The sequence below is a fragment of the Macrosteles quadrilineatus genome, unplaced genomic scaffold, assembly GCF_028750875.1.
Source record: "Macrosteles quadrilineatus isolate MER2022 unplaced genomic scaffold, UCM_ALF_1.0 Scaffold_2__2_contigs__length_208266976, whole genome shotgun sequence".
NCBI lineage: Eukaryota > Metazoa > Arthropoda > Insecta > Hemiptera > Cicadellidae > Macrosteles > Macrosteles quadrilineatus.
In genome coordinates this window covers 124705951-124778039 of record NW_026542595.1, presented here as the reverse complement: position 1 = coordinate 124778039, position 72089 = coordinate 124705951, and the positions used below count along the sequence as shown (strand labels likewise).

General features: G+C 32.0%; 1 protein-coding gene across 1 annotated transcript; it reads left to right on the top strand.

The window, feature by feature from the left end:
• The first annotated feature begins 15165 nt into the window (after window positions 1–15165).
• Window positions 15166–55148, top strand: LOC128987118 (G-protein coupled receptor moody). Its single transcript, XM_054407828.1, has 4 exons — window positions 15166–15260; window positions 20988–21264; window positions 50179–50417; window positions 53880–55148. The coding sequence occupies exons 2-4, from the start codon at window positions 21037–21039 to the stop codon at window positions 55027–55029; spliced, it is 1617 nt and encodes a 538-aa protein (XP_054263803.1). The 5' UTR covers window positions 15166–15260; window positions 20988–21036; the 3' UTR covers window positions 55030–55148.
• Window positions 55149–72089: the final 16941 nt, after the last annotated feature.

Below are 72089 nucleotides of genomic sequence, written 5' to 3'. Positions count from 1 at the left end.
GAAGGAACAGTAACAAAAAAGGATGGAACTATAGGAACAACAATCCCTTTCGTTAGTAACCCAATGGCTTTTCTCTTTGATGAAATAAGGTATGAAATTTCAGGAGTTACCATAGACTCTACAAAAAGAGTAGGAATATCTAGTACACTTAAAGGACTATGCTCATTATCACCAAACACAAGAAATTTACTAGAGGTTGCTGGATGGGTTAATCCCAGTTCAGATTCCATAAAACCTAATGCAGATGGTAATTTTGATTTTTCTGTGCCGTTAAAGCTGTTACTAGGTTTTGCTGAGGATTACAATAAGATATTGATTAACGTAAAACAAGAATTGGTCCTGTTACGATCTTCAAATGACAAAGACCTTATTATAGCTCCTCAATCAACGACCGAAGAAGCTTTGGAATGGAAATTATACTTGAATAAGATAGTCTGGAGAGTCCCACACCTGAAACTGGCAGATGAACACAGGATTACACTTTTAAGGCAGTTGAAAGCTGATCGTGACATCGTTCTACCATTCAGAAGCTGGGAATAGCATGAATACCCTATTCTACCTGAGACAGAAAGACATACATGGACTGTAAAGACTTCTAATCATTTAGAAAAACCTAGATATGTGATAGTTGGGCTGCAAACAGACAGAAGGAGTAACATAACTGCTGATGCAACATTATTCGATCATTGTAAACTTAAAAACTGTAAACTGTACCTTAACTCTCAATTCTTCCCATACGACAATTTAAATGTTTCTTTTGGAAAGAAGCGGTATAGTATTTTATACGATATGTATGCTAGATTTCAATCTTCATATTATGGCAAGGCAATTACACCTTTACTATCACCAACTGAATTTATTTCAAAAGCTCCAATCGTGGTTATTGATTGTTCAAAACAAAATGAATCCGTCAAATCTTCTAGTGTGGATATAAAATTAGAAATGGAGTTTGAATCCAACATACCTTCTAATACAAGTGCGTACTGTTTGATTCTTCATGACAAAATTGTGACATACACTCCTTTAACTGGTATAGTAAAGATGGTTTTATAAACCACAGCAAGACAAGGTATAAATAGCAGGCACTTAAACAAGGATTCAGTATATATTTGTCAGTGGTTGAAGCAACATATAATACGGTGGACATGAATTCTGTAACGGACAAAGATAAAAGCAGTACCAAAGTGGAAGAAGAGGTGGTGGTTGGAGGAGAAGAATATGACGCAAAAGTTAAGCTTTGTGAAGATGAATTATCAGAGTTTCTAAAATTCCATACTCAAGATAACAATGATTTGAACAATTGTGAAAACAATGTCTTTGCATCTAACTCAGTTCTAAAGAGGAAGAAAACCCCCGAAGACGACCTTCCTCTTAATATGTTGATGGATATTTTCCTCCGTATATTTTACCCCATTTCAAGATGTATGACTAAAGGCATTGCAATCGGATTAGTGAAGGACCTGTCATACACACCTAACGCAATTTTAAACCATGGATCAAAAATGTTGTTGTTTTCGGAGCATGCATGGGACTCATTCATAAAACATTTGCACTTAATAGAATGTTATTTAGCTAAAAACATGTTTGGTAAAAAAACGGCTATTCGGTTATTGGATTGTGACATAGAAATAGATATTTATAAGTATCGTGGAGGACAGCAAATACGTTTCAGAGACCTATCAAAACACGATATTAAGATTCAACTAACAAGGGAAGAATTTTATGTTTTGAGTTGTGCCGCTTCACCTGTAACTAGATACATGAAACAACTAACATTTTCAAGCTCTGTAATAAAGGAATATTTAGTGGATGCTATGGATCAATACCCCGACTCCCAGATTATACACGGACCGATCGATACATCAATTTTTAATCGAATCCCCTATGAGGTTGAAATGTGGCGGAGTATAAAAGACTACGAGATTAATAAGACCACAACAAATGAAGTAAAAGAAACTATTGAAGAAACACAGCCCATCTAAGTGTGTAATGGTTTGAAATTTTAAAAAAACTAATTTAACCTCGTGGGGTAGGCCTACTGGGGATGATGCCCACGTTAAATATACATCAACGCGCCTTAACTGTACGGCCTGGTATAGATATAAAACCTACCGTGGTGTGGAAATCAGTTACTTAACATTCTTACCATGGAGCAGAGGGTATGGTTCGCAGACAAAGTTAAAACAATAGAAGAGAAACCATGTGTAATTGAGTTCCAAGCTTTTCGTGGAAATACAAATGAATATGTTGTTAAGGAGTTAGTAATTTTAGATTTATTAACATACGTTGTCTATCCCTTTATGTTTAAACCACCACATCCTTTTAAAAAACTTAATACTAAAGCCAAGTTAACTAATAAGTGGCTTACTAGGAATTTTCATCTCATTGCATGGAACGAAGGTTTTTTAGATTACAACACCATCGATGATGTAATGTACCACTATTGTGCAGAATTCAACCGTATATACACTAAAGGTTTGGAAAAACGAAACTGGATTCAAAAATATACCATTGGCAACGTGATTGATGTACCGATTGACTCACATTTTAATGTGTGTTATGACAGTATTTGTCTTGCAGGCAAAAACAAATGTCATCGTCAAGGTCATTGTGCTTTAAAAAATGCATACCGTTTAGCATCATTCCTAAACCAAAAGGAGAGCTGTGGTAGTGGGGGAATCGATGGGTATAAATATGAGGAAAGTGTGCAGACAACACATCAGTATTGTTCTAACCTAGGACAGGAAAACACCTACAGCTTGGTCGATAAAGATGGCATCTCAACTCCAGAACCTTGTTGATCAGTTCAACACTCATTCAAAGTCAAGTGTTTTAATTACTAAAAAGTGTTCGGAACTTAAAGAACAAAAACATTATATTGTGCATACAATGAAGAAAATGGAAACATCTATTGGGGATGCTATTTTAGTCTCCTTAAGCGATGCACCTTTTACTCCAGGAGATGAACCAAAGTTCCAAATGTTTCTTCCAAAACGGTTTGTCAACATGTTACAGAATGAGGATCTACGCAGCATAGAACCTGGCTCACTCTATTTGGTGTCTCATGGAGTTAGTGGAAACAACTCTACAGAACTGTCTCTGCACTGTTGTTAGAATATTGTACATATGATTGTATATAAATAAAAAGTTATAAAGTATGATGTTAGTATTTTGTTTAAAATACTAACATGATATTTTTTAAAAACTAATATGGATGACCTTGGCCTAAATCAGAAACAAAATTATACAAACGATTACATACGAGCTAACCCCCACCCCTCTTTTTATTTGCGTATAAAACGTTGCTAACAGTTGGGCTTTTATCATTTGGATCCTAGCAAGCCATCTAGTACCTTAACATGTCTGCAACCATTTTGAAGATTAAGATTGCCTTTCCAAACTATACCCACTTTCAAACTAGGTTGAATTCTTTTGAAAAAAGTCTACTTAACTCTGTCGTAAACAATTCCAAATGGGAATTATCCGAAGCTGGATTTTTTTACACGGGGAAAAATGATGAAACTATATGTTACTACTGTGGAGGAGGATTAAAGGATTGGCAAGAAGAAGATGATCCATGGCAAGAACATGCGCGATGGTTTCCAAGATGTCCCTTTGTGATTGTTAACAAGGGACAAGACTTTGTGGACAAACATTCCAAGCAAATATATAAAAATGCGATAGTTAAAAAGAGATGCTCAACCAAAGGCTTGGGAACAAACGAACCGGTGCAAAAACAAGGCTCGGAGTGCATAGTATGTTTGTCAGCAGAAAGGGAAATTGTGTTTTTACCTTGCAAGCATTTTTGCAGCTGCATTATGTGCGCTCTAAGTGTTGACGATTGTGTTTATTGCAGAACCCCTATTATTTCTGTGATGAAAATATTTATGGTGTAATACGAGGCCCCCTTCGAAAAGATTAGTGGTGGGGGGTAGCTAGGGGGGGGGGGGGGAGTGAGTTTACCTATAAATACATGAAGGTAGTTACATGCTTTCAATCGTTCTGAGGACTTGCTAGAGGCAACTTCAGCTCAACACAACAATCATGTCTCTCAAAGTTAAGTTTGTCCAGTACGACGATGTTTACCTTTCAACCTACCATGACATTGAGGTTTTTGCTGAAGAGTTGAGAGTTCTAATTGCAAGTGGGTATGCAATTACAATAACAACAACAGCTAACAGCACTCTGCTTCCAGACTACGGAGCTTACAAACCACCATGCCCCAATCGAAGAAAATTTGATACCGACCATTCATCAGCATTCAACATATTATACGGAAGCAGCAGCTCTACGACGAAGAACGATTCCAACACTTCTTAGATTTAACTTAGATATAACTACTGTACATTATTAATACTATTTATGATTGTAATAAAAATAAATGAAAAAATAAAAAATATTCTGCACTATTTATCCATTAGTGCAGAATATTTTTTAAAAACAGATTCAAACGACCTTGACCTAATAACAATACCGTCTACAACATCTGTGATCACACACATCACCAGAGTACATGCCCAGCCCTGACTACGATACTCCCTATCACTATATTCTTACCTAATTACATTAATTATGACGTCATGTGATAATAACCGTCCTTCCCTCTACTCGTTCTAGTTTGACCAGTGTGACAGCTGACAGCTTACTGATGTAGCATGCACGGACATGTATCAAATACTGACATGTAACATCTCTATACAAAACTGTAGTTTGTAGCATTACGATGTGGCAAACTCATAATTTATAACTAACATGTAATCATGGTTTGATATTTATAACGTCCCCTTAAATGTTGTTGAATTTGTATCATGGGCTGAAAACGAATAATTGTTTTTGGTGGGAAACATATATATAGGTGTAAAACTATAAAATTCCAAATGCTTAAACAGATGACCAAAAATAATTCATGTTGTATTTTTATTTTCCTCCCTAAAACATGCACCTAATTCGCGATCATACTAGCAGCCAAGCTATTGATCAACATTACCTTTTTTCATATTAAAATTAAACTAAATGGACAAAAACTAAAGCGATCAAAAGTTTCCGATACTAAAAAGTAACCTCATCAAAGTGGGAATGGTTCGGGGACAAAAATACCAATCTGTAACAAAAAGTTGAGTAATTAAATCCCTGCTAATGGAGTTTTAGTGTCGAGATTAGTTAAAGCTCCGTTTCGAGATTATTATAGTTTCATTAAGAGGATTAAATGTTAGTTAATTCCTGCGATTGGGCCAAGGCTTGAATATTTTAAAACTCACACATTTAATTTGGATTCATTCTGATTAACATGATAAAAACCAATGGTAATAGTAAAACTAAGTGCTGACATCTGAAGCTAAGGCAGTATTGAAATGAAATAAAAATTCCTTTCTTATTCTGACATGGTCCAATTAAAAATAGGTTAAAATAAAATCAAAATATTGTAACAAACAGAAAAAAACATTAATTCATACTTTCTTTGACCCAAACAAAAAAAAATACTCTCTATTTTTGGTCAAAAAGTCAATAAAAGCTCTCAAACTGTAATAAATTGCACATTTTACCTCTTAAAAATATATTATTTTATTCAAGTTTGAAAAAGAAAACAGGTAAAAGAGTGTGCAGGTGCAGTATTTAATCGTAAATATAAATCCATAATCAATATTTTCTTTACACCAGACTGATATTGATATCTAAATAGTTTGCAAAAGTCTCATGACAGAATGTCTCATAAAAACTTGTCTCATGTTTGTTTCCAAAACGTGATCAGAGACACGATGAGCCATTCTTACATAGTTACTTACTATAGTAAAAAGCCTTCCATCAAACTTATTTCTCCGTTTCGAAAAATATTTTCTTTTTAACGAGTTCTTAAAGATTTTATAATATTTATATCTTAGCCGGTCGGTAGACTATCACAACTTCAAACATAAATTTTCCATATCTAACTGTTTTCAATTGTCATCATATTATTAGGTTAAATTGCAGATTGTTTATTATTTCAATATTTTGCAAACTATGATAAAAGAGGCACTATAAAACGAATTCTCGTCCTTTTTTGAATTGCCTATGTGGTTTTGAAATGTCAACAAAGCCATTCAATGTGTTGTTTTTATGGAATAACATAAACAATACAAAATTGTGTTTTGTTCTAATAGTTAATCCATTTTAATTTTACTATCGATGAATAGTTTACACAAGAAGGTCATTCAAACTATGGCAAGAGCTGAGCGTATACAGTTTTCCAGTATACGAGTGAATCATATATAAATTCCACTCTTTTATCTTTTTGTAGTGAACATAACAAATTCAAACCTTTTAAATGTATACAGGGTCGAGACCAATAATGTGTTAGACATCTAAGATTATATTTCATTCTTGTTTTACGATGGAAATCACGATTGAACACATAAATTTAGTAAGTTACTGTTTTTGTAATTCGCCAATAAGGAATGAAACCATAAAATGTATGAAACCAACAGCTGGAAAGGAGCCAAATGCAATTTACTGATCTTTGCCCGTTGTACAGGTTTAGAGCTAATATTGTCTCCATAGTTCAAGTAAATATTGTTTATCTGTTTCAGTTCAGTTTCCTTACAGATATTTAATTTTCTACAGGTTTAAGCTTCTGCTAAATAGTGGTGATAAAATATTTACATAATCGAGTTCAAATTTTATTAATTTTTACTTATTAACAAAAGACTTTTTTTTACAATTTTTTTATAACTTCTTGATCAGCATTGTACGTGTTATTCAATTACCTGAAAGTAAAAAAAATCGCCAAATAAAAATAGTAATACTAGATTTACACTTATTCTGTTTACTCACAAGACGGTAAATACATATAAAATATGGTGAGTGGTGATCGATTTCAATTGGACACTCCAATCATCATCAGACCCAATAGGGGAATGACCAGAAATTAAACTAGCCAATAGTATACAGGGTGAGTTTTAATTGTCCCCCCCCCCACAACTTTTTTCTACATTTTTTTAAATATCAATCCCAGACCACTTCCAAACATTGTTGGGTAGTAAGTACTTCATTTTGACAAGGTGGTCATTTCTGGCCGCCATCTTGGATCCGCCATATTGGATGAAAAATATTTTTTTCAAATGTAAAGGTGGGGCTGTGACCCATTATTTCAAATTAAATTTTTACCCTAATTACAATGCCACAAACCGTTTTTAAAAATCTTGATTCATTCAAAAGTTATGAGGGCTTTTTAAAACTTTATTTTCAGCCCATTTTAACATTGTGCATTTACAAACTAAGACCATAATCTCAAAATAGTGCTATATAAAGATAAATATACACTACCAGTCGTTGTCGACTTATTTTCACTTGGTTATGACTGATGTAATTTTTTGGGCCGCCATCTTGGATCCGCCATTTTGAAATATGATAAATTATTTTAAATATGAAGGGGGTGTTGTGACCCATCATTTCGGATTACTTTTTTAAGCTGAACTCAATTCCATGATCCGTCTTTCATTTTCATATTTTGATTTTGAAATATTCACATTTTTTACCAAAAGAATGCAATATCTCATAAATAAAACTTGATAACAAACAAAATTATTGCGGCATTGATTTTAGCTTAAAAACGTAGTTCAAAATGATGGGTCACAACACACCCTTCATATTTAAAATAATATATCATATTTCAAAATGGTGGATCCAAGATGGCGGCCGAAAAAAAATCATCAGTCATAACAAAGAGAAAATATGTTGACAATGACTGGTAGTGTATACTTATCTTTATATAGCACTATTTTGAGATTATGGTCTTAGTTTGTAAATGCACAATGTTAAAATGGGCTGAAAATAAAGTTTTAAAAAGCCCTCATAACTTTTGAATGAATCAAGATTTTTAAAAACGGTTTGTGGCATTGTAATTAGGGTAAAAATTTAATTTGAAATAATGGGTCACAGCCCCACCTTTACATTTGAAAAAAATATTTTGCATCCAATATGGCGGATCCAAGATGGCGGCCAGAAATGACCACCTTGTCAAAATGAAGTACTTACTACCCAACAATGTTTGGAAGTGGTCTGGGATTGATATTTTAAAAAATGTAGAAAAAAGTTGTGGGGGGGACATTTAAAACTCACCCTGTATAAGGGACGAATATTAAGATTCTTGTCATTCGCCCAGATTGTTTCCACAATACTACAGGCTAGGTTCAGAGAAGATCATGCCATTATCGTTTAGATATAATCCATTGGTGATAAGCGGGATTTGAACTAGGGACCTCGGGAACCGAAGTCACGCGTTCTACCTCTAGACCAGCTTTCTCCCTATTAGGCATTAGGAAGGGCTTACGCCAAAACGAACCATCCATTTGACTATGTATATGTACAACTTATAAAGCTATAAATAATATTTAATAAATAGGAAGGACAAATTTAAACGCCTCGATACGTTCATTAAACATGGCATAAAATTATCTTCCCATTTCACTCTTAAACATAAATCTTTAGGTGTGAATTTGTGAACATCGCAATTGTAGCGAGCTCACGAGACAAATTACACTTAATATTGTAACACTTCTATAAATCAACATAATAAACCAAGCGGACTCATCTAACACGCAAACTATCTCGTTTCCGGTATCCATGATGTTTATTACTCGTCGAATATCCCACCAATAGTTAGCGAGCTTGCATTCCCATCAATATAATTATCTGCCAATTCTCTAGTCAACGAATAATAACTTTGGTAAAGAGATTTAAATAAAAATAACTCCTAAACATTTTTGTTATTTAATTAATGTAATTTTCCCTTGAGGATCAATCTCTACGGTCGAAATTATTGTTATTTTCTCAATACAATTATTCTGTGAACTTTTAAATTGATTAATTATTTAGTGTCAACCCACTCTAGTAGATTAATACGTGTAAAAGTACAAGTTTTATGTCGAGTTCATCATTACTGTATGTTAAAAGCTTCAACTATATATATATTTATAATATTTATTATTTATAACTACACATATATTTATTGTTGTTGTCAATCTGAAAATATTTATTTGTTGTTAATGGTTTGATAAATGGTATAGTTGTGTTATATTGTTACATATTCCAGTTCACATTATTTGCTGTAGAATTTAGACTTATTGTATTAATACGTTGCTGCTGTTGTTGTTGATTATTTGTAGTATTTGTATCACATCTTGCCTTGATTTTTATTGTTATTTCTTGTAATGTCTTAATGTAATGGGTTTCCCGTTGGAATAAATAAATACATAAACTACTGCCACTTCAAAAACAATTACTGTTTTTAATTATTTCTGGTGTTAAAATATAAAATGTTATCGATCTTTTCTAATCATGCCCATCTTCTATAGCGTACTTATTCTTATAGTACATAAGTGAAGTTTCTTTAATACATACATTTTCCTACTTGTAAATCTTTGATTGTTTATTCTTATTTTTTGGAATAAATAGTATGATTGTACTGCAGGTAAATATGTTTTTAGTAATTCCCTTGTTGCAATTTATGTAATTATAAAGTTAATTCTAGCCTATACAGTATTATTAACATATTTAATTTAAAATCCAATTCAAGCTAAAAAATTCATCAGGTAGTTTATTTCAAGCGGATGAAAAGGCTTTCAGAGAGGACTTGTTTGGAACAAATTAAAACAAGAGCCATAAAGTTTCCCGTGTGCCGGTCTGCGCTAGACTGGACAATAACCAGACTATTGTAGGCCTGCAGATGCAATCGATTCACTGCACTGTTGCATCGAGAGGTCAATGACCTGCTAGATAATGCTGATATTATCTATGATAGTTTTGTACTGCACTATGGTATCTTGGGAGTTTTTTGACACAATCATTTTCCTCAAAACGACATTGTGTAACATGATTAAATGGCTTAAGCCACCAATTGTGTTATATTAACGTAACCATTTAATTTGATCAATGGTATTCAGTTTATATAATAAGTCTAATCTTCGATTATATTTAAATAAATACATTTTAGGTAGCTGAGTAAGGGTGGTTTGGTAATAAGTAGGTTGCCAGTTTGAATTCAAGGAAAGTCAGAAACATGTTAACGGCTCGATTTCGGACTAAGCTGTCATTATTAAGTTGTTGATAAATGGACTGGGCTAAAAAACCTAGCTACTCGCTGTCAGTAAAAAACGACCACCCTATGTGTATTGAACGAGATATCTACGTAACCAGCCAGATGCCCTGAACTCATTCGAGACTCATCCTTTACTCATCTTAAATGGCCTCGTTTGAATCTAGTCTTTAATATAATACATATTTTATTTTTTTGTTTATTACCTATAGAGTATATTTTTTATTCTAAATGTATTATTACTATTTCGTTACAGGGGTGTAGGTTGGTTACAAAGAAGATAAAAAAACTGAAACTAAGATTTAAAATAGAATAATTAAACGTTTAGCTTACCGAATAAGTATTTTAATTTACACTCTTTAGAATTAATATTTTGAATAAGTGTTTGGAGAAATATTAATTCATGTTTGAATGTGATAGTAAAACTCAAAATACGATTGCTCGGTTGTTGTCAACCTGTTAAAAAATGTGTAACGATTTTCTACGGAGTTTCCAAATACATAGTTTGTTTTGAAATTTGAGTCACTCTGATCCGTTTGAATCTACTTGTAATGAGATTGGATGCAACTCAATCCAATTCAGTCTGGACAAGGGTAACACGAGCTTGTATAGGCTTGTTGAAGTAATCAATGCAACAGACTGAGCCTAGATTGTTGACCCAACCTGCAACCCAACACAAAATGGCTGCCACAATAATTATTTATTTTAAATAGTAACACATTAATATTGGGTTTTCAAGGTTCTTGTGTGAAAGTCTCGACGAATATTTAGGAGATCAAACATCTGTTTGAAGTCCTTCAATATATTATTTAATATCCTTTAATAGACCAATACATTTTAGTACCCTATATAATTTCATTCTATTTGACATTTTACATGGTAAAGTAGTAGTGTTAAGTATCTCGAACAATACTTATTGTACTTATTCATGACCGTAATTGGATATATTAAGTTTCGTTAATTTGTCACCAGTAAGGATAGGTTTGATTGTTTGAATATGTCTGAAGAGGGTTATGGGTTTAAACGTCACGTGTTATCTTGTTTCAAATACGTCATTGACATTTTTGTAATTTTTTAGGTTAAGGTCCAAACTCTGATTTTATTTTTTTATTAGATTTTATATCTAACATCGACCTGTTGTTAGACAACACAATTATTTGCTGAGCCAATGACAATTGTATAAGTACAGAATCGATATATTGGAATCAAATTGGCATCATTCAACTTAAACGCAATCACTATAATTACTCAGCAACTCATACAAAATTTGGTTAGATTTAGTAAAAAAAATACAAAATTAAAATATATTATTAGATTAAGGGGTAAAAGTTACAGTATTATTAAACATAATACCAATATACCACTATTGTGTTCATTTAAGAGGTATGAACAATCTTATGTAATTAAAGCATCTTGCTGGTAGATATTTATACCTCTCTATGGTTCTGTAGGGTTAAAATGAGAAAAATCTAAGTTAGTGGTTAAAATTTCAGATTTAAAGCTACAAACAAAAAACTTTATATTTATGTTGTTTATTGAACACAGGACTAGAAAAAATCTTGATGTAGGTTAAACAAAGACCTAGATACAACAAACTCTGCGTTTTCCACGTTCTAAATAAAAGCACCATAACCTGTAAACATTTCGAAGTGACAAAACCAATAGTCTTTCCGTTTGTAAATAACGTTTTGTGCAACAAACATTCAACTGAAATAGATGCACAAACATGAGACGTGCACCTAGATGCACCTGCAGATGGAATGGCGTTTGATGCACCGTGTATATTTACTGTCAGTCTAGTCTATATACACAGCTAATGGAGACTATCACACTAGCCTTTGACGTATACTAGGCCATATGCATGCTGGCTCATTACCTGTTGAATTAAGACATGTAAAGTACATTGAGTGACAAATAAAGCTAACTATGGGGCAACGTTTTACTGGTGTTATTTGACTGTGGAAAATACTATTATTATGAAAATTGCTTTTTATTCTTGTGTATACACATCTTTATATTTGATTTGGTTGTGGAAAAATAGTGGGCATCTGGGAAGTCATAGAAATACAGGAAAAGGCATAAAAGGTCATAATACCGTGACTGCGGAAAAATGTTGAGTTTACAAAATATTAACAATTACAGGAGATATACTTTATACTTTACTTTAATACTTTTTAAAGAAATGGCGACAATACAAAGTAGATATTTTAATCCAAGTATGAATGGAGATGAGTGTAGGATGAGTGACACGATCTTGTAGTCTTGTTAGTGACTAAGGCCGACATATTCCTTAGACACAGCTGTTAATTAATAGCCCATACAGCTAATGACAACTAAGGGACCTTAAGTTTATAGTGGAATCCGAACCACATTTTTGCCTTGGTATGTACGAATTGTTCTAATTATCAGGATAGTACCACGGATAGTCGTAGTACTCACTCGTGCGGACGTTAATCCACACTAGGGAGTATCGCATCCACAGTGCATGCCTGTAAATATCCACAATTCTAATAAAATTGACCATTGAATACTGGTGGACATCCCATCGATAGAGACCACCTCTCACAATGTTTTAAGAGTGCTATTTCATTTTTATATTGGGCTATGTAAATTGTTTTATAGATTTTTTATATTTTAGTTTTTATAGTAATATTGCATATCAAAATAAAGCTAAACTTGATTAGGAGTAGAGATAACTATATTTACAAGAAAAATATAGGGTATGGAAATAGTACAACATTTTCTTAATGCAGATCCACTATTTTGAAACGAATAAAAAATCACGTTATGATTCGACCACAATCTTTTTTTATCGAAAAGAGCTTTTAAGTTTTGTAAAATATTGTGACATTAGCTTGTAATAATAAATTGTAAGATTCAAACTAGTATGGTACATCATGAGCTAAAAAACATGTTAAAGGGTTTTTAAGCCATCCCTTGAAGTTGGCTGGTGGGTAAAATCAAAACCTTTATTCATAGGGCGAATAGTTTTTCTAAAAATAAACACCTAACAAGATTCAAATTGTGTATATTTATTCAACAGATAAAAAGTATTAAACATTTTGCTTATAATTTTTGTGATATCTCAATTATAAATTAGAAGAATATTTTGATTTTACTATACGAAATCTTTCGTGATATCCCGTATTGTTCGGGAAAAAAGGGGGCTTAAGTGGTGGCGGCCAACATTATCAGGTTACAAAGTGGTTTTCAGGAGAGAGAAAGTACGTAAGAAATAAGTGCAGAATTAAGCCTAATTGTGAAACAAATTTTCTAACCCAATGAGCTTTAAAATTACCTTTCTACAGATAGTTTGTGGTAATAACTATACAAGAGACAAATAAATAATTCCTATTTTTGTGATTCCGGGCCAATTAATTCAAAGTTAATAAATTGTAAATTACAGTGAATACAAAATATTTCCAATCTTGGAAAACCTATCTACATGTAAAAGCATCCCTTTATAGTTTAATTTTAAATTTATATGTCTTCAAAGAATGCAAAAGTTAGATTTATTTCAAACAAAACCAATGTAGCACAACTACAATCTCTTAATTCTTCAAACTCAGACGAAGACACAGATCCTTTAAGATGTCCCAGTTACTATCAAAGCCTACAAAAAATAGACGCGCTGATTTCCTATCAACAAACACAACTGACCCTTTGAATACTTAACAGAATCCAAAAATAGAACGTTATCAACAAAGAGCAAGACGCCTGAAGAGGGTAAAGTTAGCTTCGTCCCACTAACACGCACACGTGTAACCACAGATGTGTAGACCCTAGAACATCTGTAGCACAACGATCTTATTGAGAGTTAGATACATATTGCTCTAGAACGATACATTTTTTTGGTTACCAGGCTCAATCCCGGGATAGATTTTCACACGATTTAAGGTTAGGCCTAGAGGTTGCGGCATTATCTCTAAAATAATGGTGATTGGCGGGATTTGAACCCAGGACCTTGTGGACCGAAGTCCCACGCTCTAGACCAGCTCACTCCCTCTTGAATTATAAAAATTGGTCAAAGAAATTGTATTATAAATTCGTCATGTTTCCTAATTTCATCATAGATATTCTTTGCAAGAATCTTATTGAACATTGTCAATGTGTAAAATCTGAATTAAACTCCTAAACCATTTCAAAATGGCAGCTCGTTAAAAATTTCATGTAAAATTTCATGAAATTCGTTATTTTTACAAAAAATATGCAAGGTACATAAAATATGTTAAACGTAAAAAAGATTTCAACGATATTTTGTTAAGCTTAGTTTGGGCAAAGAATAACAGGGAAATTAATTTCTTTTTTAATCTACAGTTTTCTTCTTAGTTATAAAATTAAAAAAAATATATTTAAAGTAATATAAAAGTAATGCCCATTTTTATCAATTATGCATTTTGTTGACGATATAATGTATCTTAAATAAACATAAATGTATTTTTTTTATGTCACGCAACTAAACGAAAAGTGTTTGCGTCCAATGTTGGTAAATACTGATCGACTCAGGTGTTAAAGTAAACCTTCAAATTGAGAATCATCAAACAGGAGAGGTGTCACATCTTGTTTTCTTTTCGTGTAACGAATTGTTATTTCTAATAATCTTATAAAACCTTACAGCTCAGTAGGAATTAACTCATTAAATGAAATTAAATATATGTTGCAAACAACCGTTTATTTATGTTTAAAATCTTTTTTCTCAACTGTAACGACATTATAACGTTTTCTCTCTACCTTAGTATTTTACAGGGAGTTAACTAGTCTGGTAAAGACCCCTTCGGCCTTCATGACTACTGGTTCAAATCATACCAATCAGTAATCAATCTGAGAGTAGAATAAAAAAATATGTTTTGGCATATTTATTATTTTTAACCACGTTTTGATGGTTTTCAAAAAAATATAGCAGTTATCAAAACTTAAACAATACAAAACAAACGCTCTGACGTTTAAATAATGTATTGTAGCGAATGTTTAATACAGTTTCCGTTAATGCCCCACACAGGTAGTCAGGTAGTTATGGGCACCTGTGGGGTAGTTTGGAGGGGGTGGGGGTGTATAAGCGATGCTTGGTGGCGGCGTCGTCAGTAGCGTCTCGACGCCCGTCACGTCAGCGTCGACTTGTCTGTGTAGTGGTGCGTCGTCAACGCCGCGTGTGTGTGTAACTCTTCACTTCGTGTGCGTATCATGTGAGCAGGTAAACTGTTATGTGTGTGAGTAGACGGCGTGGATTTCTAGTTTGGTACCACGTGTTCCATAGCTCCGATTGGTAAAAATGCAAGATAATAATTCTATATAAGTGCAGGAGAAATTCAATATTATAAAAATCGCTTTTGTAACTGAGTTTTAGTAACGTTTTTACCAACTTAATTCAAATTACGGGGAAGTCATAAACATAAAAAAAGATTAGTGCAAAAAAGGTATAAGTTTGTAAAGTAAATATAAAAGTGTAACTGATAAGAACAAAAGTCTTCATCCACACTGATTGTAATGAATTAAAATCAAACTACCATTCCCTGCGATGGTTTTGGATCAAAAATTTCAACCGGACGATTAATTAATGCATTTACATTAACATATTGATAGTAAGTACCTTTTTTTGACCTTTTAACCAACAATCCCTTACTGTTAGAGAAATACATTTCACATATCAGAAGCTGATTTGTACTAAATTTAGTGGGGATTTATTAGTCAGTTAAGTGATGTATTTTATTGCGCAATTGTAGTTGAAGTGGATAGTGAACTCTTCTCCAAGCTTAAGTACCATTAACTTGACACGATATATGATCTCGATTAACTGCAAATATACAGCTTTACTGCCAAATAAGTACTGTAGCCAGTTAATTGTGCGCTCATACGACAAAACGTTTAACTTATCTGCATTAAAACAATTATATCACTCTACACAAATTAGACATTTACAAATTGTGCCTAAATAGCAAATTAATAGGCTACCTTTTTTATTCATAGTTTTATTTTCCTAGGACGCAAGGCACTAGCCCGGAATTGTTTTTCACAATACTTCAGGCTAGATCTAGGGGTTACGATATTATCACTTATATAGAATCCATTGGTGATTTGGTGGGATTTGAACCCGGGCCCCAAGAACCGGATTCACGCGCTCTAACCACTAGACCAGCTCGCTCCCCCTAGTTCTCAAACAATGTATTACACACAACCACTTATTAGACTTTAAAATTTTAACGAACCAAAATTCCCTCTTGTAAATTAATAAATAAATCTAAACCACATTTAAAGCTACATGACACGGACTCCGTAATCTTGATTGACAAACGGAATCACGTCGGAATACTTGATTCACAAGTCCAATCTGACTAAGAGGCGACCTCAAACATTGGTTGAGGAAGTTGAAATAACAAGGAGGACACGTTGATTTAACACCAGCGTTGTCTGGCGTACACCGAAGGGGGTAGGGGGGTAAGACAGGGCTTAAAGTAGGTTATACTTCATTTCCAGACCCGCAACCACATTAAGCTCAGATTTACCGCTTACGCTAGCCAAAATCTACTGCTAATTTGTAATGTCTGAGAAACTGAAGAATTCTACGATTAAAATACGTATTGAGTTTGTATATACAAATTACAAATTCTTGTAAACATGTCATAGTAGTTTTGTTATAGTAGGCCTAGGCCTGTACTATAAGAATCTAAAGATTCGATCGGACCACGCTTTGGCCACCAATATCAGCTATAAATGCTATCCAATCCAATAAACATGTCAGAAGTAGCTTATAATTAATTGTTGTTAGGGTTATTTCATAAGGGCTCCTGTTGGGATAAATTAAAATATTTAAAAAAAATGGAAAACTTAATGTTTTCTTTGCATATATTTTTAGACTTCCTTCATCACATTCACCAAACAATCATAATCTGTACAACAGTTATTATTTTGTCTGTTTAGTAGAACAGCAATCAGGAATAATTTTTTTTGTTTCTGGCAGTAGCAAGTCACCGTGCGATTTATTTATTCCTAACAATTATTATTACAACCGCAAAATACTACAATTAGGCTACATTTTTCGTACACTTACCATCTCTATTCTACTTATTCATTCAAGTTGTTTTGATGGAAAGTTGCAACTTCACATATTTTATTACTAATCACTTGGTTTTATTTATCATCAAGATGTATTTTTTATGTAAAGATAACTTATATACAGCGTAACTTTAATATAGGTGTAATTTTAATATTTCTAGTACAATTGTATGTTGTTTGTAAAACAAAAAGTTTTGATTCTATACAGCTAGTTAACAATTTGTTTGAAAAGTATTTAACCTGTGTGTTTCACATAAAAAATAAACATATGTGTTGATAGAATGAAAGCAAGCGTAAGATCAAATAAAGAGTTGTTTCGGGAATAAAAACTGCCAATAACAATGATTTATGATAATAGCTTTGTGTTTCGGAGGCCTTGCCAGAATCATAAATCATATCCATATTAGATTTACTTAGGGTTTTACGCCGGGTTTTGTAACAATTTACATGGTGAAAGTAAATCTTGTGCAGGATTTTGTTGTGGGATTTGTTCATTCAATGTTTCTCTAAATTTTGAACGTTATTTAATATAGCAATAACAAATCGTTAAATCAATTTTGTAATATTAGTTGGTTAAATTGCTACAATATACTGCAACGAAAGAATATAAACATAAACATCATAAAAAATTAACAACAGCTAAATAGTTTTATAATCTCATATGTTAACATCCCAATGAATTGTATGTGACCAAATATGTTAGTAAGATTATCGTAACACGAAACTACTTAATAGTTTTAAATATTTATTATAAACCATGTTTCTAAGTATATTTGTATTATTTGTATTGAATTAATTGTATTTGAATTATCTAGTACAAAGAAATGTAATTAATGTTTTTACAAGTAGTAGTTAGTGACTGACTTTTGTTAAACTACATCGAATAAAAAAAAAACTCCTAAATTGATGGATTTAATAAAAAAAGACATCATTTTAACATCTTCTACAAATAAACATAAAATAAGCAATCATCGTTACCTTTTTTAATTAAATGAAATGTATACCCTTTGAATAAAATGTTGGATAATAGAGGAAATAGTTTTCTGTAACTAAATTTTTATGATTTCAACAAAGAAGAATCTTCTTTCTGCCTAGGGAACCTGTAATAATTGGAATTGTAAATAGACAGTTCAAAACAATTTCTCGTAAAAGAAGCATTTCAAGAAAATTAAAATTAATTTAGAACTTACCTTTGATAAATTATATTCTGAACAAGCTTTGCTCCTGCGTTTCCAAGTAGCATGGTTGGCAGTCGGGCTTTGATACCAGAGCTTAACTTCAGTAGATCAATTAGTTTAATTGTTGGCCCTGGTCCATCAGACTGAAAGCTGCAAATCACAACTTGAGCTGTAACTTGGATAAACGGTGTTTGACCTCTGGCAACCTGTCTCTTATGGGATTCTATGAGGAAAAGTTTAGTGTTTTATAAATTATAGGATCAACTAAGAATTTGTTTGTAATGTACATTAGTGGTTAAAAATTAGATATTTTTGGACAATGTATAAAACGACAGCGTCGTTGAGAAAGAGTTTTAATTTTTACACTGGGGAATATTTTACATGCACTAGCTGCTGAACAATGAGGATTTCTTCATTTAGATCTACTATAATACTATCAGAATATTGCTAGTATAAAGATAGTGAAACTGTTTAAAGCTATTGAAAAATAGCTTTGAAAAACCGGCATTAGTTGCATAATGTCGAACAGAAAAACAATAGTTGTACAATTGAACATGATGGATGGCAATTTTACAAGAAACTATATACAGTAGTTAGTTAGTCGTTTACGGAGTCTATAGAGAATAATATTGAAAAAAAAAACAGATCAGCATTGTATAAAAATGTATGTTCAGTATAGCAAATAGTAATTATTTGTATAAGTATAGGCCAACGTTAGTTTTTTCGTCCGTCACAGTTTGACGAAGTAGACTGAGTAGATAAATATTTTCATACAGATTTGTGTACGCAGCAAGCACTGATAGAATAGCATTGAATAGAAGTTCTACGATGTGGTGAAAATAAAAGTGTAATTTTGTACAAGTGGTATGGTAAACTATTACGTAGAGCGAGCTGTGATCTGAAAACATAATTCACTTTATGGTTATATTATATTTATAACGCGTCGGATCACCTGTGAGGGTATTCAAAGTAGAATATCAGTAAATGACGTTTAGATGAGATTATACCTTATTTATGGACTACAGGTCGAATCAGCTGTGTCTTTAGTCAGGACCATTTAGTATATGTTCAAGACTAACTGTCCAGTTCTTAACCATCAAAACCACATTAATCTTACATATTACGCTCGGTCACCAAGTGTTGCAAACCAGCAACAAGACTCAGCAGTGACGTAGACATTTGCTGATAGCAGCCCGGGTTAAGCTGATAGTAGGGGTGGCTTACAGAGACCGTCAATCCCCAATTAGACTAAAGTGTTCCTTACCCGCTCCGATTTCTCTCCCCCCCCCCTTCCACTATCACGCCTCCTTCGTTCTCTCATCTCTCGCTACCCTCTATTTCTTATTTTTTTAACTTATTTTCGTCCAGTGCGTCTTTATAAATCAACCCCCAATTCAAACAAACCTCTGATTGTACGAAAACCGAAAAACAGCAAACTTGATCTTTTTTGTACTTTATCCCTATCATATGAAAATACAAGGGTAAAATGATATTTTAATGAACAGATTTAGTTGTATTTGTAAACATTTTACTCCTTTACTAAATTGGAAATGTTTTGTACTTTTACCTAAAAGAGTTTCTTTTATTATTTGTAATAGAACTGCGATTAGAAATAATGTAACACTTTATTAAACAAGACAAAATGGTTTAGCACACTATAAGTTTAAAGCAACTAACTCAGATCGTGGTTAATACTTTCTCATCTTTCACATAAGACACTCAAACATTTAGATTGACAGAAACTAATTAATAGTTGACTATAAGTTCCTCTCTTGGGTGGAGATGTCTTGAAGCTCATAGTCAAGATCAAGTTAGTTAACAGCCCACTTTCTTAGTGATTAGTTTGACTTGCGTCACATACAGTCTGTGTCAAAATGAACAGTACTGAATATTAATAAAATATGACGATTACAGTATTGACTATTTTACCTCATACTGTTCTTTCTTATGCAAAAATAAAGACAAAATTGTAGCTCGTAAACTAATACATACTGAAAGGTAACTTGCACTCCTCCCTAAACTTTTAAACTATTTGAGATATTTGAAAAAGGGGCTACAATAATGATGGTTAATTTTGAAGATTATTTGAAGATTGAATCTTACCCAGTAGGTCTCAAAGTTTGTAAATGAAAAATATAGTCGAATTTGGTATTATTTTACAGGTTTTTACAAAACTAAACAATTCATAAAGAAAACAAAAATCAAACTAATAATAACAAAATGACACCCTAAAACGATTCAAATCCAATTAATCATGAGGATGGCTAACATTTACTTGCACCCACCTTAACTTGTTAACCATTTGAGATGTTTGAAATTGGTTTGCGGAAACCTTTTTAGACATGAGGGGCTACAACAATGATGGTTGATTTTGAAAATGTTTCCCTTAGGAGTAGTGGAGGTTGGGGTTAGCACAACATTTTCAAATAGAAGTTATAGTTGACTCTCAATTGCCATCAAGAAAATAGAAATGCGACCACTAATTACAACATTGCAGCTAAAAACTGCTTTAAAACCCAACGTCTTAATATCCTTTTGGAGCGACCCAAAACTGATGGTACGTTTAGAAATCAAATCCGTTATCAATTATGTCACTTCCCCTTGTCGCATTCAATGAACATCACTATTGTTTCCATCTATTTAAACCCAATTTTTTTTCAATTATTCTATCATATGACCTTTCTTTCCAGACCCCGGTGTCAATTCTCTTCACTCAGGATGTCAAAGTAACCAGCGGTCATGGAAGATGAAGAGCTAGAGCTCCAGAGGGGCCTGTCCTCCGACAACTCCTCTAACCTCAGTCTCAGTGACGCCCTGGGACCGCCAGAGGACGACCTGGACGTCGAGCTGTTCCAAGGATACTCCACGGCCCTCCTGAGGTTCGCCTCGGCGTGTTGTCTCCTCTTCATGTTGGTTGGGATACCCGGGAACCTCATAACTATCATCGCCCTCTTCAGGTGTAAAAAGGTGAGACTGATTGATTTGCAACGACATAATCGTATTGGGAGGGTCTTTAAAGGAGCACAAGATTATCGTTACTGGCGTCAGCCACAGCGATGATTTTTAGACGAGTATTATTTAAGTAACAATGGCTGTACACTTTAACGTTTACCAGAGGTTGTCCAATGGTTGGAAAACCAAAATTATGCAATGTACAGAATTCTCTATTTCAACCCCACATTTTAAATAAAACATATGATTGGAATTTCTTGCATATTTCGCATAGCAGGAAAACCGTTAAGACCCTTGTTATTTTTATTCAGCATTGCCTCCAGGATTGATAAGACAAAATAAGATAGGTTTACGTACCTTACGTCGCCAATCCTAGTATAGTCTCAGGCGACTAGTTTCGAAACTGATGTTTCATCATAGATAAAACATACTCCCCTAGTCTCCCTTGTGTTGGTTAGTCTATGGCTTCATTTTCAAGCCTTGTCGTCTAACATAGAATTACCTATTTGAACTTGATGTCGTAGTCAAAATACACAAATATAACATTTAACACACACGGATACATTAAGTTAACGAAACATGCTAATGATTCTCCCTCATGGAAAATATCTTTCCAACAGTATTCGTAGATTTCCCCTTCGATACACACCAAGCTGAGAAAAAAGGTTTTAAAGACACATGGTTGCCTATTAATATATAGATTGCCAGTGACTGTAAGTACTGTATATTTAATTATTAAATGAATTGTTTGTAACGATTAATAAACTCATTATTGCGAAGTTAAAATCCAATATTACCTCATGTGACACGAAATCCTGCCCCAACTACACCACGAATATTTGAACAGAAACGGCATGGGTCGTAAACATAAACAAATGGCGTCACTGGTCCAAATTTTACTCCCTTCTAATAGCCGTTACAGCTGGTTTAGTCATTCTTCGACACTTACATATAAATAATACTTTTGGGCCAGTCACGTCATTTATTTATCCGTTTCTGATTTAATAACCGTGGATGACTTGTGTGTCATAATCAAAATGTTTAAAGCACATATTGTTTTATATCGGTTGTTTGAATAACTAAACACATCTAAACACACTAAAACATATACTATCGTGTCTCATACTCTCTTCACAAAACAAACATTATAAATTCAGGTAAAGACAATGTTGGAATCAACATATTCTAAATATCCTTTAAAAGTCTGATTAGTTATGTTTAGATATCTAAGCCATTATGGAAAAGAGCTAAATATTAGTTGTAAATAATAATCGATTTTTTTTATCGAAGAGCTGTTAACATAAACTTGCCAATAACTCACTGGATGTCTTGTAGACAGAAATGGCAAATGGTTATGACTCACGGGGGAACCGTTGTCCACGAAGTTTTCTCGACAATATCTTCAATGTAAGACAAAAATATTTCTCTTTTTGCTTCACTCAAAGCCATCCGTCGTAACACGAAATATATAACGGAATCCATTAAAAGAAAAATTGAAGGTCCTGTGAACATTTTGTGAATTTAATAGTTCGTAGCCTATAATTTGGTAAATAGTTTATTAGGTTAAAAAATAAACCCGCCGCAGCAAACCTGCAGAGTAAGTTAATTTCCATTCGTCTGATTTGACTTTACCAACAATATTTTCTTGAAATTCTCATATTTATTTATATTATTGTATATTAATGAATACATAGGATATATTCTACAGAGAAAGTAACAAAGTAAGGTTTGATTGGAATTTCATTAGCTTAGTATGAAGTAAACAAATTTGCCAAAACCGATCAAAATATATCCGTAAACAGTTTATTTACGTAACAGTTTGTTTTGTTGGGAACTGCAACAGTTTATACCGTAAAGAATAACGCGAAGTAATAGGTAATTTATTAAACCACAAATAACATATATCGTCAGGTTTTTATTTTATTTTACAGTTTGTAGTCCTAATAAAAAGGTCGAAACTAGTCCTTTTGCTGTTATAATACTATATTGCATTTATAATGACATTGCAATTGATTAACTCATTTCAAACAGGATAATTAATCAGCAATCCATACCAAACTATGTAACAGAATGTCAGAACATCTGCGGCAAGACAATACGTTCAGCGAGTTGAGTGCTCAGAAGTCAAAGTTGGAAGCGCAAAGTTTATCCACTTGTTCAGAGTCTGAAAAACAAGGAGAAAATCAAATTTGCTTGGATTACCAAGTGTATTTGCCAACTTGGAAATTCCGTTCCAAAATTATTGCTGGTTATGAAGAATACTTTGCTCAATGAGTTTGTCAGAATGTAGATTTTACCAATAAATTATAAGTTAATAATATAAAGACTCGAATTCGGGAAATTAAACAGAGTTCCTTTTAAAGATTACGGTTAAACGAAACCAAAAAAATTTCTGCTTGGAATTAGAGTAATATTATCGGCCTTAATTAAAATACTCGTCATTTTGACAAAAAATATAGTAAGGGTTTTTGGGGAACAGTTATATTTTTATTGAATGAATGGTGCATTAGAAAATTAAAAATTTTTATCGTTAAATCCATTGACTCACTTCGTTCCGTTATTAACCAACATGACTGATTCAGTTCAATATCTGTTTATTGAAAGTCTGCATTGGGGAAATAAGTAACAGCATTAGGCCCTAAACTATACGTTTAAAAATTCTGTACACTTTTATCTTAGCTTAGCATATAAAAAAAACCTATTGTTTCTATGAAGTGATAGTTTATGAACAATACAACGTTCATTTAACTTTTAACTGCAATCTAATTAAATTTAACGATTGTTTTATAAAAGAATTATTACAATGTATACATTTTATCATAGTTTCTTTCTAAAGACTCAAGAGAATAATTCTCTTGAATGAGTTTGAATCCTAAGAGAATTAAATATGCATCGAATCATAATTTTAAATGTTGAATGAACAATATTAAATTAAAATTTAAGTTCAGGAATTCAGAACTGAAAAGAGTCATTTAACTAAACCTTTGCAAATCTTTTTGAAGACACTATGTTATCCAATCCCGGTCAATATTCAAAGGCAGTTTGCTCGATTAATCTCATACTTCAAACATGGTCTCAAATATGTAATGACTCTCTTTCTGCTATTGTTAGAAAATATTTGCATAGTAAAAATTCTTTTTGCGTAGTAAACAATGTGATAATGAATTTTTGCTGGGGATGAACATTCGAAAACAGGTGATTTCACAGAAGTGTAACGAAAATTCTTGATGTTGATTATTTATTAACGATTTGTTGCTCATTTATATTGTGCACGTTTCCAACAAATTTGTATTTACCCTTTTATTGTCCAAAAAAAGCTGCATAGTGTTTGTTTTTACTTAGTTATTACAAAATGTAACTTTATCCACCGCAAATCTTGTCAACTAAACCTCCTTTGTTACATTTTCCATTGTTGTGACTCAATTTTGCGCGACCCTCCTCGTTGTCCCTCACAATCCCATTCGCTTCTGTTGTCTTTCTCTTTTCTTTTATCTCTGAAAATATGTAATATACCAAGTCTAGTGAGAAAACACCGTGTTGGAACAATGTTTTTGTCTTTCAAATAAAAAAACGAGTAATGATTTGTTATTGAAAGTTGAAAACCATACAATAGTAGGTGCAAACAATATCATTAGTATTTCATTGGTGAAATGAAAAAGGAAATATTCAACACATCAAAGGTTGACATTTATAATAACTAAACACCTGAACAAAATTACTCGAAAACTACGTACATATCAGAAGAAGACTTGGGAAAATATCCATCGTAAGTTACTAAAAATTAACAACTTTATTTTCTTTTGAAATAATGTTTACGTAATAATGTTTACGATTAAAAATTAAGGTACATACCTTCACGTCCACAGTTCAAATATGTATGGTTAAACCCACTACATGTTTCGCCTATACATAGGCATTGTCAAGTGGTCCTTCAAGAACGTTTCGTCCATTGTAGACTCGTCAAAAACATTTAAATAAATACACAAAACACGATACGAAACATTTAACACTTAGTAGGCCTACTATTTACCGGTCGCGGTACGGAGGCAGACTGGCTGGAATTATGTACATAATGAAAAAACATGTACATAATTCCAGCCAGTCTGCCTCCGTACCGCGACCGGTAAATAGTAGGCCTACTAAGTGTTAAATGTTTCGTATCGTGTTTTGTGTATTTATTTAAATGTTTTTGACGAGTCTACAATGGACGAAATGTTCTTGAAGGACCACTTGACAATGCCTATGTATAGGCGAAACATGTAGTGGGTTTAACCATACATTTTTGAACTGTGGACGTGAAGGTATGTACCTTAATTTTTAGTCTATTCAACAGTTCAGGGGCTACACAATGAATTTTAATGTTTACGATGTTGAACACAAATCGTAGGTATTTTAAAAATTTTCTATGCTCAATTAATAAAACTTCTTTATAACATGGCTTAAATAGAGTAAACCGAAGGTATACAAAAATTGATTTCTCAGTTATTATTTCTTTAAACTAAGCTTATAAGATAAAACTGTACAACATTTTACATATCTTGCAAATTTTTCTTAAAATTAACGGTGTCCATGGAATTTGGCATCAAATATAAAAATATACCAATATACTAAACATTTTAAAGAGTTGCAACGCTGTAGCTCAAAAAGTTGAATTATGAATGTATTTGTAATCACATAGGCTACAGACAGATAGACAGAAAACGGAATGAGATAGGACTCATGTTATGTAAATTTTGTTTGTTTGTTTTAACATGCTGAATAACGCAGAATTTGTTCATTAGGTGGCAGGGGCTACAAACTCCATCAAAGTTTTCCCCTCATCAACTTAATTAGTTATGTTTTCAATATAAAAGTTAGTTCAACACAAAAATCTTCATTCAATATTAGTATTAAGCAAGCTACTTCTAAGAATAGCCTCTTTCAAAAAGCGGCGAAAGTTGCTTAATTTAAATCGCAAAGTTATCGGTTTCCACTTGGTCTGTTATTGACAAATGTGATCGAACTGACTGAATCACTAACCTTCCTTTCAGCCATTCATGTTGGAGTCGGTCCAACGATCTTTTGCACTTTTGATTTTAATCCTCTAACGATATCCGTTTCGATATTTCACTTAAAATCATAAATATGTTGCTTTGTGACAAAACCAGAGTTCCCTAACGAGAAAGTGCAATTTCTATCTTACTTTTACGGTTTTGCAAAGGTTATATTGCTGTATCCGATCAAATGAAGAAATGTTGTGAATTTTCGACTTCATGACAAAAAAAATTATTGAATAGTAATTACTTGTTTGTTACTAGATAATATCAATACAATATAACTGATATAGCAATTAGTATCTACAAAATATAGCAATACACCTTTTCCTTGACCCCCCCCCCCCCCCGATAACCTTACATAATTTTTTACAAGGTGATGTTCTTAAAGGAAATGTCTGTATTCAAGTTTTCTTGTAAACTTATTATTTTTTACCGACAAAAATAAGTGTTTAGTCTGCCTGTATTGAACTTCTGTTTAAAGTCTGACATTAGTGTCTGATATGATCCAATGAATAATGGTACTTACAATGTTGTCAAATTTAGGTACCAAGAATTTAAATAAAAGGTAAATAAAAAAAATAAAAAAGTAGTGGTGAGGCAGTGGCTCTTCAGCTCTAAGGTACCGTTGTTGTGGTTTCGGAACCTGTCACCTGCCTTATACTTTTTATTTGTATTCTATACATATATATTGTAGACTTCGCTCTTGTACTGTACTGGCTCACCCCTTGCTTTACTAGATACGTTCCACGCACAGGCCTATGCAGTCCATATGGACGGGGAATAGCAAGGTAAAAGAGGCGTCCAACCTCTATTTTTACCAAAAAAATATTTGTCCTAGTATTTCAAATATTAATACAGTATGATGTTATACATGTTACACGTGGTTAGCTATAAAAAAGTAATTTTTGAATTTATGATTGTTTTTACTTTAATTCAAAATAAGTCGTATTTATGGTTCGGTACTAATCATAAATTCCCTAAATTATTTCAGCTTTATTCTACATCAATATCTCACACAAAAGGTATGCTAAGGAAAACACCATTTGTCACTGGAGGGCGTCTTAATTGAAACCCGCCAAAGTAGGCAATCTTCAATTCAAATTACTCTCGTAACAAGATGAAGATTTCCTCAGGATCCTCTTCAAGGAAAACAACGTAATCCAATCAGCTGAGTAGGTTTGGGTTCTGGAGGTGGTAAATCGAGCTTTGTACAACATTGTCTAGACTTTTGGTTAACATGTCTATATTACCTCTGGATCATTCGTAAAAAAAAGTTGTCAATAAGTTATGACAATTTTTTAAAGTATTTTTCCATTACTGAACACTTAAAAAATAAACTGCATCAACAGTCTTACACATAATTTCTAAGCTTGTCAACAACCCTTTTCATGGGCAAGTGAGTTGGAGTAATCTTGATTTTTATGGGGAAAATAATAACAATCTCATTGCAATTATAACAGTAATTTTACAGCATTGGGTACCAGTTTGCTTAGAGACAGTAGGATAATAAGATATCTAATTTTAATTTAAGGTAATAGAGCCGTATTTGTGAAAATCAGGTTTCAGTTATTTTATAGGAATTATGAGAAAAACACCATTAAAAATAAAAATGTCATAAAACACTAAGGCCTACACTTACTTACCAGCATTAATTCGAAATATTTGTTTTAGTTCACGGGGTCCAAAATTAATTTTTCACCCAAAACTTAAACTAAAACTTTTAATGAAACAACTCTTTCCCCATATTCTATGTATAGAGGGAGAAAGTAACAAAAGAATATCGATGTTTTAAGAAACTTCGAATTATTTACTTCTTCAAAAGAGTAAAAGGTATTTTTTAACATGTACACAAATTGAATGGCTGTCGGAGTGGTTATAGTGCTCGCCTTCAAATCTGAGGGTCGCTGGTTTGATTCCAAGCAAGATCGTTCAAAGACCCAGATACCATTTGTCACTGGGCTATATCAATTCATGATGCTTTCTAGCTACAGGCTAGATAGTAGCCTAACCAGAGCAGGGTTTGGACCATTCCATAGAAAAAAGTTAATAAATTCCACTAACACAATAACATAACAGAATAATGTAGAACCTTTGAGAAGAAAAGTTACAGTATGTGTATCAAATTTCTCTATAATCTCCAATATATGAAACATTCCCTCGTTTACATGGATATCAAATGATTTAAAATATTTCTCAATATTGTCAGAGGCAAAGCTAAACTCGTAAAGGTTTTTTTATCGGAAACTTCAAAACGGATCGTAGATTTATCGGTTTCCACCCGGTAGATTTTGATCGATTTGCTGGATCACTAACCTTTCCTCTGTCGCTTTGCATTGGCATTTCCCCAACATTCCTTCCCGATTGACTCGTTTAAATATTTGATGAAACAAAAATGAAAAATATTTATTAATTAGTTTTTTTTATAGTAGTATTAGGTGTTTTTGCAACTAAAGTTTCGATAGAAACTTGATTTAATATTTTCTTAAAACTGTGAGTATTGAGGTGATTTGATCGAATTTTTGCCGTATTAAATATTGCGATGTAAATATACAATATTTGTTTAATCTTCCACAGTAAGATGACGGATTTTAATAAAAAGTGTCTAGACAATACACAGTAGTATAGCGGCGGGATGCATTTCTTGCTTAAACTATGACGACATATCACTGAACTAAATGAACTGAAATTCAAAGAAAAAATACCCACACAGCTGTGAAAAATCATATAAACCTGTGTACTGTTTCGTCATAGACTTTTCAGATATTTAGAGGGAACTTTGGGAAGTACACTTTTCACTAGTCTCCTTGGTTGAAAATAACACTGTTGACATTAATTTTTTTAGTTCACTATACTGAAATGCTATTGATATAACACCTCAAACATACTGATTATATTTAAAAGAGCGAAGACCTAAAATAATAAACTGTAGTATTGTTTAAGTATAAATGACAAAGTATTTTTTATTCTGTATATTATGAACCAAAAGTTCCTTCGATAGAAAACCTTTGTAGTTTATCACTCCTTATGTTAAAGTACGCCAAAATTAATTATCACTATGGTGTAAAATGTGTACACTTTTGTCAGAACTTAACTTAAGGGTTTTTAGTATAACAGTTAATGTAAAGTCTAACTAATTGCGTATAAATTAAGCACTTTTAAAAACTGTCTACAACTTATTTTTGTAGCTCTCATTAATTAGAGTTACTAAAAGCAAAAAGCAAAAACTAAATCCTTTTCAAATTTTGGTCAAACAATTCAATTCAAATTAAGGAACATACAATCATTATTTGTGTTTTGAATCACTTTTTTATGGGTTTTCTCTCAAGTCACTTACCTTATTACTTACAAAACTTTAACTTTACTCCAGCAATGACTTAGAATACTTGAAAGTCAAACGAGTGATGTCGGAGCTAAAGGGTTACTCACTTTGCATTAAGCCGTTGACATCCAAAACAAACCGAGTGACGCATAAACAATCATGGCGAGAGGAGTGGTGGGAAATGGCGGGAGGAGTGGCGGGAAATGGCGGGAAATGTAGAGGCGCCAATGTAAACAGCTGAGTGAAAGGTTATCGAGACCGCGGTCGATGATGTGGTTGAAACTGACAAGCATTTGCAAATCTAAATACTTTACAAAAGCTACGACTTGTTGAGTATCTGGGAAACCAATTCTTAAAACTAGAGGAATCAGAATCTTTATTGCCAACTATCCAGGGTACTAAATCGTAGTAAGGATGACTAAGCGATGGAAATAACCACGAAAATGAATGTACTAACTAAAAAAAAAAAACACTTTGAAGTTCTACCAAAACCAGATGTTGCTGGAATTAATGAATACTAGCGTTTAAAAACGGATTTTCAACAAGCCACTTACAACCAAGTCCAACAGTAGCATTTTGTATGTAGTTCTTAGGAATGTTAAGAAAGAGTCTACATAGTATCCTTTAAGAGTTACCTACTTCAGAAAACTTATGCCAGAAAATATTCATACGCTTTTACTCATTATGATAGGTTTTCATCAACAGGTCAACATAATAATACATGTAGGTTTATTTTGGTTTTGAGAACCATTCGATAATAATAAGTATATAGAAAGCATATAAAATGAAAATATTTCGTAAAAACAGATCTATTAGAACATGTGATGAAGATGAGCACACGTTTTATATAACCGAAAGTTTAGTTCCGATGATGGTCCACTAACAAAAAAAAGTAGTGTTAAGCTGGAGAGGTATTACGAATGCATCTAATGAATACCAGAGTAAGTTAAGAGGACACTAAAAATAATAATTAGTTGGTAGCTTATTTTTGAAGTTCCTCCATTGATCGAGATCCAAACAGTTTAACTTGACGGATTAACTCTCAATCTCAGACTAACCAAGTGAAGTTAGGCCAAGTCTTGCGTCTGTCGTATGACTTTGTTTTTTAAACCATTCACTATATACCTTAGCTTTATGGTTTATAGTCAATGCTTAAACTTAAATTTTTATACAACTGAGACAACTGTTTAAAGTTTTATAATGGACCATTCTCTTCTTGCTATCATACGTCCAACATGCAGTGCTAAAAACTGGTTTAAAGTTCTACAACTGGCTTGTAAAACAACATTATCAATTTTTCTGCAAGTTTTGTATACATAATGTAACAGCACTTATTTGCCATGGATATTTTTTTCAACCCAAGCGAATAAGACTGCAACCCTTACGTTTTTAATCGGAAACGCAAAGAAAGAGTCGAGGGTTTAATTAAACCATAGATGATTATAAACCTTAGACTAGGTTAAACCAGACACCTGTTTGTAGCCTTTTAAAGGTGCCAATGAGGAGTGGGACATTTTACATAGCTCCTCCTCTTTTGTCAGAAGTATTTAATCTATTTAACATGCAAATAAATCAGGTAAACATGAAGCCTCAATAAAATATTTTTCAGAAACATGTTTCAAAAAAGATATTCTACTGTTGTGAAATTAGTTTTTGGAAGATCGTTAGATTGTGAATCAACATGTTCAATTTTTTAACCAAAGTTCTATTGGTTACTAATATAACAGCTATTAAAAAACTAACATACACAGCTTGCAAAAGTGTTTACTTTTCTAAAAACAATTAGTTTTTATATTTTTGCTTGAAACTATTATTTTGTAATAAAATAATATTAAATGCGAATTCCCAGATTACCTACTATTTTAACAAAGTTTTAGTTTCGAAACCAGCATAATTCGAGTAAACATATATTTATTCTTGGAGCTATTTCAGGAGAGTATCGCGTTCGCCATTAACCTGATTATAACCACACCCTTGTATTCGGCTCGAGAGGTGTGTTATTGTATTATTATTTCCATTAACATATGTACTGTACATACAAATTATCTAAAAATGTACAAAAGGTCTTAATTAAAAACACTGTAATAACAATTCCGTTAAAAAATTCTGTTGAAAATTTAAATGAATATTTACTCCCATTTTGTATATAATCTTTAAATCACGTTCCCATAGCACATCGTAATTTTTTTAAATATTAAAACTTTTTCTTAAATAATTGTAAATTAGCTACAAAAAAATTTTTAACAACTCGAGTCTACGCAGGGACCACTGAGGTCTATGTAGACTCCTTTCAATTATTACATTCGTCATTATTCTAGCCTGAGCCAGCATATTTCAAAATTTAATTTAACTTGAATCATTTTACGTAAACAATGTACTGTATAATGCTTAAAGACTATATATATTCGTATTTTATTTTTGAAAATTTTTATATTTTCTATATATTGTGGAAATAAAACTGATTTGATTTGAATATTACGTAGCTTATTTTGCCTTAACTTTTATTTTTATGCAGTACTTAATTTAATGCCGTATTTAATTTCAGTCCAAGTTTGGATGTTTAAGAATATTCCTTGTTTGGATGAATTTTGGGTTTTTAGTGAACAAAATTATCCTTATCTTACTAAACAAAGCAAAAACTAAATGAAATGTTCTGAAATCCATAAACGAACTAATACATAATATTTTGCAATTTTCTTTAAAAATTGTATTGTTGGGCTTAAAGGAGTTAGGCTAGAAAATCACGTAAAAAAACAGTAAAATTCCTTGTTTGGTAGGATTTTGGTTTGTAGTGAACAAATTATCCTTATCTTACTAAACAAAGCAAACACTAAATGAAATGTTCTAAAAACCATAAACGAACTAATACATAATATTTTGCAATTTTCTTTAAAAACTTTATTTTTGTGGTTTACAAGGAGTTAGGCTAGTAGAAAATCCCGTAAATAACTGTAAATCAAAATTTCTTCTCTTATCTTTTGTAGAATAAATTAGCTGCTATACATTGCTTGATTATGGATATATTTATGTTAAACAAATTAGGAAACTTTATTTATATCATACTATTAACAATCCAATAAAAACACAGTTGCAATTTGCAGAAAAGTACTGGGTGGCGCATAAAGAACGCATGGGTTTCAGTTGAGTGGTGAGAGCAATAAGAGCGTCCGTGGAGGGTTAGGGCCTGGTTGTTTTGTAGGTTGGGGCGTCCAGTTTTAGTAGCAATGGTGCAATCGACCTGGCGCATCGCGTTTTTGCTGTAGAACATTTATTCAAAAATAATGAATCTGATATAACTGTTTAATGGCTTATCCGTGCACAGTTCAATGGTTCAAAACAAAACCTGATCGCAACACAATACTTTGTTGGATAGCTTCTTTTCACACAACTGAATCAGTTATGAAGCAGAAGTCGTAGTCCTTACACGGCGCGAACTCCACAAAATGTCGACAGAGTAAGGGCGTCTGTTATTCAAAGCCCTCACCGCTACACTAGGTGATGCGCTCCAACTGTGTGCTTGTCTTGACGCTCGTTGCAGGGCAACCTGAAAGATGAGTTAAAATTTCATCCTTACAAAATTATGATCGTACAGAAGATTTATGAACGTGATTACGAAAAATGGAAACTGTTTTGAGAGAATGGTTGATGTTCTGGCCACTGATGGCGTTTTGTTTATGATGTTAATGATGGAGCGCAATTTTATATGGATAGTTATGTCAATAAGCAAATCTGGCGCTATTTGGCAGCAGAAGACCCAAAAGAATTGCATCAAAAACCACTGTTCGAAAGTGGGAATTCTTGGGCCTTGCCGTACTTTTTTGAGGACTCGCGGAACATTGAACTTTGTGCAGAAAAGCCGTTGAACAGTTTTAACAGATTTAATTAATTTTGAATAAATGTTCTACCGCAACAATGCCATGTACCACGGACCACTGCACCATTGCTACTAAAACTGGACACCCTAACCTACAAAACAACCAGGCCCAGCCCCTCCACTACGCTCCTATTGCTCTCACCACTCAATTCAAATCCATGCGTTCTTTATGCGCCACCCAGTATATGTTATCTTAATACCTAATATGATTTAATAATTATTTCCTATTTAAATAAATCTGTCAAATTTAAGGAAATATTTTAGTAAGAAACCAAGGCAGCTGGAAATTTACCCAGTCTGCAGATTTGCTGTGTAAGAAGTTATTTTTGTATTTTATTTCTTTCGTATTGCTATTCGACCCTTTGCCTCCAAAGAGATGTAAATCTTAACCACCAGACTTGCCCATCCCTCTGGCGTATTTCCGCTGTTTTTCTGTCGTAATGCTCGCCTCGTGGAGTAGTATCTCATTATCCCCCCTTCTCCCACCAAATTCCCCATTTCCACCCACCCCCTCCCACAACCACATTTTTTCTGTGGTGGTGATCAGTAATTTTTTACACTTCCTTTCTTTACGGTTCATCTGGAAACAGTTGACGAAAGTAAGGGCAATTAAATTAGTGTGGTAAAGTCATAGAGTAAACATAAATTATTAAGTTTATGATTTAATTGTATGCTTTCTAACACATATGATTTTACATCTTTTGTGGTAAGTTCATATTATTTATTATTCTCATATGTTTCCATGTTTACCTTATTAATGAATCTTAAATTTTGTACTTACACACACCTATGTTATTGTCTATTAAACCATAGTGGTCTTTTCATGTCTTATTACTAGGGTAGGAACTTACATACCTACTGAAGATATAATTACATCTTAAATTTTGCGTGTTACATTTAAGTAGAATGATTAAACGAAATAAATATTAAGTATTATTTAATAGAGAAAAATATAAAATATTCAATTAAAAAGGTTAGAATGGAAACATATGGTAGTAAACCAAATGTATTCCAGCTGGTTATGAACAGTCTTATGGTGAAACCACAACAACTTTTAAGGGTGTTTGGATATAAATTAATTCAGATATAATTTATCCACTATATTATAGGGTTTTAACAGTAGTAGCTGCTAAGGGACTGTTGTATGATTGAATTAGACAGTTTCTTGGAAAATAGGTGTTCTGCAAAACACATTTGAGTAAATACGTCAATGCCTTGTCACTTTAGAATAAGCCTTATGAAGGGAGTAATATTTGCGTACATTTATGTTATTTATATAATACTGTTTTCTCAACTATTAAAGCTACCTTTAGTACGAATTTTGTCATCATGGTGCTTACAAAGAAAGCTCGCTGATACTTGATAAAACTCACTAACCTCTTACTTACAAATTAAGTCTAGAAAAAGTAATTTTACACTTTTCAATTACTTATAGTATATCAATTAACGTTTAAATGCTGAAACGTATAACACAATGCGGATTTTCAAGTATAGTTCAAAATACCACAAAAATCAATCGATACTAATTCATTGCTATTCCTGGAAATGGATTTATTTCTAACTTGTCTTTAGGAAACAATGTAATTTAATCAGCGGAGTAGAGCTTCCTTTGCAAGGTAGCTCCATTCATCTTGTGTTCGGGACTTGTCTTGGAGCTTGTGGGATTACGTAAAGGAAGAAAGAAGCTTTATTACAAGATTTATCGAATTGACATATGTTAATCCATTTTAAACCTATTTGAAAATATTTAATTCTATAAAAATATTTTAGAATGTTTGTTTGTGAATTCTAAGTTTATTGTTAATGTCAAATAATCGTAGGTTCTGCAAGATTTTAAAGGCATAATATAAAAAAATCATACTAGTTCATCTGAACTCAGTGGCTAAAACAGTTTAGTTTGAATTACTCAAAACAGTCGTATGGTTTGTTGAAACTTACGGTGTACTTATTTATTCATAAAACAATTTTCTGGAATTTGTATGGCTTACAAACAGGTGATAAGGTAGGGGTGGGTATACAAAGACCCAGTATGATTTAGTTACTAGAACATAACTAAATGTGGTTTAAAATGAGAGATAAAACCAGATACACAGTCTCAAATGTTATAAGGGAAACAATGTTAGTATTTGTGCAACGTGCCGACTGAAATACATACATAGAATCTGAAGGTAGAGCTTCAAAATTGTGATTTTATGATAAGATATCTTTTGAAGTCGAGTGCTAAAAATATATTTTGTTGTAGTTTTTGTTTTTGTTTAATAAACTACACATTTTCTCATGTGTACCTAACCTCTTTACTGAATACAACACACAAAACAAACACATATTGTACCACCTGGTTTAGAATATTTCTTATAATTTCAAAATGTGACACAATTAAAATCATTCCTCACACATCCAGTATCTGTTGGCACTAGTTTGTTAGCTGTAATACAAAGTTGAGTTCAATACTTTGATATGTTACCAGAACGTGAGTTTGAAACTCACTCGATACTTGTACCTTGAAGCACACATTTTGGATAATTTACAGTCGATTAAATGTCACTCAAGTGTTACAAAGTGAGTCGATACTTTTGGCAAACCTGGTTATGAGGTACTACAAACTCTTGGTTGTGTGACTACACTGATAACTAAGGTGCTGACGTTGTGAAAATAAACGTTGTAATGAAAACTGCTATGACTAAAATAGGATTGTATCAGGATGCTATTAAATCGTCATGCCACAATAAACTATCATATATTATTTAGTGTAACTACGGAAAGAAGTGAGAAGGAATTAGTGTCAATTGTGGCGTTAAAGGTTGAGGTTGCCTTACAATGTATTGTGTGGGGCTTCGGTTCAAGAAGTCTGGGTTAAAATCCCACTAATCACGAACATGCCCTTGATTGCAATACCAATACGATGTGATACTGCCAATACATTCTAGGCTAATATCTTCACAAAATGTCAAAAAATATTGTTAAAACAATGTGGAAAACAAACCATTTCCGAAGGGGGCTTAAGATTATGTTAGATTACAATACCTACGATGACAGAGCTAAAAGATTCGCCATTACAGACTTTTAAGGTTGTTGCAATTTCTTTGACGGGTCAGTTAACACAATAACTAACACTATGAACCTGAAATTGTCTGAGTAGCCGAGTGGTTATAGTGCTTCGTTCAAATCTGAAGGTCGCTGGTTTGATTCCAAGCAAAGTCGTTTTTAGACCCAGATGCCAATTTTCATTGGGCTATCAATTGTCTTTCTTACAATATATCGTCATTACATGGTAACAAGACCAAGGTTTGGGCAGTTCCCGTATAAAAACTGTTTTAAATGTCCCTGTAGTAAATATACACACAAAAAAAAAACTGTAATTAATCTACCAAAGATATAATGTTGTTGTTGGATTCACACAGCTACACATTAAAATGCTGGAAATTAATATTTAAATTTTAAGCCTCCATACATTCATTAATTGTTATGTACAACCCAACATGAACGCCTAGTACATACCGTACATGACACGTACTCATTCAGTCAGTCACACAAAGGATGAAACTTTATGCATTAAATAGTGAGCAGAATATACACAAATCCAGGGTTTTGCAATGCAGCGGATACACCTGGGGTTCCATACATGTGAATATCTAACACGATATGTTCCCCCGGCCCGGCTCGTCTGTGGAATACAAAGCAGCGTCTGAACCCAGTCCATGCTTAAATGTGGTGTACTGAATGGAAAATACTCTGGAAAATATTGAAGTGTTGACATGTCGGTCACAGTGATAAAATGTATTTATTATGATATTTTCCATATAGATAAAAACCATTACTGCAGATCTTTTGGTAAGACCTAGACCCAAAACCGACTTACTTTTTCGTTTTTATGCCCCAGAAGCCAAAACAGCCATCAATTATGTGCTATGTGCATAACTATTTTTATATACATCCCGCGGTAAGATATTCGAAAATTTTATAATTTACTGTACCATACCATATACATAATTCTTATTACTGTTAAGTAGTTGAGATTTATGAATAAGAAAATGAAATGAATAAGTGCTTTAGTAAACGATAAGGTAATATGTACATCCAAAAAATATAACACTTTAAAACAATGGTTGATAACAACTGTCTGTTTGGTTGGCACAATCTTTGCCTTTTAAAATGAATATGAGTCTAAACATTTAGCACAAAAATAAATGAACATTTTTTATACAATAAATAAAATAATAGTAAAACACAAAGTACTCAATAGATAACAAAACAAGATACAGAATTAAGGATATGAGATAAAATTAAACGAGTTTCAAGGTTTTTTGTTTTATTTACCTACAATTTAGTTAGTTACAATTAGGTTAAACTCACTTATAAGTTCCCATCTATACTTCCAAGCTTCTCTAAGGTATTTTGTAAAGACACGCCAATCCTTCCCGTTTAGATATTGATAATATTCTACTTCACTCAAAATGTTGCTTCCTAACCAAGACCTTCTAATATTACCCAAAATTGGACAGATGGCAATGAAGTGAAAGGCAGCTTCGTACTTTTCAAGATTACACGATGAGCAAATAAAATTCTGTTCGGTCCAGGGTTTATAATTGAAATTTACTAGCTCTGCCCTAGCTTTAATCGCCCAAGAAATTAGTTCAACCTCGCTGAAGGCAAGAGGACTCTTATCTCCTAGTTCAAGGTCGACTCGCAATTAGTAGTTGAGATTTACAAACGACTGTTCTACCCATATTGTGGTTTTAAGGAGTAGCCTCAATTCACTTTAATGCCATGCATCAAAACCAAAGATAATAAACAAACAAACACGTTAACTATAGTAGGTTTGTAAACTATGCTTTAACATGTAAGTTATTGACCAATGAAGGTCATTAAATGTTACGCAAACATAAGAAACACTAGTTAAAAAGGGCATTACAAGATTTTCCCCAAAAGAAAATGTTTACAGGCTAAAATTGAAACTTTTTTTACAAAAGGAAGCTTAAGCAAAGTGTTGCTAGAAAACTGCCCTACCCCGCAACTCTTAAAATAACTCTCCTCCATCTTTGTATCACAATTTTTTACATCACATCTGCGTCCCTCAACCGCTACGGACTTTTATGCTTTGAGATTTTTGCTTTTTATTTTGTTTAAACATAATCCACTGATGTAACATGTAAAAATATATATTTAATCTCACTTTGATTCGTGTTAATTTTTTATTTTTCACGAAGAAAATAATAAAGCAACAAAATTATCTAACTTATGTTAATATGACTGACTTTTTAATCCTCTTATGGAGATTAACATTTTAAAAGTTAGTAAATCTAGCTTATTTTATCATTAATTGAATTTGTATTCATGATAAAATATTACATTTGGGTCAAAAGTTTAATTAATCGCTGTCCGTAACCTTTTCCCTATAAATGATTCCAAAAAAAGTTTGTAACCAAAAACCTGTTTTAATATTTTCGATTTTTTCCACTTACCAAATTTTATTATAATGATACTTTAGTAATGTTACTGTAATCCTACACATATAGTGATCACTTTATATAACAACTCAAAAACTAAATAGCTCTTTGCATTTAACAAGATCTATGTATAATGAAGTATTTAACTAAATACCCCTCCGCAGCAATCATGCATACTAAGGGGACTGAAGAAACGTTTCATTGAAATAAGGGCGAGAAGAAAAATAGCACGAATTAAGCTCACAGGGTGTTGCTCCAAGGGATATAAAACTTAATTAACTTTATTTCACAAAACACAGTCCATTAGGTAATGAAACTAAGAAAGAAGAAACTATTTTGTAAAAAGAAGTCGTAAGTATTCCACTTAACTCTCTGTGTAACGTAAATGTATGCACTTAAAAATAATGCTAATTAGATCGCCTTTATCAGTTTTCAATATAAAGAGTGAGATTTGTTATTCAATTAATATTCATTAGTTATACGTTGTTATGCAGCTGACTGTAAAAGCAAGGTTTGTCAATATTTAATAACGTTATTTATTTTGTGTTAGTAAAATATGGTTGTTGGAAGAGTTACACTATGTTGTATGGTTTATAAATATAACATCCGAATTAAATAATCAATGTAGAGAATTTGAACTGTTTAAAGATAAAAAAAGCCAGGAAATATCATTTTTGAACTATATCAATGAAGGGAAAAATATTTTTTGAACAAACATGTTATAAAAAAAACATCGTATTTAAACCCACGAATACTAGAACAGAAACAGCATGGATCATAAACATAAACAAATTGTGTTACTGGCCCGAAAGTATATAATGTTTAACATAGGTTTAATGGAACTGTCCAACCCATATTAATTTGTAGTATAGGATTTGGGCCAGTTATATATGTTTTATTTATGATACATACATGTTAATGTTCTAATATTCATGCAAAAACTCTATTTCCAATAAATATTCAATGCTAATTTAAATTTTGCAAGCTTTGCTCTAGGTAGGCTATTACTATTGACTAAGAAAACATATAAGATTTTATCTCTTATATATTGTCCTTTGGATATGTATATATCCTTAAAACCTCTGTCTTTACGGGAGAACAATTAATTTGAGAAGTAACACATATTTGCACAAGAATAAGCTCTAAAACATCGAGAACGATTATACTATTTCACCCATTCTTCTCATATAGGTACATTTTCATATAAAATTGTCAAATCTTTTACCAATTTAAACAAAAGCAGTGTACCTTTTGTAAAACGACATTTACTACGACATGAAAAGTAAAACCTAATTAAATGCACATGTTATTGTAAAAAATTACACACTTGTAGACGAAGATTAATAAAAGCACGAGACAGACATTATTAGACGAAAGAGAAAAAACTTGATAGAATGAGACAGCGACACTGTTTGGGCGTAAAAAGTACGAACGATGATGGAAGGAAGTTATTTTGAGCCCCTGCGGCTCCGAACTGTTTTCTGCCCAAGCTCACAACACAGCAGGCCACCGTCAAGAAATACAACTCGAGTATATTTTGTATTACAATCCCTTATTTAACTCGCTGTGTCTTATTTTGCAAGTTCAACAAGCTGATGTTTGTGAAAAATAATTTATTTTTGTTTTTAGCGAGTTTTATTTATTGTTCTTAGAGATGCGATTTACATTTTGTGGAATTTTAATTTTCCTCGATAAAGTTATGAATTTAAAAAGACGAAATCTTTATATAAGAACATGAAAGAAACATTTGTAGAGGAAATACAAATATTCATGTTTGTACAATGTCCAAGAAAGACTACATAAAAATTTTTAGGCATTTCAGTTGTTCAAGTAAGGAATCTTAGCGGTACTCAAAACATGTGACTCGTTGAAGTGTTAAACAATTTGTTTCGGTACAATCATTGGTAAAGTTATTATATATTTTTGTAACTATAATTTTTCACCAAATTAAGTATCATTTGATTACGTTGAATTGAAGAATGTGGGAAAATACAGTGTTACTACTTTGTAAAAAAAAAAAAATTCTACAACCAATCACAGTTTTAGAATAATACATTTAACGCTTCAACACTTTCTTTCAATTTTTATTTTAAGATTTTCCTTCTTTTATTTACCTCCGTATTATCATGTTCAATGACTTTAAAGCAACATAAATTTATTGGAAACTCGCCGTTCAAACAGTAAATTTAGAAGACAACAATTTAAACAATTAACTTTGACATTAGCTAGACAAATTCATATACATAACTACGATATACGTATTTTATACTATACTAATAATTGTAATCAAATAATCGAAAGACAACATTTTCAAACAGTGCACTTTTTCATTACAGTTCTAATGTTGAACTCAGCTTCATTCTATTATAAACGCTGGCGCAATCAGAACTAAAGAGAACACTTGGAAACCAAGATAGAGAAGAATAACGTCTTACAGCAAACGGTGACTGTCATCATAAAGATCGCAGACTTTCAAATAACCGCAGCTCAATAAGTGCTTCCTTTTAAGCTTTCTTGCTGTAGAAATTTGTACTATTCCCATTCTTCATGTTAGATTTACTAAACAGAAATTAGGAGATAATTATATAATTGTTGAAATATTTTGGTTGAATTCTACTGCTATGCTTTGTATTTTGAAATACAGTAAAATGCATAAAAAAATACAGGGTGTCCAAAGGAACTTTTAAAGACTTTGATATATATATTTCTAGTGTATATTTTTTATACCAAAAAAAGGAAAAAAGGTTTAAATGATGGTATGACCAAAAATGCATATTCACCCAGGTATTTGCCACTTTGTCTTTTAAAAACTTTTTTGTCTATGTAATTATCCAACCGATCCTGATTAAAACTAGTAGCCTATGTATATTATTATCAAAACATCGATGTAGCAAGAGAAACGTAATTTTACCGTTACAATATTTTGAAATGGTGGCAGTTTTAATTTTTATAACTCAAAGTACTAAAGAAAGGCTGATCACAAGAATTGAATGAACATTATGGTGGAACCTAACTAGCTTAGGATTATTGTATATAAAAAAAACGTGATATTTAAGTTATTTGTCATTCTATATGTTTGGTATGCTGTCATTTAATAGGTAATCTTAAATAAATACTAAATAAAAGTGTACCTAGTATATTTTCATAAAATCTGCAATCTGTTTAGTAATTTTATAGAAAAAGTTTATATATGCCTTATATGCAAATTAGGCTTAATATCAACAATTTGACTAATAAAACTGATGTACAAAATCAATTATTATTTTAATCTATTCATATCTCACTGTGATGACAGTACGATTGAGATTGAAAACTAAGACACTATAACCGACTTAATGGGAATCACATTAGAGACTGACAAACATATTTCAAGATGCAAATGTGATTAAACTCTTGTTTTTAGCCTTCAAGAAGTGAAACTTTGTCTTCAACTTTGCCTCTTCTAACTTTAGGACCATATTGTCTCCATGCTCTACAGTTTCAGGGGTTGTACTTAATGTGCATTTTCAAAGATTGAAACCCTCTACTGTAAAATCTAAAATGAACTACATGTGTTATCTTAATTTATAAAAACTTTTCTTTTTGTGAATATTCGACCGTATTATAAGCAAACATTTAAGGCAGGCCGACTTCAGTAAAATACGATGTGCCCTAAAAAACTGGTTTTGTCCATATTCTCAGTAAAACATTATTCTTAAAAAAATTAAGATGGTCCTGAACTTGATATATTTTCTTGGCTTCAAATTTTTACATGAGAAGTTCATTAAATGTATAGTCAATGCTATTACTTTACAATAAAATAAGTTTGATAGTCTACGCTACCTGTAAGATTGATTGTTATAGTCAATTTTTCCATATAAATCCAATAGTTAAGATTTTACAGCAAATATTTGAACTGGATCGTATAACGAATTATGACAGTAATTAAGAGTTATTTTTACTTTGTTGATATACATTACCGGTAACTCATTTGGCTGGTTGAGTTAGTATTTTAACTCTGCATACATTAGATAGATACTCATATATTGAAATCATTATATTATGATTATCGTAATCAAAACCATAAATTTATATGACTGAAAATATCAAACTATTTTTCATTATTTTCGTAAACACGAACGTATTTGGAAATGTTTACCCTAACCGAGAAAAAAATGTTCTAGCCTCCCAAAACGAAACAAATTATTCTATTGAACTCACTCCATCTCTAAAGTCCAACAAGAAGTACGTCTCGTTTGGACATATTTATTAATTGTGGTTCAGTAAAGAAACTCGGAAAGGGGGTCTTTGGACGCGTGAAAACTGGAGATTTGAAGACTAACGACTCACAGCGAACGGCTGCTGTCCTCATAAAGTGTTGACTCTCAACCTCTTCTCGGTTTCTTCTCAACTAAATAGTTTCTTCCCTTCCCATCTTCAGGCGAAACTGTAAATTGAAAAAATTCGAGAGTTCAATATCAAAAAATATTATAAAGTGAAAATATGAAATGATGTGGAATATGGATGCTAAAATAAGACGACACCGTAATCTGGATGTATTGAAAATATGCAAAAAGCAATAAACTTCTTTCTCAACTGTAGGAATTAATTTAGATTTATTTATGTCATACAATGCAACCTATACATAATGTCAAAATTTGTGTGATTGTAGCATACACTCACCGATGAGGTTTTATGTTTCCAAATTTATGAATAAGAACGTGCAATATTGTGCAAGGACAAGGATGGGCAGATATATGAGTAAATTATAATTAATTTCTTGACCAATCACCACTGTGGCTTCTCTTACTAGATATACGTAATAAGCTATGCTCGTAGGTTTTATGGTAAGACTTGGATCTGAGACCGATTGATTTTTTGTTTTGATACCCCAAAAGGTCAAAAACACAAATAGTTCAAATTCACATCTACATACTGCTTGTGCCAAGGCATGCAATACAACCAAATATAGAATAAGTATTAGAAAACAATAATAACAACACAACAAATTAAGCAACTTTAATACAAATAATCTATTTATTTAATTTTAACACACATGGTTAAGAGATAAGATAGATTACATTGTTTTAAAAATTATTTTTTCACAACAGTCAGTCATTAAGTTCACTTCGTCGCCTCGCATGAAGTTCACTCTAGCATGTCCTTGGTAAAAACTTAGCTCGTACACCCTTTTTATGTCAAGCAACCTTAAAAAAAATTTAAATTAATTTTGGTTGAGCGTGTTTCGTATAGTAAAGCGTATTACTCATTTGCATCAATTAGCTAACTAGGTTCTTTCAACACAAACAAAAGTCCTCTCTTTTTTGTTTCTAAACAAATTGTACAGGACAAGTGTGTTCAGCACAAAGTTTCATCCATTTTAAACCTTTTAGACCTACCAACATTAAATTTAATCCATAAAAATAAACAAACTGGATCACATTAATTTTGCCTCAAAAAAATAACCAAAGAAATTGGTTTGATTGGATTGTCAAAGTAAATATACTTCATTCCAATAATAAATATAGTTAAATTAAACTCTTATTATATTACATAAACGACGTTTATAAGATCAATTATCTACTTGATCTGTACGTTAAAAATAACGTCATGTTTTATACCACGAAATGCAAATTTTCGTTTACAATTAATATTTGATACTGACTATCGTTTTGGATACATATCACAAAAACTTTAAATATATATCTCGTAAAAAATAGCTCTTTACAGTGGGACTATTGACACTCTACGTATAAGGTTAGAAGTAATCTACCCAACTTAAAAAAATGAATAAATGTATTAAATATAAAAAAGTAATACAATAGTATAGTAGTTTTGTAAAAAGAACATGTTCCAAGAACGTAGTCGTGCGCAAACGAAAACACATGGGGGAAATTAAAGATTTGGAAGGAGCTCAAATCCATTTTGTCGGAGTTAAGTGGGTGGAAAAATACGATAGTCAACGAGCACTAGCTGTCGTTGTAAAGTAGCCTTTGTAGCACCAGTGGTGCCTTCCGTCCAGAGATGTAGGACTACCAGCCTCAAAATTGGATTGCAATGTACAAAATATTATAACAATATATTTTAGATTTTACAAAAAAATGTTTCGAAATGGAATTGATTAAAACCCATTTCCTAAAAAGTAGTTTTGACTGCTATGAAAACTATTTTCTCACAATAAATGTTTATTGATTTATTTTGAATTCCATCTGATGACCTTAAGTAGCCATAGGCACGCAATAGAAACTGCTAATTTTGGCCATAATTTTTTAAATATTGTTATACCAAAATCGTATTATACAACATGAAACAAAAACACCAACCCCAAATAAAGGAAACATAATTAAATAAGGAAAAGCGAAAATAAAATAAAATATAAATATAGTCAAATTAATATTTCTTAAATGGTTAGACAAATTATTGAGGCTGAGTTTTTGATGATATTGATAGTATTAAGCTTATTTTGTATATCAATAATAGTACTGCATAAAAGTACCACATGGTCATCTACAAAAGAATATAAATGGAAAATATTGTAGGGTTTTGTAAGATTGTAGGATAGTGGTCGAAAAGAAAACCAACAAACAAATGATCAAGTCATTTTAAAACCTCTGGCTCTTTTAAGAATAAGAAATCATAGAATGAAAAAAATATTATATTTTTGTTTAGACAAGTAGTAATATCACCCTTTTTCATATTATGTAAAAGCATTATTGACCATTTAATACAGCATTAATTAAATATTGTGCAAAACTACTGCAGTTCTCCAGTTTTTTTGCAACCCAAAATACAAATACACTGATTCACTGTCCACTTACAAAAATAGCTCATGAGTTGGCACCCCTGATTCCTATACTTCATTAAAGATCAGCTGATATGAATTTCAGCATTGTTGTCTACATAGTTTACTGATTACTGTTATTGGGAATTGATTGTGAATACAATTAAGAATGGGTTTTCTCTAAATGGTATCTAAAACGCAACCAATCTTAAAGACTAATTACAAATTTATAGAAAAATGGTATTGTATTATTGGTCTTTACAGTTTATAGAACAATTTATTTTTTAGTACTGAAATCTCACCTGAAACCTAATTGCAAAAATATTTTGGCATAAAACGAATAACCAATCATCAATTCTTGTAGAAATTAGGCCTATTCTATTTGAGCTTGCAAAAATGTTAAATCTTATTTACAGTGAATTCTTAATAACACTAAACCAAACTAAATGTTAAAATGCATATCAGATAAGCTGTAAATGTGGAAAGGGATATTTCATCTTAGGAGCATGTTTCCCCTTTAACAGAGAATCATTAAATTGTAAATTGTATTGCCTAAAAAACCCATGTATTTGCATCTCTATAGTACTACCCTTATGTACTATTAACTCTATTAACTCTTAACTAAAATCGACGAAGATAAGGATGAGAACAAAACATAAAAGTCAGAAGAACCGCGATGGAAAGGTGTTGTAACGTACTCGAGGAGTTTCTTGGTTTGTGTGATATTGACATCATGGATTGATTTTACTGCATAGTTGCCCTTTCCAATCCCACTTACCATTGGCACCTTACCAAACTCCCCCCCCCTCCCCCGCCATCAGGACGTCATAAAAATATCTATCACCTACAAATACTGTCAATAAGAGTTTATTTTTAATTTAAGTTTATGTCTACAAAAGGAATGGTGACTTTTAAGTTTATATTAATTACAGCTGCGATCAGCTGAAAAAAATATAACATTGCATGAGTGAATTAAAAAAAAATACTATCCATATAACTGGACATTCAATTCCTATGTTGAAGTTGTTGCAAGATTTAACATCAAAACTGTCTTAGTTAAAATAAGCTACCAATAGATTGGGCTAATTTAACTTACTGATATGTTGATACACTTACTTGTATACCAAATCAAACTAATGGAATGACTTATTATGAGCTAAAGCAACTGTTTTGACCACCAACTTGGTCAGCAAAAAAATAAGGTAAACAATATAATTTTAGACACTAGCGCATTCTGTGACTGTCTATCATGACTGTCTATGTGACAACTATGTTTAAAAGAAATACCCATATTTTTTTACAAAAACGACATTGGGCATTAAAATCACACGATTTAAAGTTTTACAATCACTTGGATCTTCAAGGAGAAACTAAGAGCATGAAAACGATAAGTACAATTGAAAAATTTAATAATTATAATAATGCATCTGCTCACATTTTTTCATTCATTAACAAGTAGTGAGTAGATGCAGTAGAAAATAATCACGCTAATAATATCTGTGTAGTTTTTCATTTAAGCTTAAAAAATAAGAACATTTATTTATTATAGATTCACTAAAGATATAAACATGTATTTGCGTATTTTTTATTGATTTGTTCATACAATTATAAGTGTCTTTGTAATGAGCATAAAACAAGCATACACTTCAAATTTTTTCTCAGTTTTTAAATGCTATGGGATTAATGTAAAACTATAAATAACCCAATTGTAAATAAAAATTAAAAAAATATTGGAAACTTATGTAATAAAAATATCTATGAACAACGCTTTAGGACAAGAGGCAATTTTGGCGTTCACACTTAGAACAGTAATAATGAAAATATTCTTAAGTTACACAAGAATCAAGGAAAGGACGTAAACTACAGTATAAGCAAATAAGACACAGATCCATTATAATTTTGCTTCATTTTATACTGGAACACGTATTGATTCCATGAAATTTATTCATTTACTCTATGCAGGTTGAAAACTGCGTTTACGAATATGTATTTCTTAAAGACAATACATTCTCACTCACTAAATGTAATCCATCCAAATACCGTTTTAGTCTGAGAAGAAAAATTGGTTCCCGAGCTAAAGTACAAGTTTTACTAGATAGTGGAGATGAATTGTTCAGCTAACAGATGGGAGCAAGTAACCTCATTCCAAGCACTACTAGATTTTCGCCCTATCAAGATAACATTAAATGGGTTATACTTTATTACCAATGGCGATGTCCGATTTAAATTAAACAGAGTGCATCTATACGCCATTCTGTTTGCTGAGTAGGAAACGATGTAATAGTATACTATTTGTTATCTATTGGCACTATTTCCTCTTGATATGGGGAGTTCATTGTAGTAATAGTGCTGAAAATGCATTTTAGATTGCACTGTTAGATTTAGACAATTTGAAATTTATTGCTTATACATGTTTTATCTTTATTTCAAAATGGTGGGTCCAGATATGGTGCAACGGTTCATATTTAACGATTTTGGAACAAACTTATGATTGTTTTTGCATAAAGTTTATTTTGTTGATTTCTATTCATAATTTATTTAGATTTGGATGAATTAATAACTCGGTGGATATTATCATTGACTATTGAATACGTTCCATCTATATACACCAGCTGTAGCTATTTTTTTTTTAAAGAACGCATTTGAGTGAGTCAGTTGCAGAATGACCTAGTGACTAAAACTATTTTCTATCTTATTTTTTTTGCTGACCAGGTTGATGGGCCAAAACCGTTGCTGTAGCTCACAATAAGTCATTCCATTACTTTGAATTGGTAAAATATATTGTTTATTCGACAGAAATCAGTTTTTACAACAGCACAATCTGTCGGTTGCTCACATTAACTACAAGAATTTTAGTAAAAAAACCCGGATACTAATTTAACTTGGGGATGGAATGTCTAGTTGTCTTAATTTAATATTTTTCTTCTACGTAAATATTTGTTACTACTTATAAATATAACTAGTTAAGTTGTAATACGTTATTCTGCATTTTTATCTACACACTTTAGGTTTAAAGGTCTTTAAAATCTTTTGAATAAGTATATGAAGATTAAAATAGGTCTGCTTTGAAATTTGTTGATTAGGTCCTGCTCATACACCTTAAAGCTAGAAAAACATAAGCATCACTATTAAAATAAATAATACCCAAGCTATTTATTAAAGTTAATTGTTTTAAATACATTCATTGGTAGATTGTTTGAAAGATTGCAAGGTGTAGAGTTACTATAATCGCAAATGTACAAGATGGTAACAATAAGAGACAGTTTGAGAAACCAGTTTAGACAATGGTCGTATCATTCGTTTGTTAAACGTCCAAACTGTATTGCCAAGAGCTGCAGTTGTACTCTGCTGTGTTTGCTGTGTCGTATTCGTTTACAATATTTGCCTCATGTTCCTTTTTCCGGATGAAATTTACCTCCTGTAACATAATTTACAGTAAATAGTTGCCCTATGTTTTATCATGTAATACATTTTCCAAACATCTTATTGTTTACATTCTATCCTATCAAATTCATCCTTTATTCCTCCATGATTTCAACCCAGCTTTATATACCAAACAATATAATTTCACCTCACATGCCTCAGCACTTACTCAAGGTTTCATCATGTACCACACTAACCTTTTTTAAATTCTTCAGTTTATCTTTCATTTACTGAACAATTTAGAAAATGTACCATCATTCAACACCATTAATTATGTCTTTTTAATTGAGCTGACTGAAAAAAAAATAAATATACTAAATACAATTTGTCATATCGTTCCTGTGTTAACTCTGTTTCTATATATTGTTCCTTAAAAGCCTTATTACGTACTGTAAGATGCATATTCCCATTTACAAATTATTTGTATACAAACATTTTATTTCTCCTGTCATCTCATAAGCAATAAGATAAGTTTCTTCGTATTATTAATATATTCTGACGTGTATTTTTTACTCTCCCCCATTATTTTTTATTTTATATTCTTTATATATTTTTTATATAAAAAGTATTGTTTTCGTCAAAATGATTGAGTTTGAGTTTTGCCTGGAAATATCAGTTTTATCCACCCCCCCTCCTGAACCCAAAAAAGGAAGTTTTCGAAGTGATGTCTGTGCGTGTGTGTGTTTACGTGTGTAGAAAGAACGATAGACTACATGTGTGGTACGCTTTTGATTACATCTTTTATGTGGATACTAATCCATAGTATCTTCAGGTGTTTTTCCTTTTTTTTGAATTTAATTTTAATGCCAATTTCCCCGGGACAGTAAGATTTTAAGCAAAACGGCTTGAAAGATTCCTATAATTAAAATTTAGTATGTACAATTTAGACTAAACAAAGTCATACAACCTCCAATGCTGTACAAAATTATTTCAATCTCTGTGATTTCCCCATAATTATACGTATTTACTAAATATCATTGACGAAAAATATTACTTGACTTATAACTTATGTACAAAGTCGAAAGAAAAAACTCTCCTGTCCACCTTACATCGAAGTTTACCTGTTCCAGGTCCGCAATGCTACAGCTGTATTCATCATCAACCTGTCCGTCTCCGACCTGATGTCCTGCTGCTTCAACCTCCCTCTGGCAGCCTCTACTTTCTGGCAGAGAGCGTGGCGTCACGGTCGTCTCCTCTGCCATCTCTTCCCGTTGCTAAGATACGGCCTGCTGGCTGTCTCTCTGTTTACCGTGCTGGCCATCACTATCAACAGATACGTCATGATTGGCCACCCCACGTTGTATCCGAAGTAAGTAATTATTTAAGTGGAATAAAATAAAAATTGTGACATTGTAAGAAAGCCACATTACAATATTTCAGTAAAATCACACGGGCTTCTTCCTGTGCATAATGATAAATTTCACTAGTTGGGTAGGTAAAAATGATGATTGCAGTATCGCATAATTGTTTACTCTCATAATACACCGTTAAGATAAAAACAATTTAGGGAGGATAACAAAGAGTAATGGATTTAGTCAGAAATCTAGTAAACTAAATAATGATGCTATTTGGTCTAGGATCACTTCTTGAAAATTAAAATGGTATAAGATTACCTGTTTCTGTCTGTGATCCTAATTTGTAGTAATGAGCTACCGGTTTCGAGGTTATAACCTCGTCATCAGGCTCTTGTCACTCTTGCGAGGTCGTCGAGTTTTACAAACACACAAAACACTGACATTCAAATAAATAAAATACAAGACATTGACGGACGAATACGATTTAACATAAACAACTGGAACTAGTTCCGCACACGACGCGGCACGGGCAAACGTTTTGTCATGACGAGGTTTATGTTAAATCGTATTCGTCCGTCAATGTCTTGTATTTTATTTATTTAAATTTCAGTGTTTTGTGTGTTTGTAAAACTCGACGACCACGCAAGAGTGACAAGAGCCTGATGATGAGGTTATAACCTCTAAACCGGTAGCTTATTACTACAAATTAGGATCACAGTCAGAAACAGGTAATCTTATACCATTTAAATTAGTAAACTAAAGTTTATTTTGGGTAGCTTATCTAGAAATGCGATTAAAACTTAAATGTGATATACCTACACTTTGTTTAAAATAATTTGCAATAGCTATAGTAGCTTATCTCTAAATAATTGGAGATCATATGTGTAAAAAAATTGCATCTAGTATCGTTAACTTATTGTGGGTAAGTATTAGTTTTGAACATCTTTTGAACATCTATTTTACGCGTTGGTATACCATTCCGTATTTTTTTTTCAATTAGGCATAAACTTGAATAAATCAATCTTTAAATAAATAAAAGTCTCTTTCTTTCAACCCATCTCAAACTTAAACTGAACAATCACAAAACCATTATCAGATTCTCATGCGATACTACGGGAGTAAATATTTGTGTAAACTCTGCGAATAGCAACGCCAAGCACGTCTTCATTTATAAACTGAATCGCTCTTGAATAAATATTTGGCAGCTTTAACAGTTTGTTGTCCATTTAACCTCAGGGATGTCGTTCGTAAGGTTGTGCAATACAATCTATTATGTTTGTGTTGTGCAATGTTTTTATAGTAAAACAAGGTCCTGCAAGTAGTCAGGTTGTTTAAATTCACACGCGTGCTCTTTTAAAGTATTTGATACCACGAATATTGGAATAGAATCGATGTGGATCAAAAACATAAACAATTATGATCCTGGCCTTTATGCAACATGTTTTTATAAATATTTAAATGGGACTGTCGAACCAGCTGTTACACCTTTTACCATAGGAATTCTAGCCAGTGACGTCATCTGTTCATGTTTAGGATACATACAGTTTCTGCTCAAATATTCGCGGCTGATTCAACCAAAGTCGAGTAGCTAAATTAGTGTAAATTTTGTCCAAAACATAATTATATTTAAATCATAAACTATTTCGTATAGCTTTTTAACATTAAAAAACAAGTTTTAAAAACTACAATAGCTATAAAACATTTCCATATCATTTTATTTGGTTCAAGTATCACTACAAAGGCTGTGTGTTCAATTTTATGGTTTCGTTAATATCACCATGCAGGCCGCCATTCATGTCACTGACCCAGGCAATACAACAGACCCTATTCTATCCACCAGTGATACCAACCGTATATTTACTTGTAATATGATTCTACTAGAGCCAATTCAAGTACTATGGCTTCAACGATATTGTCAGGTTATCTGGTATTCTGTCACTGACCTAACCACATACGGCCAACTTTGTCCTACATTCCAACCCTATACATACCTATTAATAATTCACAACTTTATTCATTTCATTATTTGTCATAAAATCCAATCCTTGGGCTATCAAAAATAAATATCAAATAAAATTTTTTTAAATAAATAGTAACAGTCTTCACTGAATTCTGAATCTAATGTAAATTTAGTTTTTTCACTAAACATATACACGAATCCGTTACAAATAATAAATACAATTTCTAAAATAATGTCTTTTTGCACTACTAGTAACATAGGGCAATAAATATTGCCAGAGAATCTACATACGAGGGGGGAATGCACGCTGAATCCAACACTATAACAAACTGTATTAGCTAATATTTTTCTACAAATTATTTAGCACTTCCATTAAGGATATATTGTTTATAGCTCCCGCAGCTCGCATTTATTTCTCGCCATGCTTTATGGGAACATTAGAATCATGAATATTTACGGCTGGAGCAGTTTTACAACCCTCTTAACCCAAACGACCCTCTGGCATTCTAACGCAATCTGTTATTATCGTTGTTACCAATGCGTTGTTACTTGGTCTTACAACCCACCAAGTGATAAAGTAATTTAGGCTAACCTGATTTACTTCCTTCGTCATTATTCACGTTTACACCATTACTTTAATGTTTGTCGATCATGCAACTTGTTCGTAGTGAATAAGTAGGTGGCTTAAAACATTTTCTGTAAGATAAATCTTACTATTTTCTGTTTTATAATACATATCCTTATGACATGTATAAATATGTCGTATTAAGCAGTTTCTCATCTTTTCGGGTAGATTTTTTTCTATGCTGCTTAAAAAAATCTATTACACATTCGTACAAGCTGTATCCTTTCTAAATAATAATGAGCTCAGTTCAGTTCGTTTCTTTTAACCAATGACTGGATGTAATTTGTGTTTTAAATTAAATTTGTATCAAATATTTCAACCGGTTGCAATTAATCGGAAGCAATATATAAGAATTTTAATTTTTACAATGCAATGTATCACCTTTTTGCATTATTTTTTCCATTAAAATAATATTGAATACGGTAAAAATATCTATAACAATTTAAGTTATTTTCACCAACAATGAGAGCACCAAACGCCAAATCGTTAGTGGCAAAACAAAATGTTGTGTGCTCAAAAATAGTTTGTACAAAAAGTCTTCACCTAACACTACTATTTTTTTGTCTTGAGACGCTAAGCACGAGCCCGGGATTGTTTTATACATTACTTCAGGCTAGACATAGGGGTTGCGGCACTATCACTTAGATAAAATCCATTTTTGATTTGGTGGGATTTGAACCCTGGACCTCAGAGACCGAAGTCTCGCGCTCTTACCACTAGATCTGCTCGCACCCCAAAATCTAACACTACTACCCACAAGCTGCTAAAAAAAATCAATTAATTTTTTTACAAAATTATTTCTGAATTCAGTTTTAAAAACATTATTACTCAATATTTAATCTGAAGAGATGTGCATATGGAACAGTACTAATATAACGTGTCTGTTCGCAGGCTGTACCGTAACCAATACCTGGGTCTGATGGTGGCCAGTACATGGTTGTGTGGATTTGGAGCTCTAGTCGCCACATGGCTCGGCAAGTGGGGCAAGTTCGGCCTAGACCCAGCCATCGGCTCCTGTTCCATCCTCCCCGACCAGCACGGCCACTCGCCCAAGGTGTTCCTCTTCCTGGTCGCCTTCGTCATCCCGTGCATCGCCATCGTCGTCTGCTACGCGAGGATATTCTACATTGTTAGAAAAACAGCGATGAAGTCACGCTTAACAGCGAGAAACAGCACTGCCACAACTACTGCCAGCACTACAGTAGCCGGCGCTTCCAAGTCATCCTCGTACTACTCCTCAGGGAGAGTTCGACTTTTGAAAAAGTCACACCATTCTTCCACTGATGATTCTGCTCTAGGATCAGTCAGTACGGGACCATCGTATTCTACCGATAAGTCTTCATCTATTTTAGACAACGGTACGTCTTCGGAGTTGTCTGCGGACACTATCACGATCAAAATGGTCACTCTTCAGACTCCTCACAATTTACTTTCACCTCCTACATCATCTCCTGTGCGGTTCGCGAAGATCGCAACAGACCCGTCTTCGTCTTCGGGCGTGGAAGGCAACGCTTTCGACGAAGAAGACGAAGCCACTTCAAGAAGCGTGACACCAACATCGGTGTGTAGTTCCATGCCGCATTCTCCAAGCTTTAGAAGCGTGAGGCGGAAAAAGCGCAAAGAACGTTTACCCTCAGCTGTTTTATCCCACGTGGCTTCCGTCTTCCGCAAAGGAAGTCACATGAAGCACAACATAAGCCCAAGGAGAATCAGCTCCATGATTCCTGCCGTCCCTGGAAAAATGACACCGAAGGATAAAAAGCTTTTGAAAATGATTCTGGTCATTTTCGCTGCGTTTGTGACGTGTTACCTTCCTATAACGATATCCAAGACTTTCAGGGACTTTTTCGACTACCGCGGGTTGAACATCGCCGGTTATATTTTGATTTATCTGACTACTTGCATCAACCCTATTATTTATGTTGTTATGAGCTCAGAGTACAGACAAGCGTACAAGAACCTACTGATGTGTCGTAGTGGAGAATCCCACAGCTCGGGTCAGGTTCAGGCCAATACGAGATCAGCAACGCAGAGGGCATGACGAAGAAGACTCAATGGCCACAACGGCGCCCACCCGGGCAAGCCTTAGGTCATTGGTCCCAAGTTACCCGTGGAGGTTGAAGCTTTCTCCATTGCATTACTATGCAGACTGAGTAACCTCGTTTCCATAAGTACCCAGATAAGACGTCCATCAAGCTCATTGAAGAGACCATACATTGATAGCCATCGACTGGGTAAAACCTAAAAGGTAACTTTTAACCCCTTGGACAATGATACAGATGATGTAAAAACTGAAATGACAGTCCCTTATTTAGTAAGTTTTTGTTTATTTTGTATGGATTTATTAATTTTTAAAATTATGTGGTAATGGATTGATCTATCTGAATCGGGAGGATAAAATTCAATAATTAAGTTAAACTTAAAAATCAAAACACAAACAAAATTATGATCAAAATGATGATCAGGTAGAACAATGCTTTCCTTTTAGTTTTCTTTTTATATTTATAATATTTATGATTTGGTTACATCTTTTCCGAAAACCACAGTCTTCCAATCTGTCAAGTTAAATAACATTTACTATTTGTTTTTAAATTCTTCACAAACATGAGGCTATACGGAGACTTCTCATGGAATGTTGCGTTTTTCTCAACTCTTTTAAAAGGTTTAAATAATTATTTTCGACACATCATTTTGCATAAAAAAAAGCTCTTCACAGTTTGAACACAGCTTCACAGTATCAGCCTGCCTATTTAATTTTGGATAAAAGGAAGCGATTTCTGTTTGTATTATTCCATACCTAATTATAAAATCGTTAAATGGTTTTGAAGTTCATTGGGTTCATATGTCTGATACAAGGACATAAGAAGACCCGAAGGTTATAAATGATCTGTCTAATTGCCACACCTAGCAGTTATTGAAGATTGTGTATGTCATACCAGTGTCCTCCATCATCATAACTGCTATAGTTTTTCCCTTTATCAATTTCAAATCAGTTTAAATTGAATGGAATGAAACCTCACTGTGCTGTTCAATTATATTTACCGTTCCCTTTATATTTAAAGACTTGAATAGTATGATGTAAATAATTAATTGAATAATGTTTTGTTGTTAGATATTCAAACATGTTAAATAATCGTTTAACTGTTTAAGATAAGTAAAAATATGGAAAACTATTATTGATCACCGTATTTAATGTGTAATTAATTGTGATTACAGGTGCTCATGATATTTTGTAAATATATTATGTACAGTTTTGTATTTTCCAGTATTATAACAGACTATTAGGGCCTTTAAAATTTACATTACATTATATAAGCAGGAAAACTCTTTGATGTAATAGTGATTATCAAATTATAAAAGTCACAGAACCTGAGTACTTATAAATAACTGATTAAAAAGTTGTTATATTTATTTATCTAATAGCGAACAAACAAATATTTGTCATACAAATAAAAATGAATTCATTTATGAAAGTCAGAGAATAATGGAGAAGTAAAAAATGTTTGGGGCTATTGATTAGACTTACTGGAATTCGTTTACCCTAAGTGGAAATATCCATACATAAACCTCTTGATTTGTGAATTTAAGTAATCAATGAAACAAATAGTTGTAAAAATAACAGATTTTTATCGATCTTATTGGACGTTTCCTCAGATAAAGTAATAATATAACGGTACGTAATAACGTTACCTATAGCTAAAGTAATAATATGTACCATGACATGGTTACTGGAAAATTCCTTATTGAGTTAGTTCTCTCAACCTAAATGATTAAAAAACTCTTCCTGAATTTTTTAGTCTGCAGTTTATGACAACAAAAGTAATCATGTTCTTAGAGCTATGTAAGTGATATTTGGAGTTCACTTTTTGAAAAATTATATTCCCAAATTGTATAGTCCTACCTCAATCAGTAGGTATAAATGATGAAATTGCTAAATAACATTAGAGTAAATATGGTTAATATAACATAAAAAAAAACGCTATTTTAGCGAATATTCTTACATGTATTTAATATTTTTATAATTCTACTAATTGTATAGGTATTCCAAAACTAAGCCGTCTGGAATACTCATTGACCTGTATATATTTCCTAGAACATATTCAATTACATGACTCAATTACATTTTTATATAAGTGTATATATCTTTAAGCTTATATTATTACTTCAGGTTTTTATATAGAGGAACAGCAAAATATCAATTTGCAATAAGATAGAAGTTTTCCGGTTACTAGATCAGCTTTGCTAATTTTAATATAATGGAAATGGTGAACGCTCTAAAACCCCACATTCACCTTTTGAATTTAGTTCTCTAAAAACAAAGTATATAGACAGTTCCCTTATAAAAAATCGCAGAGAAGATAATATCTTTATTTATGATATTATTAAAAGGTGAATGTGGGTATATTTTAATAGATAATAATTCATTTTGCTGAGAATATATTTACCGATACAACCTGCAGGGATACAAATAAACAATAATCTCACATTCACTGCCGCTATACTTGTTTTAAGAAACTTTTACTTCCCAATAGTTAGTGTATTGCTACAATAAAGTTCTTACCATTAATATTGGTAATCAAATATGGGGTAGACTTCCGTATCTGTTGTCAAAAACAACCGAATGAAAATATCGATTATTTGATTGTTTCATTCGATATATCGAGAGATATTTTAATTTGGTTATTTTTGCCAACAGATATGGAAGTCTACCCCGAATATGGTTTTTAGGTTTCCCTATAATTATAGTTAACAATCATTTAACAGTTAAACTGCATTATAAATGTTTTGTTCAATACCAAAGCACGAAATAAGTAAATTTTTCCAAATTATATTTTGACTAGATTGCTTTTAGTTAAATATTATTTCCTAATCGTTTCCATCGATAAAAAGACTGGTTAGTTTACAAAATAGTAACGAACACTGTCTAATACAATTATGTGCTTTTATGAAAATATTCCCAATTTTATGTATATAGAGCGAAAATAACCCATTCAAATTATTTCGCTGTTGTAACATATTTCAAATAATAATATTTCAACATAAGATGTTTTACCAGGCCTAAATAGAAGTTTTGATTTTAATAGCTGTTTATATAGGTGCTGAATGTATAGTCCGATATTAGTGTTGAAATAAATATTTTATATTTGTTTTCTGGCTCAAACTAACTACAGTTAATGTGGAAATGTTTTTTGGATTATGTTTTAGTGATAAGAGAACATTGTTGTTTTTAGTAATTGTTTAAGGCTATAATTGCGTACATTCCGTAGGCTTAGCGCTTAGCAGTATTGTAAGTTAAAGTGCCTGATCTGCAATACAAAGAGACATATCTAAGAATGGCGTAAGTTAAGGAGGAAAATAGAGATAAGGAAAGACTTAAAAAGCTAATTAGAAGCTGGGCCGGGAATGTTGTAAAGTTCTTGGAAACAAGGAAAAGATATTTTCAGTGTTTTTTTATAAGCGCGACAACTGAAAATGTAGTCAATTACTGTATTATGTCGTTTAGTTGGTCATTATGTTAAAAATTCAGTAATTGTAATGAAAATTGTTAACGTTACTGTTTGTTTGATTGTTGAAAATATTTTGTAAGAAGATATTCTTCTAGAGGAAACTCTAAAACATTATTTAATAGTTAATCATTAACCTTCCTAAAAGACATAAACCTTTTTAGAAGTAGTATTAAATAGCTTCTTGACCACCATTGTACTTGTTACAATACTATTTACAGCAAGTAAATAAAAATATGTCTTATCTTGAAACTTATAAAAGATGGTAAATGGTGATCGATTTAGATTGAAGTGTCTAGTCAAAATTGATCACTACCTACCATCTGTAATGTGTATTTACTGTATTGTGAGTTCAATTAATTAAATTCAACCAACAGTTTAAGGTAAATATGTGTTTTAAGCGTGTTATTAGACGTATTTCTATTTACTTGCTGTAAGTAGATTCAATACCAGAAAACTTTACTACACACATTTCAGAAATGCCGATTTTGGTTTTAAATCGTCCCCAATAAATTAATAAATGACTGGGTCAAAGTGAGTAGAGTAGACTAATTGATTTTTGCCTTAGATAATGTTAGGCTAGAAGCGTAGAGTAGAATGTTGTTAGTCAAGAGACAGAGTTTAAGCAAGCACTGCCATGGAATGTAACATTTTGTAATTGATAATTTAGCTGTTAAATTTGTTGTAAAGTATATTTAAGTGCGATGTAAATTTCTTTATTAAAATATAATTTTTAAAGGTGTCTTTCTTTTATATTCCTTTAATGAATTAACAGTAAATTATTTTACTATAAGTTTGGGTTTGTATATAAATTTGCTTTTGGTAAACACAAAATACTGCATCCACTGAATTATTACTCAAACGTAAATATAGGATTCTACCAACTTATAATTCAGGTATTAACCACCTCTTGAGCTATGTCCTCTAGACCTTCACAGATTCAAAGTAAAGTATTTTGGAAGTAAGTACTGTCTGGTTATCATGTCAAACATAAGAAAAACTACCACATTTAAAATTTATTTTAATAGATTATTAAAATGATGGTAATGCAAACAAGTAAATCATACAGCTGATTAATGAAGTTTTTATAAAACTAATGAACATAAACCATTTGTATGCATTGTGTTCCACATTGTTTCATAGTACTTCATAGTATTCATTGTCAAAAACTAAGCTGTACAGCTTGGAAATGTTTCGATCACAAAATGTTTAGAGGTTCTTATTTTCATTGCTATCAAGCTTGATTGACTTGATTAACAAGAAGTAAAGATTTGTTTACAGTTTTAACTGAAAAGTTTAAATGACTAAATGAACGGTGTCAGCAAACTGACCCATATTTTCTCTTAGTAACTTGTCAAATCTCTTAAGATATTTTATGGGTAAAATCACAAAAAAATTGATTGTTTTTTGAGCCGTAAATTTTACAGGAATAGGGGTTGTACCATTTTGTTAAAACTAAAAGGACTATAACATACTTAATTTTAATGCAAACCATTTTTGATCCTCTTTAGTACAAATGTTTCTGTTAATTTATGGGGTTTTAGGAGAAGATTACACTAAAATAAAAATTACATCAAATTTAAAAAAAAACCTGGAAATACGACGGATTAAGACCCTCATACCAAATTCATTTCATTAAAATCTAGCCACATGTGTTGCCTGTAGCTCTGTATATATACATACATAATTTATGTATGCAGATATTTGTAACACACAGTATAAAATAAACTATAATGTCAACTAGGATGTCAACAATAATATATACATATACATATACACACACACACACATTTCAAGGGGGCCTAAAAAAGTAATTTGCGTAAAAATATCAAACTCATAAATTTTGTCGAAAAATTAGTTTCTCCATATACTTTGTGCAGGGGGAGAAAGTAAGAGGCTATTACAGATTAAAGATTATATGTCTGTGACACGATTTCTATATTAAAATTCTCCAAGGAGGGACTCTTTTGGTATAATTGCCTGTCTTCATTTTCCATCTTAAGCCTTACGTTTTCCTTTAGTTTTTTAAAAATGCAAAGCAAATTAATTTTTACTATCGTTTATTTAAATATTTTTTTAAATCCCCAAAAATCAAATATTGTTTACTTTTATATTAATTTTGGAAGCTGTCTACATGTGTTATATATTTTTCATTTTGCGTTTGTCAACAATCATATGTCATTTCAATGAATTATTTTTCCTGATGTTACTATTGATGTTCCTGATGTTGCTATTGTGATTTAAAAAACATTATTTAAAATACAAGACCCAGTTTACTACACTATGCTGAAATTATTATTCTAAATCGAACTATCAATTATCACTGCATGTATTTTAGAACATGTTTATCGTAGCATCTACAGAGTTTAACGTTTCTAGGTTCGTTTTATGTATTTATTAGTCTACATTGTTAAATGATAAATAATATACTGGGAAACCGCCCTAAGAGAATGATGTTAACATTACATACCGTAGTTTTAATGAGATAGCTAAATTGGTAGAAGCTAAGTAATATTAACACTTTAAGACAAAACCCTTTGACTGGAAAACTGATTTCAGAAAGTAAATTTCCTTCTATCTCAAGCAGACAATAGTGACAGTCCTTTGTTCTTTGTCGAGTGTTTAGCTCTCAAGCGAAGGCGTAGGTGACATGTTTAAAGTCATTCGGTTTTATCAAAATTAATATATCAATTATTTGTTAAAATGTAGGCAAATAAGGCCTTCCTCATGTTTGAATTCATTGGACAATAATGGTTTTTATTAAATTATCATATTTATTGTTGAATATGTCTATTAATTTTGTAAAATGTTTTTGAGTATATTTTGACTCTTAGGGAGATTTCTGTTGAAACTCTATGATAACAATTATTTTTAATAGGTAAATCAAAGCTTTATAAGAGCTTTTATAACTGGAAAGTACTATGATTCTCTTTGTATTGTACACAGCAGCTTGAAGTTAAAAAAACTAACGGAAGTTTTCGATTTATTTTTAGTATATTATGAATAGATTAGTACACAAACGGGCTTTGCACTATTTTATGTAAATAAAATAAATTTTATTGGCTAGTTTTACTAGTTAACAATACAATCCCTAGTCTTATAACGAATGTTTATTATTTTCACCATTTTACCTTTTATAACCAACTTAGAACACACCACAACTTCAAAATGATAGGATTAAAACCAGTTTTAAAGCAGTTTTTCATACATTACATCTTATGATATAAGTTAACTCAACAATTACATATTCATAATATTGCAATAGATATACAGTTAAATATTAAACTACCAAATTTAGTAGCTACCAACATGCTAAATGATTTGCCTAGTTTTGTAATAAAAGTAATCTTCAATATTGTGTCACTTAAATTTCTAGAAAATCTTTAATCAAGCTGCAAATAAAAAAAAACAACACAAGAAAATGAATAATCTCATAATCTCGAGAACTTCATGAACAACTACTTAAACGTGACATTTTATCCAGTACCAAGAGCTACATTTTATCTCCCCTACGCGTTACAAATATCTTGGGTTGCACCCCGTCGAGTAAATCGGCTTAAGTCGAGCCTATTATTTGTGGCTTTTGTAATGGGGGATTCGTTCTCCTAAGCGATTTAAAATGGAAATTCCCTTAAGACACCTATATCTTCGTTATTTCGTGAAAGACATTTTCAGACAAATTGTAATAGGTTGTAGATGTTCTTGATTTGAGATTTTATTTTGAGAATTGATCTGGAATGTGTTAAAACTTTTATTTGGAGTTACAACTAAATACTAGAGGAATGAATCTCCTGTTCCAATGAATAATGAATAATATAAACTATGTATGGTGAGTTATAAATAAAAAACATCTCTGCTTGGTTGTAAAAACCGTAGTAACAAATTGCAAACTGCACTGACTATCAACTGTTGTTCTGTTGTTAGAAAGCATCATTAATCCATAGCAAATGAGTAATGGTATCTGGTTCCGGTAACGATCTCACTTGGGATCGAACCAGTGACCTTAAGATTTGAAGCATGCACTCGCCTACCCAGCCAATTATTTAGTACTAATTTTTGACATGTTTTGCAGGCTATACTCTCCAAGGAACTTGCTACTTAACTTGATTGTTAAAATAATCGCAGAAACAAACAAACTCGTAGCTGGTTTAATTTTTCATTCATATTGATCAGTAAAAAAAATAATTAAGAAATCGCCAAGAAATTAGGTTTAGGAGTGTAAAGTTAGGTTTATGTAAGTTTAATTTCTGTTTTAAGGGCCCAATCAGTATCCCTCCCTTCAACTTATATAACCAATTACAACATAACTTCAAAAAATCTAGCTCCAAAACACATTCCTATACAAACTTAAACACACATACCACATACACAAGAAGAAAGTAAAACTGTTACACATGTAAACAAGAAGAAAGAAGTCAAACGGCAAATCCAAGCCCAAGTTAATAATGGCATAATGAAGTATGGACGAAAGTGTAGTTTGAGTTCAAACTAAACATTAACATATTTAACAAAGCTTTTAATTTAATTGACCTTATAAAAACATCCGTCTAGTTTAGATATTGGAGTACAACTTATTATACACTGATAATATTTACAAGAGCTATGAACACACATAGTTTTGTGGAGGTTTTATTGTAACTTCCATGGTAATTGCTACTTTATCATTGATTCAAGTTCAAGTTAACAGCGAGAGATAATCGCACCAGTGGGTAGTCCTTGATTAAATTTGCAAGATACGTGATACGCTTATAAAGTAATAACGTTTGAGAAGATCGATTTTATCACCTGGCTGTTCAAAGAACTTTCTTAACCGGTTTATATACAAAATAACAAGTAAGCCAATAAAATAAGTTGACAGACGTTTGTAAATAAAGGCAACAGGAAAAGTTTGGAACAAACAGAATTTGAATATTTAAAAATTATCCTTACATAACCTTAATCGGACAGACCCCTAGTTGGAATATTAATCGTCTTGGGAGAAATATTAAACCAGGTTAAGCTAGAACAATCTTAATGTTGTTTTCTTTAAGGAACCCAATCGCTAAATAATTCACGAAAATCAAGACAAAAATAGCAAATAAAATAAAATAAAATTACACATTGCGGCTTATATTGTGCTGCTAAGAATACAAATCAGTAAAATAAATGTGGAGAAATAACAAATAACTGGCCTTAACTTTTTAGTATAAAACCCATTTTTGTAGAATCGTAGCTAATGTTAATTCTATATTTATCGAGTGAAAGCATAATAAAACAAGACAAACCACCTACCTAAACTTCAGAAACATAGAATTTAAAGCATAATGTCTAAAGTAATATAAATCACTATGGCAATTACAATAAAAAAGAATTCAAAAGAAAAATATAATTTTGGTAATTCTTGCTCTACGCAAGGCAATTAAATTTGTTAACAAAGTAAAACGCGTAGGCGCTCTAACTAAAAACTTGGACGCCGTAACTTTAAAAATAGCAAATGAGATTTCTTTTTATAACGGAGAAGTTTTAATCAAATAAACGTAATATTTTAATTATTTGATGGGCAAAGTAAGATTCCGTTGGCTACACAATGTTATAAAGAATAAAAGGTACTTACGTATTAAACGGAGGCCACCTAACCAACAGATTCAATTCGATTAGTAAACCTACATGCGATTTTTTCACCATCAGCAAGTTTGGTTGGTTAGGTTAGGTTAAGATAGTTTAATTTGATAAAAAAACATATATTTATGATAACCCAACCTAACATAACCGCTGCAGCGCGCTGTAAAATATGTGGCCTCCGTATAATACGTAAGTACCGAATAAAATATTGTTGAATACATTTGCAAACACATCTGAAAATTACTTTTACTTTATAATGAGAGCAGTTTGCTTAAACAAATTATTAATTTGATCATAAATGATAGTTTATCCTATCCTGTATTCAAAGAAGCGCGTGTATGGATAAATTTGATTCATTGGAACATTTTGTTAATTGCTTATTCCTGGTCCAGAAATGTGTGTTATGGGGTATCAATTATTCTTGTTTGTCAATACAAACAATACTTGTTTTTCTGCAGGCATAGATATAACCGTTTATTTACCGTTCAAGTTTACTTTTAAAAATCCTTAGGCCTATAGGATAACAAAATATGTCACAGTTTAATAGTTAGACATTTCTGGGAATCAGGGGCCAAAGCTTGTAAACACATTACAAAATAAACTTTTGCAAGGATTATACATTAAAAACTATAAAAGAGTTTCCTGGAAATTTACAAAACCAATTTTTGAACCTATTGTTCCAAACACGATTCAATACCCTTAATCCTTGTGTTTTCATCACTATTGTTAAAGGTTACTGAACTCACGATAATTATACCAAAAATAATGTAGCATTAATTTGAATTAAATAATAATAATTAAAAATTGAGTTTAAAATAAATACTTTTATATATATTTTTTTGTTACGGTTTATAACAAGTTTGCATTTCGGTATTGTTCATTTTAATAGTGTTTTATGGGTGGATGATTAAAATAGTTATTCATTAGCAAACACAAATAAAACTTTAAAACTATTTTATATTAAATTTTAATTAGCTTCTTAAATAAGGGCAAACTGGTTAGACTAAGCATAGAAAGGGTTGAACAAAAGCACAAAGGCTTAAAAATACAAACTCAAAGAATTGCATTTAAATGTGTTCATTCATGTATTATTTAACTTTGCTTGAAACCCAAGTTATAATAAACAAAAGGTAATTACTAGACGAAATTCATCGAGCTTGTGATGTTTTATGTACTCAGCTCACTGTAATTAATTTTTAGTTTGAACTCATTACTCAAATTGACAAATTCTCAAATTTGGTATTAAGGTGAATTTCAAACAATGAAATAACAACTCTTAAGTTTAAGCAAGTATTCTCTTTTTCTACTGGCATCAAAATAACTCCAATTATTATTTTTTTTTTTTTTATAATAATAATAATAATAAAACAGGGCTGTAATATAATCACATAAACAATGACAGCATTAACCTGTATGATTTGTATTGCACTATAATTCGCTGTAAAATTCTACTGAGCTTATTTTGTAGCTGGAGAGCGCCGTTGTAAAATAAAACAAGCCGCCGTTTGAACTGCTTAGTTAGTTATTAAATGTAGCCTATTATCAAAGATGAAAATATGTGATTCCGAATAGGCACTCCAATCATCAGGCCTGATGGATATATGCCATTTAACGATCGGGTCTGATAGTAGTGTTTTGACGACCTAAAACTAAATAATTTTTGTGTAACAAAATAGTCTAATTATTCGATCCAAAAGTCTTGGTTTGATAAACTCATAATAACTGGAAATGTTTGGAAAGAAACCAGTGATCAATCTGTTCAACTAACTACCTCTATAACTCTCATGTCTTGTTCCTCTATTTTCAGCCATGTTTTGACGTGATTATTTATTCTTTTGGCTCAGAACTGGAGAATAGCAACAGTTCCGACCAACATAACGATTTTATCCAGAAAAATTATTTTTAGATGTCAATTATGTAAGCTAGATTAATTATTTGATCAAGAACCAATAGATGAAAACTTTTGCTGTTAATTTCTCCCCTAGAAACATAGTAGCCAGAAAAGTATTGTTTTTTTTAACAAAAAGCTAATTTAGTCGAATGGACGAGTTAAAAAAAAGTAGTACAGTATGTTGTGGTTCTTCTCTAAGCAAAATCCTTGTAGCACAGAGTTTTCAAATCTTATTTTGCAGTATTTATTAGAGCAATGATGATAAACAATGTAAAATAACACATTAAAAGTACATATGTAATTTTTAAGGATTGTAGATAATTAATTATATTTTCAATACACACATGTCTAATGCCGCTAGTTCTATATGTTTTTCTAACAGTTTTAATTACATTTCAAACAGTACACTTAATAAAATATTTGACTTTTTGCAGAATTATTGCATAAAATATACAAAAACAAGTAAAGACATTCGGAAGGTATAAAATAACAACCTAAAATTTATATTTTGTATGCACAATTGTGACGGTTTGTTTTATAAATTACTTCACCAAGAATGTATTTCAACAGTTTTTTGTCATCAAGAATGGTAGGATACGTCACGACTCGAGACAACAGGTATCATAAAACAAAAAGGACCCCTAAATAACGATGTACAGTGTGCGTGTTTGGCTTCGCTATTTCACTTCAGGATATAAATGTCTTTTAAGGACGGAGACTTATTTCATATAAGTGTTAGTTATTGCCAACGTAACAGATATATTTCAACACTTTTGTCTTTCCATAAAACAGTTTGATACATGACTGTGGTAACATTTTTCTATTGTATGGATATACAGTATAAATCATAAGTACTTGGACGTTACAATTTATGTATAAAGATTTACATAAATAGTCGTACCACAAAGTTCAATATCACGACGTGTTTTTTTCTAATTGATTCATAAATTATATCAAAAAATGTAATAGCTAACAAAATACAATAATTTTTAACAAAATAAATGTCAATTGCATACTTAAGTTTTACTTAAATACTATATCAATTTATTTTCTATCACAGGAAATCGGGTATTTGCCAGTTCAAAATGTTATCCGAAGTCGTTAAGATTAATTAAGAACTCTGATTAAACTACTTTACCTTTGGCAGTTTAACTTTTCTTCAGATTTCATTAAAATATTAATTTATTTGGCATTATAAAAATTTATGTTTTGTAACTTTTAATCCTATTTTATTATCTTGTTAACGAAAAAATAGTCTTTACTATTTTCCAGTTTTCTTTATTAGCATGATGCATGCTATTTAATTAACAAACGTAAAATAATACTACCTAATAATTGCATTTAATCATGTATTTTAATTTAATTTTAATTTTTTATTCTGGGTTTATTTTAATGATAAAAGATTATTTTTGTTTGACAAGATCCTAGTAGATCCTACAGACGAGTGGCAAGAATAAAATGGCAACCTTACTGAAATACTCTTCTATTGTGGTGAAGAAGTTGATATTTTTACGACTCCGGTTATAAACTAATTATTTATTAATCATACTCTCCATTTTTTGTCTGTGTATAGGTCCTTTCAAATTTAAATTTCCTCTTTGAAAGTCTTTCTATTTTCGCAAATAAGGAGTTAGGTAATAATTGTATCCTTTTGTATAGTGCTCTTCCGATAAAACGTTCTACAATCCATTTTTGAAAATAGGTGTTTTACAAAAATAATCATTGTTTAGATACAACATCAAAGAAATCTGATATTTATCTATAAATAGTTTTAAAATATTATTTTCAAACTTACATATTTGACAAAACCTATCCTAATTTATGGACAATAACTGCCAAATTTGTTCATATTTTTATTTTAATTTAAATGTATAAATACTTATTTTGCCTGCAGTTGAATTTTTCGAATGTATCTGAAATATTTTTCGATGAAGGATATAAAAACTGTAAATAAAGAATGCAATCGAAATTCTCTTTGTACATTCTTCTGACGATCTGGTTATTGTAATAAAGCTTAGCAAGCAAGCTTCTATTTATAAATATGTTTCAGAAACCTGTTCTGTGAAAGGTGAGTCGTTCTAAATTTTAAGCGTACATCTTATTGGTCTTTGCGAACTTGGAACCTTTGACAACACGCCGAACCCCGTTGATAGGATTTTCCACGTCAATTTAGTTTCAAAAGGATTCTCCACCTACGTAGTTAACCAGTTGTCTCCTAAAATAGAAGATATGAACCCACCTACATTTTGTTTATCAGTATATGAAAAAAGATTTTAATTACATAAAATATTAGCTTAGATAACTGTTTTTATATTAATTTTTCAGAACTTTCTGAATTCTTTGGAATTCTAGTAAAACGTTTTTTGTTACGTAACATAGTTTCTTTGGCTGATATTGTGGATTTTTTTTAGTTTGATCATGTCTATCTTATATTAAAAATATTTAATTGTTAAAAAAATAATTTCACTCTAATAGAACTCATGTTGAACTGTGAAATACATAATAACTAATGCGGTAGATTCTTTAGGTAAATCGCAAATAAAATCACAATCTACATCATATAATGACCGATTTCAATATATTAAAGGTCATGCGTACAATAAGAAAACCATAAAACGTAAATCTTTAAAATAGACAGAAAAAGGTTCCAATTAAAGTAAAACGTCAAAAGATCTAACAAATAGATTCTTACTTAACAATTGAAAACCCATATTAGCTTAAGAATATTTAAAACATTAATAGCAAAAAATTGAACTATGTAGCAAAAATAATGATGACACATTAAATAAATTATACTGTTCATAATTTACACATTTTGTTGAAAACTACATAATGCAATGAAGAAACAGTCAATGAGCACCGACGGGAGAAAGGGAATAGTTTAATTTCCTTGACCATTGTTTTCCAGATATTGAATACGTGAGAGCACTTGCGGCTTTGACATTCTCGTGTTTGACTAAAGAGGATTAATACTATTAGTGATAACATGTTACAGATGCAAGTATTTAAAATAAATAAATAATAAATAGTAATAATAAATTATAACGGAATAACACGCCAAATTCTAGAATGTGCATTATAAACCTAGTCGAGCCAAATGGTAATTAAGTCTTTGGAAATGAATAAATTAACAAACCCAGTTTACTGGGAGACCTTTACTATCTGCAAACTTGCCATTTGCTTGGTAAATCTAGCCATCGCAATCTCATGAGACTGGCGGAGTCAACTGAAAGCTGTCTCATGGGTCCGCTACAGCTTGGCTTAACACATTGACAGTGCTGTCACCATGCGTTGCTTATCAATGACTCTTCTCCTTCAGCGTAACACTTTGACAGCAGTGACACTATTGTTTTGCTTATCAATAACCCACTGTCTATCGTAACACTTTGACAGTGCTGTCACTTTGTATAGGTTATCAATCACTCGTCTTGCAGCGTAGCACGTTGACAGCGCTGTGACTATTTTTATAAGAACTCTCAACCAGGGTAATAAGTGGACTAAAACGTTTTTTTTTATCAACGAGAAGTTATTTCTGACTTCTACATTTCACGTAACACATTGGGGATGATTATTTATACCTCTTGTTGCAACACAATAAATAGACAGTCTTGTCTCTCTCGGTTGCTTGTACATTAAAACTCTCTCCAAAATTATTGACAACGATGCCACTTACATCAGTACATGAATGGGTTCTTTACTACCCACCTTTATTTGTTTGGATCGAACTGATAAAGTTCTATTACTACGTATCTTTCCACCTTCGACTCTAAAAACTTTGTTCACAACAGCAGCCCATGAAGTATTATCTGTTACAGTAATTAAAAAACTCTATATTTGCTTAGTACATGTGACTAATAACCTGACAACCTTGCTGCTATTGGGAAATTATTACAAAAACCCTCTTTTCCTGCACAAGTGATTAACAAGATTTAAGTCGTAATGACACTTTACTATTAGGTGTGACAACAAATACTTAAAAAATAAAAACTGCGTCCTTACTACTTGATTGCGTGATGAGAAACACAAGACTCTTAACCATAGTGTTATAAATCCGAATTTATTGACTTGTGAATTTACTAGATTAATTGTCCCATCACCAAGGCAGCTACATATATAATTAATTTACAGAAATCAATAAAAACCCAAACTTAAGTAAAAAGGTCACACACGTGTATATATAGGCCTGCTCAGACGTAGCGTTATGGCAATATAAGCGGAATCGACAGCTTCACATTTTGATATTCCTCACGAATATAAGCAACAAATTTACTTCCTCCACCTGCTCAACACATGAAAGTATATGTGGGTGGTAAAACATGTCAAGAGATTGAAGAACCGGCGGTAATAAAATACAGCAGCTTATAAACCTTACTTTCAATGAAATCAAATCGTGAATCTAAACAATGCTTAAATAGTCTAAATAGAGTGATTACGACCCACTACCCAAAGAGAACGATGGGGAATCAAACAAATATCATATCAACGAATATGACGTAGAAAGTGGTGAACATTGTTGCGGTATACATGCATCGTAAAATTTTGATATTGAAAACGTTTTCAACCATGAAAAAACCAGCATCTCGTTAGATCATGTTAGCAGATGTTATGTCACCGGTATTTCTATGAGGAAATCCAGGTACAAACTACAATAATTTGAATACACGAAGGTGCTTAACTTAGCTACGTCGTACTACCCTACAGGGAGTCTAGCCTTAACGCTCTTTTAAATTGAACAGATTGTGAAAAATATTTCTCATTAATTTCACAACCCGTTTATATTCGTTTAGCATACAAATAAAATTACATTACATGATCAGATTTTTGGTTATAAATTTAACTAAAAATTTAATGAAGATCACGAATTTTGAGGAACCCGGAAACCGTGCAACTATATTTATTTATTTATTTATTTTATAGCAAACGCCATTTTTATAATAATTTTACATTGTAATTGTGGACTATAAACCACGTATTAAAATTTAAAACATTGAAAATCCATGAGCTGTAGTTGTTTATTTATTTGGTTCATAGTTCTTTGTTCAATTTTTCCATGTTAACCTTCTCATTTGTCCACACAGTTGATTGGGAAAAAATTGAAACAAAGAGATACTCAATGACCTTTACGTATTTCACAAGAAACATTTACTTCTATATGAAGAAACCACTGGGAAGATTATCAAGATATTCTAAGGGTGTTTTCAGGTGTTTCCTAGTAAAACGTCTAGTAGATTGCAGAACTGCTGATCTAATTAATTTGACAGTTTATAATGCTGTAAACCTTGGCTCCCTCCCTTTTCCTACTAGAATAGATAATATATTTATTGTACAACATAAGATAGTGACGATTGACTTGTTTGTGTTCTGGAACCACTCCAAACCGGAGAAAAGTCAGAAACTTGCACACATCCGCTCTACCAAAGTATAGAAACTGTACCACAGATAAGACGGGGCTGACATCCCACTCGACGTCTGCACATATCCGGGTTAACTTTACATTATTCATTTTTGTACCTATTCTAGTACCTGAAAGTAAAAAGTATGTCAAATAATACTAGTAATAATATAGTTACACTTATACTGTCTAATAACAAGATAGTAAATACATTTAAAAGATGGTCAATGGTTATCGATTTCGATTGGACACTCCAATCATCTTACATCTTACATCTTACATACGTCCTCTTCATCGCAGTCGTAGAGACTGGAGAATCGTCATTTACTACTTTCTCACTTCTTCTTATAGTAGCCCTATGTAGTAGTTGTGGTCTTCATAGAACTCCTTGATGGTGTAGTATGGTCTTTGAAGGAGGTAGTTTTTTAGTGCAGCAGTGAATTTTTTTGTGTTATTTATTGTTTTGAGATGTTGTGGAAGTAGGTTGTAGAGTTTTGCTCCCATTGCAGTGGGGGTTTTGTTGGTTTTATTTAGTCTGTTTTGTTGGGTGTTATAGTTTGATTTTGATCTGGTGTTGTGGTTGTGGCATGTTTGTCTGGTTTCAGGCGGATTTTGTTTTATGAAATTGATGGTGTCAAATATGTATTGGGAGGTTAGGGTTAGGATTTGGTGTTTTATGAAAAGGGGCTTGCAGTGTTTAAGGTAGTGGGATT

Coding starts and splice junctions, on each gene's coding strand:
- LOC128987118 (XM_054407828.1), top strand. CDS start 21,037: ATGGAAGATGAAGAGCTAGAGCTCCAGAGGGGCCTGTCCTCCGACAAC. Junction 21,265..50,178: donor CCCTCTTCAGGTGTAAAAAG/GTGAGACTGATT, acceptor TACCTGTTCCAG/GTCCGCAATGCTACAGCTGT. Junction 50,418..53,879: donor CACCCCACGTTGTATCCGAA/GTAAGTAATTAT, acceptor GTCTGTTCGCAG/GCTGTACCGTAACCAATACC.